The sequence below is a fragment of the Loxodonta africana genome, chromosome X (genome assembly GCF_030014295.1).
Source record: "Loxodonta africana isolate mLoxAfr1 chromosome X, mLoxAfr1.hap2, whole genome shotgun sequence".
NCBI lineage: Eukaryota > Metazoa > Chordata > Mammalia > Proboscidea > Elephantidae > Loxodonta > Loxodonta africana.
In genome coordinates, this window is record NC_087369.1 from 26,108,664 (window position 1) to 26,180,752 (window position 72,089).

The 72,089-nt window shown below is 43.5% G+C and overlaps 1 long non-coding RNA gene across 1 annotated transcript; it reads left to right on the forward strand.

The window, feature by feature from the left end:
- The first annotated feature begins 10,157 nt into the window (after positions 1-10,157).
- Positions 10,158-50,632, forward strand: LOC135228886 (uncharacterized). Its single transcript, XR_010319746.1, has 3 exons — positions 10,158-18,784; positions 25,372-25,432; positions 44,143-50,632. It is a non-coding gene; the product is annotated as an uncharacterized LOC135228886 (long non-coding RNA).
- The last annotated feature ends 21,457 nt before the right edge of the window (positions 50,633-72,089 follow it).

A 72,089-nucleotide genomic window follows, 5' to 3' on the forward strand; every position in this document is an offset into this window, starting at 1 on the left:
AAACCCAAGATCTGTAACATGAAGAATCTCTTCCTTAGAAACTGAACATAGTGAGAAAAGATTGTGAATACTCATATTAGAAAATTTTTTGTCCCTGTTACACTTTCCCCAAGGAAGTCTTTGAGGGCCTCTGGAAAGGAAGTACTAGTATTTAATCATGGCACCCAAAGGCTAATTCTCCTACAGGTCAATCTCTATTCTCCTGCTGGGGCCCTGGCATCCTGGCAGCTCTGCCAGGCTGAGCCTGAACCTGACTGAATTCATTGTGAGTCCTTCTCACAAACCCTAGAGCCAGGCAGGGGCAGACAGACATTCCACAGTTTTTGTCCCAAGTAATGTGAAAATGAGGATGTGCTCACAAAGTAGCTATCTTCATGTTTGTAGGCTGCTGCTGGATGATCTTGTTTCTTTACAAATTGAAGCAAACTCAGGCCACATAAAACCTCCCAATGTTTTGGGAGTAGCATTTTGGGTTTCATTTTTCATTTGTCTGGATTTCCAAAGTGCCGGGGTATGAGTGCCAATCACAGCCATCTCCCTTGTGATTCATCCTGTTCAAGTGAAAGCAAATTAGTGGGCGCAATCTCCCAACTGCACTTTTGAGGGGGTGCTACTCAGATTTCAGACCCTGCTTATCCAAACCAGTGGGGTCTTGCTTCTTTGGGGTTCCAGCACATTTTAAATAATTTCTCCCCCTTAGGTCTACTCCAGAATCTTCAGGCTGAGTTTTATTATTTAATCTTGTTTTTGGAGAATGGATATGGTAGCCTTTTTCTCTTCCTCAGATTAGCTTCACCAACAGTGAGAATTCAGAAGATTGTGAAGAAGTGTAAATTTAATAAACCTTGACTATCAATCAGGATTACAAGCCTTTAATCTAGATCAGTGGTTCTCAATCTAGTTGCACATTGGGCACACCTGGAAGTGTTTAAAGTGAGCTCTGGTGACACAGTGGTTAAAGTGCTCAGCTACGAACCAAAATGTTGGCAGTTTGAACCCACCAGCCACTCTGCAGGAGAAAGATGTGGCAGTCTGCTTCTGTAAAGATTATAGCCTTGGAAACCGTATGGGGCAGTTCTACTCTGTTTTATAGGGTCGCTATGAATCAGAATCGGCTTGATGGCACTGGGTTTTGGTTTTGGTTTGGGAGTGTTTAAAAAATTTCTCTGTACTTCCTACTGGAACCTTTGGGACACAGAGAAACCAGTGCTCAGAGGTCAACTCATAGCAATAAAGGCATACATCCCAAAAGCAGAAAGGGCCAAAATCAAAGAATTATCCCTACGACTTGAACAAATAGGAAGATAGCAACAAAAGAAACCCTTGGGCACCAGAAGAAAGCAAATGATAAAAATTAGAGCAGAATTAAATGAAATGGAGGACAGAAAAAAAATTGAGTTAACAAACCAAAAGCTGGTTCTTTGAAAAGATCAACAAAATCAATAAACCATTGCCCAGACTGACAAAAGCAAACTGAAGAGGAAGCAAATAACCCAAATAAAAAATGAGATGGGTGATATCACAACAGATCCAACTGAAATTAAAAGAATCATATCAGATTACTATGAAAAATTGTACTCTAGCAAAGTTGAAAACCTTGAGGAAATGGACAAATTTCTAGAAACACACTACCTGCCTAAACTAACACAAACAGAGGTAGAACAACTAAATAAACCCATAACAAAAGAAGAGATTGAAGAGGTAATTTGAAAACTACCAACAAAAAAAAAAAGCCCTGGCCCCGACAACTTCACCGGAGAATTCTACCAAACTTTCAGAGGAGAGTTAACATCACTACTACTAAAAATATTTCAGAGCGTAGAAAAGGATGGAATACTCCCAAACTCATTCTATGAAGCCAGCATATCCCTGATACCAAAACCAGGTAAAGACACCACAAAAAAGAAAATTACAGACCTATATCCCTCATGAACTTAAATGCAAAAATCCTCAACAAAATTCTAGCCAATAGAATTCAACAATATATCAAAAAAATAATATGCAGGGATGGTTCAACATTAGAAAAACAATGTAATCTGTCATATAAATAAAACAAAAGACGAGAACTACATGATCTTATCAGTTGATGCAGAAAAGGCATTTGACAAAGTCCAACACCCATTCATGATAAAAACTCTCAGCAAAACAGGAATAGAAGGAAAACTCCTCAACATAATAAAGGGCATTTATACAAAGCCAACAGCCAGCATCCTAAATGGAGAGAGTCTGAAAGCATTACCCCTTAAGAATGGGAACCAGACAAGGATGCCCTTTATCACCACTCTTATTCAACTTTGTCTTAGAGGTCCTAGCCAGAGCAATTAGGCTAGATAAAGAAATAAAGGGCATCCAAACTGGTAAGGAAGAAGTAAAAATATCTCTGTTTGCAGATGACATAATCTTATACACAGAAAACCCTAAAGAATTCTCAAGAAAACTACTGAAACTAATAGAAGAGTTCAACAGAGTATCTGGATACAAGATAAGCATACAAAAATCAGTTGGATTCCTCTACATCGACAAAGAGAATGTCGAAGAGAAATCACCAAATCAATGCCATTTACAATAGCCCCCAAGAAGATAAAATACTTAGGACTAAATCTAACCAGAGACATAAAAGACCTATACAAAGAAAACTACAAGATGCTACTGCAAGAAACCAAAACAGACTTACATAAGTGGAAAGACATACTTTGCTCATGGACAGGGAGAACTCAACACTGTGAAAATGTCTATTCTACCCAAAGTGATATATAGATACAATGCAATCCCAATCCAAATTCCAATGACATTTTTTGATAAGATGGAGAAATAAATCATCAACTTCATATGGAAGGGAAGAGCCCCAGGATAAGTAAAGCATTACTGAAAAAGAACAAAGTGGGAGGCCTCACTCTACCTGATTTTAGAATGTATTATACCGCCACAGTAGTCAAAACAGCCTGGTACTGGTACAACAACAGATACATAGACCAATGGAACAGAATTGAGAATCCAGACATAAGTCTATCCACATATGAGCAGCTGACATTTGCTAAAGGCCCAAAGTCTGTTAAATGGGAAAAAGACAGTCTCTTTAACAAATGGTGCTGGCATAACTGGATATCCATATGCAAAAAAATGAAAAAAGACCCATACCTCACACCATGCACAAAACTAACTCAAAATGGATCAAAGACCTAAATATAAAATCTAAAATGATAAAGATCATGGAAGAGAAAATAGAGACAATGCTAGGAGTACTAATACATGGCATAAGCAGTATAGAAAACATTACTAACAATGCACAAACACCAGAAGAGAAACTGGATAACTGGGAGCTCCTGAAAATCAAACACTTAACGCTCATCCAAAGACTTCACCAAAAGAGTGAAAAGACTATCCAAAAGACTGGGAAAAAGTTTTTGGCTACAACAAATCTGATCAGCGACTGATCTCTAAAATCTACATGATACTGCAAAAACTCAACAACAAAAAGACAAATAACCCAATTAAAAAATGGGCAAAAGATATGAACAGGCACTTCTCCAAAGAAGACATTCAGGTGGCTAACATACATGAGGAAATGCTCACGATCATTACCCATCAGAGAAATGCAAATCAAAACTACAGTGAGATTCCATCTCACTCCAACAAGGCTGGCATTAACCCCAAAAACACAAAATAATAAATGTTGGAGAAGTTGTAGAGAGATTGGAACACTTAGACACTGCTGGTGGGAATGTAAAACGGTACAACAAATTTGGAAATCCATTTGGCATTTCCTTAAAAAGCTAGAAATAGAACTACCATATGATCCAGCAATCCCACTCCTCGAACTATATCCTAGAGAAATCAGAGCCTTTACACAAACAGATATATGCACACCCATGTTTATTGCAGCACTGTTTACAATAGCAGAAGGATGGAAGCAACCAAGGTGCCCATCAATGGATGAATGGATAAATAAATTATGGTATATTCACATAATGGAATACTATGCAACCATTAAGAACAACGATGAATCCGTGAAACATCTTGTAACATGGATGAATCTGGAAGGCATTATGCTGAGTGAAATTAGTCAGTTGCAAAAGGAGAAATATTGTATGAGACCACTATTATAAGAACTCAAGAAAAAGTTTAAACACAGAAGAAAACATTCTTTGATGGTTACAGGGGTGGGGAGGGAGGGAGAGGGGTATTCACTTATTAGATAGTAGACAAGAACTATTTAAGGTGAAGGGAAAGACAATATACAATACAAGGGAGGTCGGCACAACTGGACTAAACCAAAAGCTAAGAAGTTTCCTGAATACAACCAAACACTTTGAAGGCCAGAATAGCAGGGATGGAGGTCTGGGGGCCATGGTTTCAGGGTACATCTAGGTCAATTGGCATAACAAAATGTATTAAGAAAACATTCTACATCCCACTTTGGTGGGCGTCTGGGCTCTTAAACGCTAGTAAGCAGCCATCTAAGATGCATCAATGGGTCTCAACCCACCTGGAGCAAAGGAGGATGAAGAACACCAAAGACACAAGGTAAATATGACCCCAAGAGACAGAAAGGGCCACATAAACCAGAGAGTGCATTAGCTTGAGACTGGAAGAACTAGATGGTGCCCAGCTACAACCTATGACTGCCCTGACAGGGAGTACAACAGAGAAGCCCTGATGGAGCAGGAGAACAGTGGGATGCAGACCTCAAATTCTGGTAAAAAGACCAGACTTAATGGTCTGACTGAGACTAGAGTGATCCCAGAGGTCATGGCCCCTGGATCCTCTGTTAGCCCAAGACTGGAACCATTCCCAAAGCCAACTCCTCAGACAGGGATTGGACTGGAGTATAAGACAGAAAATGATACTGGTGAGGAGTGAGCTTCTTGGATCAAGTAGTCACATGAGACTATGTGGGCAGCTCCTGCCTGGAAGAGAGATGAGAAGGCAGAGCAAGACAGAAGCTGGCTGAATGGACACAGAAATACAGGGTGGAGAGAGTGAGTGTGTTGTCACATCGTGGAGAGAGCAGCTAGGGTTACATAGCAAGGTGTGTATAAGATTTTGTATGAGAGGCTAACTTGAATTGTCAACTTGCACTTAAAATACAATAAATAAATAAATAAATAAATAAATAAAAAGTTCCTGTGCTTGGGACCCAGCCCAGGCCAACTGAATGTGAATCCCTGAGGGAGGTGCCTAGGCGTCAGTTTGTTTAAAAAGCTTCTCTGGTGACTCAATGTGCAGCCGAGGTTGAGAAGCTGGTGCTTTGGGGCCTTCTTGCCTTGCTGTCTTCTTCCCCAGTAGATGCCTGCTGTAATAGCAGGGCTTCAAACTGATTCATACTGGTTTGAACCCCTGCTGGGAATTTGCATTTCCACCCCAGATATACTGAATCAGAATCTACATTTTAACAAGATCCCCAGGGGATTCTTACATGTAATATTTTGAGAACCACTGCTATACTAGTGGTTCTCAGAACTGGTCCCTAACCAGGGCATTAGCTTCACCTGGGAACTTGTTAGAAATGCAAATTCTCAGTAGGGGTTGGAACTGGAATGAACCAGTTTGAAGCCCAGTGTAATAGTTATTCAAGGCTGAACAAATAGGCAGTGGCACTTTCCCCTTCTCACTAAACCAAATCCATTGCCGTTGAGTTGATTCCAACTCATAGCTACCCTATAGGACAGAGTAGAACTGCCCCATAGGGTTTCCAAGAAGTGCCCGGTGGATCTGAACTGCCAACCTTCTGGTTAGCAGGTACAGCTGTTAACCATTATGCCACCAGTGTTTCCATGCCACCAGGGTTTCCAAAATATGTGCTAATAAATTGGATCTAGGCATTGTAAAAAAAAAAAAAAAAAAACGGTCTATTCTGCCATTCTCCCCAGCAGTGTGAGGCAACCCAAAAAAAACAGAGAACCCCCACAATATTGGTGACCCTGGGTCCATGAACACCCTAACATGGAAGTCCCTTAATTGATGCTTCTTGGGGTTTCCACCTTTGTACATTTTTTTGCTTCTCTAATTTTTTTTTTTTTAATCACAGGTCAAAGTCTTTTGCTCTGGTACCTTGGGAGGTACTTCTCAGTAATTTATTATATTTCTAGTAGCAAGTATGTTTTAGTAGCAAGTATTTCACACCAGTGATTTCAAAGCCTATATTATCATCAACCTTTCAGAGGCTGCTAAGTCCCATGGGGGCTGATGGCTCTGGTGGAGCCTAGGAGGGCCCTTAGTGAATGCAGGTATGCCAGTCACAGACTCCCTGTCCCCACCTAGGAACAACTTCAGTTTTTTTAGAAACTGGGCACCTGTGGAGATTGTTTAAAATGGCATCTGATTTACAACTTCAAATTTCTCAATTTGGTAGGCCTACATAATGCCACATATATTTGATTCTCTCTCTGGTATATGCAGTTCTAACAGCACCTTCTCCCCACATTTGCCATCCTGACTCCAGACTTCACAATGTCCCTCTCTTGAGCCATCTAAGTTAGTGTCCGATCTAGCATGGCTCGGGTCTGAGCAACTCCTATTCTTTAACATCATTGTTCCGACAGTCTGGTGTTCATGGTGAAAATGTTTACTTGTTCAGGTCTAACATAAAAGTTTTAATCTGAAGTCCAGCTGAATACCACACCCTAAAACCCCGAAGGTGGCTTATAGCACCCCAAAATGTAATCCACGTTCTCTACCCCTTGTCTTATTGAGGAAGGGGCAGGACAGTCAATAACTATCCTATGCATGACCTTTTCTTCTCTCTGTCTTCTACTTGGGAGAAAGCAAGGTTTTGTGAGTGATTGGAGAGGAAACCCTATGGGGCAGTTCTACTCTGTCGTATAGGGTCGCTATGAGTCGAAATTGACTGGACAGCCATGGGTTTGGAGAGGTAAAGGAGTCCCTGGATGGTGCAAACGGTTAAGTGCTGGGCTACTAACTGAAAGGCTAGCAGGTCTAACCCACCCAGAGGCACCTCAGAAGAAAGATCTGCTTCTGAAAGGTCACGGTCATGGAAACCCTATGAAGCACGGTTCTACTCTTCATACATGGGGTTGACTAGATGGGCAACTGGAAGGAAGGAAGAGGAGAAGTGAAAGGTGTAGCATACCCTCACTCTTAATCAGGCAAGCATCCCAAATTGGTTCTTTACTTCATATTCCAAGCCATATGGAGTCCAAAGAAGAACTTGAAGTGTTGTCCTTCAACTCTTCGATTTATCTTGTGCACCTGGGTCCAGTACTTCAGCTACTAGAGAGCAACCTCCGTGAATCATTTCTCTTGCGTCTTCACCTCTTCCCATATTCCATGGTCTTTTTATTACCTTCTATTCCCCTCAATGTTCCTGTCTCTTCTGTCATGGGCTGTCAGTTATACTATACTCCTTCCAGTTCCTCTGTTGGTTGGGAGAAGAGAAAGTGTTAGGTCCTGAAGGTGGTGATGGACAGTGGAAGAGTTCATCATGGTGCCGTGAGGTCTGAGTGAAATATTTACAGAGCAACAAGGCTTTTCTAGGAAAGGTACCTTTCTGTTGGTGTGTATTTTGAACCTAATTATGCCAAAAGATTTCGTGTCTCCTTCTCAGCTTGCAATTATGTTTTTTATAAAGCTGTCTCCTATTATTTCAGTCTTGAGATGTTTCAGACTCCTCAAGGCAGGTGGAGAGAGAGAAAAACACACACAAACAGAGTCACCCCTCCATATGTATTTCCTCTGGTATTATTTGTGTGTGTGTGTTGGTTGAGCTTGGTGTCTATCTTTCATGGTATTGGATTTTCTCAGATGCTTTTTGGTTTTTGTTTGTGTGCTCATGTTTGTATTTGAGGATTCCTGCTCATCTGTCTGTGGGTCCCAGTTTCGATTTTGGAGTTGGTTTTTAGGATTATGGGAAGTAGAGTGGGTGATGCTGGGCTGCCTCTCTCTCTTGAGGATTGCTGGCTTTCTGGGGGCAGTTTTAGTCCAAGAGTAAGTATTACTGCTCTCCTGTGCTCTGCACAAGTCTCTGGGGATACAGGGGATGAATGAGAGAGAGAGAGAGAGCTTGCACACTCCTCATGCAGTCTTCAAATTAACTACCCAGAATACTGCTCCATGATTCCCTCACACTCCTTATTATCTATTACTTCTGAATTTTTCCATTCCCCTTCCTCAGCCCTCTCTTGGGTTGTTCGGGTCACAGATTTAAATCTACCATCTATTTTCCTTCAAGAATTCCTTAAAATTCCTGGTTCACAGTGTTTTGCTTTCTAGTGGTGTTATACATAAATCATTTAAAAATAATTTGTTTCAGTCGTCTCCAGGCATTTGGAAGGGATTTAGGTGTAAGTAATCAGTTTGCAATTTTTATACAAATGCCAGGAAGCTGCCTTGAAAGGCTTTTAAGTGGAGGGGACATGGAGAATGTTCAAATATGTGATAGGAAATTACCCTGCTTATCAATAAATTAAAAAATTTTTTTGGATTGTGTCCTATAAGAAGAAATGCATTTTACATAGAAATTCATTCCATGATGCACACCTCATAACACATATAACTGAGGCAGGCGTTTTATTAAACATGTGCAATGAGTTGTGAATTTTTTTATTGTATTTTATTTAATTAAAACATTTACTTATCACAATCCACAAAGTTGATTTCATGACGCACTAGTAAGTTATATCCTAGTGGTTAAAAAGTCCTGATAAAAAAAAAAATTTTTATTGACCCTTAATATTTATAATAACCTTGATATTTTAATGATATGAAAAAAGGTTTAAAAGTTAATAATTTATGCATCATGAATGGTACGGCCATTTTTCTAGAAGTATAGTATTTTGTTAGGCACAACTGGCAACATATTATTGAATTTATCAGTTGTGATGCTGACGTGAAGTGCCCATAGTTTAAAAGAACTGCTCTCCTAGTTAGTAATACTCAGATCTTGGTTTATATACAAAAACTTTACATGTTGTTATGATATAATTTGTCACCATATATGCTAAATTCTGCAACAAAATTAAAAAAAAAATCACAGGAATCACTTAGGATGTGGGAGTATCATATTATTTTTCTTTGAAAATCAATCATCGATGTGGTATGTGTGATAATTCCCTATTTACAAGAATATTGGATTGGCTGCTTGAATTCCTTTATTCACAGGGTGTGTCAGAAGGTGCTGTTCTCAAGGGAATGTGCTCCAGTTCATAGTGAAGGGTGCCACCTACTGGAATTACTAATATTCTCTGTAACACCACTACGAATTCTCTTTGAGGACTTTTGAATACTAATATTTCCTCCATTCCTGGGGCACCACTCAGCTCTTCCCCCCACTCCACGCCACTGGCCCCTTTTTAACACAGCGCAGAGCACAGAATTCCCATGGGGGCTGTGTAGGCAGCTTCTGAAATGGGATCCCAGTGATGCCCTTCTCCTGGTATTCACGCCCTTGTATAACCCCTCTCCCCTTGAATGTGGGCTGCTCCTAGTGACTTGTTTCTAATGAGTAGAATATAAGAGTGATGGGATATTACTTCTGTGATTAGGTTACAAAAGGCTGTGACTTCCATCTTGATCACAAGCTGTCTCTCTCTGGTGCCTCTTGTTTGCTTGCTCTGATGAAGCCAGTTACTATCCTGTAAGCTGCCCTTATGGAGAGGGCCATGTGGCAAGGAACTGAGGGCGGCCTTTGGCCAACAGCCAGCAAGGAACTGAGATCCTCAGAGTAACCGAGGCCCTCAGTCCAAAAGCCTATGAGAAACGGAATCCAGCCAACAACCACATGAGTGAGCTTGGAAGCGGATCCTTCCCCAGTGGAATCTCCAGATGACCACAGCTTTGTGAGAAACCCAGAGCCAGAAAACCCAGCCTAAGCTGGGCCCAGATTCCTGACCCTCAAAGACTGAGAAAAGAAATGTTGTTTTAAGTCACTAAGTTTTAAGATAATTTGTTATACAGCAATAGATGGCTAATTCAGCTGCCAAAGATGACTCACTAATTTTGGCTGATTTCAAAAGGCTTTCGAAGTTTCCTGTTTGAATTTGACTTAATAAGCTTTGCCTGCCTGCTTAGTCTGTTAGAACCAGGGCTTCAAACCGGTTCACTCTGGTTTGAACCTCTGCTGAGAATTTGCACTTCTAACAAGTTCCCTGCTGGGAGTTTGCATTTCTTTCTTTTTTTTTTTTTTTGACTTTATTTTTTTTGGAGTGTGTGTATATGTGTGTGTGTGTGTGTATAATTGTGATTTAGGTGAAAGTTTACAGAGAAAATTAGTTTATCACTAAACAGTTAATACACTAATTGCTTTGTGACACTGGCTGAGAATTTGCATTTCCACCTCAGATATATTGAATCAGAACGTACAGTACATTTTAACAAGATCCCCAGGTGTCTGTTATGTATAATTTCCTGGGAACTTCTTAGAAAGACAAATTCCCAGCAGGGTTCAAACCAGAATGAACCAAGTCAAAGCCCTAGTTAGAACTTGCAGCTTCAGTGGAGTACTCCTGGAAGCTTCTAGGGCCACTCAGTCTGTAGTCTTGAAAAGAGGATGTCACAAAAAAACAGATTTTTATCATATACTAGCCGAGTGAGCATTTTAAGTAAGTATACTTTCCAGATTAGCTTGCATTACTTTTCATTATTAATTTTCAGTTGTAAGAATCAAACATGAACACATTCTCCTTAGGAAAATAAGTACATTACAGATAAATATCGAGTCTTCTTTGTCAGTCCCCTGATCCAGTTGCCTCTCCTCCCCACCTCCCCACCTCCTCACCTCCTCATTCCCTGTTTTGAGTTTGGAGTAAATCTTGCCAGATCATAAAATTTATATAAACACACATGTGTTTGTTTTTACAAAAATTATACTCTCCCACAATATCATTTACTTTTTTCATTCCTTCTTGTTCCCCCCTCCCCAACCATCTCACCCAGTTTTTATTTTATTTTATTGCGGTAAAATATAGATGAAAAAGGTTGCCATTTTAGCCATTTTTAAGTGTACATTTCCATGACATTAATTACATTCACCATGTTGGGCTACCATCGTCACCATCCATTTCCAAAAGTTTTTCATTACCCCAAACAGAAACTCAGTGCCCCTTCAGCAACAACTTCCATCCCCTGCTCCCCCAGCCCCTGGGAACTACTAATAAACTTTTATCTCTATGCCTTTGTCTCATCCAGTTTTTAGATGCCTGTTCATACATGCAGATCTAGTTCATTCTTAGCTATTGAGTGAAAAGACCTCATTTCACTTATCTGTTTTCCTACTGATGGCCTTTAGGTTGTTCCCAGATTTTCGTTTTTATAAACAATGCTGCAGTGAACATCTCCTACCTGTTTGTGCCAGAGTGTGTTTTTCTAGGGCGGGCACCCAAGAGGGGAAATGCTGGGTCCTATGATCTGCACAGTTTTAGTCTTAGAGACTCTGGCAAATTGCTCACCAAAGTGACTGTGCCAATTTATACTTCCTGCAGTAATGAAAATGCCTGTTTGCCTTAAACCTTGCCAAAGTGTCCTATTTTCCTACTCAGAGGAGCTGCTCAGTGCTGATTGCACTGGGAGAGTTCCTGAGAAATTGAGGTCACGTGCAGCCTCTCCCTCTGCAGTGAGGAAGAGTCTCTGGTTTCAGCCAGGCCATTGATCTAGAGAGTCACTGGGCTCATCCAGTATACAAACTGCTTGCCTCTTCACAATATTACTGTGTGAAGGCAAGAAGTAATTGCCCCTGATAGTCAATGCAAGGAGCCCTGGTGGTGCAGTGGTTAAAAGCACTCCACTGCCAACCAGAAGTTCGGCACTTTGAACCCATCAGCTGCTCTGAAAGATGTGGCAGTCTGCTTCCGTAAAGAATGTACAGCCTTGGAAACCCTATGGGGCAGTACTACTCTGTCCTATAGGGTTGCTATGAGCTGGAATCGACTCGATGGCAGTGGGTTTGGTGTTTTGTTTGTTCGTTTTAGTCAATGCGAAATAGGTTGCAGCTACACTATGGGGACCAGGGCAGAGGATGGATGGAACTCAGGGGCTCCCCTGGGTAACGGTTAATGGGAGATAATTAACTAACAAGGGCATAGACCTTCTGGGATTAAAGTTTGGGACACCTCACACCAGCAAAGTAAGAGGGATTAGGATTGTATAATGGAGGAGGGAAAACTGATGACCACTTGCAAAAATGAAGACTGTTGCCTACACTCAAAGTTTCTTCCTTGTAAATATGTATATTTATATATTTTAATGAATTTCTCCTCTCTTTGACTGCTTTGTCCCCAATATAGATGAAGATGGTTAAACTTGCTATTTAGCCCATAAAAAACCTGTTGCCGTCAAGTGGATTCTGACTCACAGTGACCCTATAGGATAGAGTAGAACTGCCCCACAGTACTTCCAAGGAGCGGCTGGTGGATTCAAACTGCCAACTTTTTGGTTAGCAGCCAAGGTCTTAATCACTGTACCACCAGGTCTCCATTTAGCCCATAGGCTGTAGAATTATGATGAAATCAGAAGAGATACAGATCTTGGAGCTGGATGCAGAAACTGAGGAAACATTGGGGTGTCTCTCTTTGGGGAATGTGTGAGTACGTTTTCTGTTGTATGGGAAAAATCACATTATTTTGGGCAACAGAATTTTCGGAAGTGTATACAGGTAGTCCGTGACTTACAACAGGGCTCTGTTCCAACAACTCTGTCTTAAGTCAGATCAGACATAAGTTGAATACCTCGTTTAAAAAATTTTTTTCATTATTATTGTCTTTTATTATCAGTATCTTTATAAATCTAATCTTTATTTGTCTTTGGGGGTTAAATTCACATACATATTTTAATACATACATACATATAAAATACACAAATCATAAAAATTTACTGCAATGATGAAGAGTCGGATGATGTTGGCATTTTGCCAGTTGCAGTAATAGCTCCAACTTGTGGAAGGTTCGGATTACCCCTGTGAATAGGGATGGAGTTTCTAGTCAGAAAATTACTGAGACTTGTCTGTAAGGTCCTTTTCTTTTTTTCTTCATATATTTTTCGGTAACATCTCACTGCTTTCTGAATTTGCCTCTCCACTTTAGCAAAGCGATCAGTGTTTGGGTCGTTGTGTTCAAGCAACTGAAGCCCCTGATGTAGTTTAGAAAACTAAATCTATACTGCAATGTTTTGAACAGTAAATCGAAAAATTAAACATCTACAAGTGAATATCTGAGAAATACAACATCAGTAAATTACACACTGCAGCATTGTATGTAGTACATATTACTAACAATAAGATGTCCAAAACAACAATGGAGGGTCCTAAGTACAGTTCACTGTAACTTGAATACGTCGTAAGTTGGAAACTACCTGTATATGGGAAGAAGGGTTATGTGAATGATGAGCAACCAAAGGGATGGACTGTTTGGGGGAAGTGTAGCACCCAACACTTACTTATCCTTCCTAACAGCACACAAAATTAGACTGGGAAATTCCCTTGGTGTGTACAATCTTGGTGGAAGGATATATTAAGGAGGTGGCAGAACTCCTGCTACAGAAACTAAAGAGGCCCCTGAAGGCTCCATCTGCCAGATACCTCCTTTCACCATTTCGATAGAGCCAAGGTGCCAGCATGTGGCCTAAGCTATGTGAGGGTGACTCAGTTTTCTGGAACTTTCAATCCTTTACTCCTAAATGGAGTGAAACAAGTCTGTTAATCATTTATCCCAGTGGCAGTGCTGGGAAAGACTGTCAAACAACTCCAGCTATAGAGATTCTCTGGAACACCTTGATTCTTTCTGCTCTGTTCCGTTGGACGAATACCTTAGAATTTATTTATCCATTCTCTATTGACATCTGGGGCTATCACAAATACTGCTACTATGAACAATCTTGCACTTTTCTTTTGGTGCACATATTCAAACATTCCTCTTGGGCATACCCAGGAATAAAATTGCTGGGTCATAGTGGTAATAGATTACATCATGCGTCTTTGACTTATCAAAGTCAAATGTTAATTGGTACTTTTGTCTACTTCTCAGACAATGCAGGGACCTTAGAACATTCTATTTATACTCCCTCCTGACTTATACGCCACTGTAATCATGTATATTAAATCTCTGTTATGAATTGAATTATGTGCCCCAAATATGTCTTGGAATCTCAACCCCTATACCTGTGGATGTAATCTAAACTAATGTAATGTGATCGCCTTCTATAATGCAATCTAATGTAATTTAAGCAATCAGTCAGTTGAGGTCATATCAGTGTGGGGTGGATCCTAAACCTAATTGCTTCTGAGTTACAAAAAGAGCAAATTAGACACAGAGGCACGCAAACACATGAGGGAAGACAGGTGCCATGTGAAGATTGCCAAGGAACCAAGGCTACCTACAAGGAAGGAATCAACACTGCAGAGACTCTGATTTGGACTTTCAGTCTCTAAAACTGTAAAAAAATTAATTTCTGTTCTTTAAAGCCACCCACTTGTAATATTTCTGTTACAGCAGTACTAGGAAACTAAGACAACAACCTCATAAGACATTATTATTATTGTGTTGTACAATTAATTTAGAATTCTACATATTTATCCTTTCACTTGCTCTTCATTGCTTCTTGTATCTCCAAACTACCATCTGGGATTATTTTCCTTCTGCCTGAATGACACCCTTCAGTATTTCTTTTAAGAAAATTCCGCTGGTGATGAATTTCTTTTGTCTAAAAATATTTTCATTTTACCTTCATTTTTGAAGGATATTTTTATGAAATATGTAATTTGGGATAGGCAGTTATTTTCTCTCAGCACTTTAAAGCTATCATTTCATTGTCTTCTGACTTATTCTGTTGCTCTGTTGAAAAATTAACTGTCAGTCTTATTATTACTCATTTGAAAATGATTTTTCTCTTTTCATGTCTTCTTTGAAGATTTATTTCTTTATCTTTTGCTTTCAGCAGTTTGACTATGATGCACCTAGGTGTGGTTTTCTTTGTATTTATCCTGCTTCAGATTCTTAGTGATTCTTGTGGCTTCTAAGTTTCATTAGCTTTGAAAAATTGTCAGCCATTATCTCTTCAAGTATTGCTTCTGTCCCATTTTGCCTCTTCTTTCCTTCTGGGACTCCAGTTACCCTTTTGTTAAATCTTTTCATTGTAATACATATGTCTCTTGCACTATTTTCTGTATTTTCCATTTTTTGTTTTCTGTACTTCATCATGCATTTTTTTCTCCCAGCCTATCTTCCAGTTCACCAGTTATCTCTTTAGTGCTGTTAAGCCCATCAATCCAAGTTATTAATTTCAGTTACTGTATTTTTCTGTTCTAGATTCCCGTTTGAGTATTATCATAGCTTTGAATTTTCTGCCAAAATTCTTAATCTTTTCTTTTAATTATTTGAGCATATTAGCCATAGTTATTTTAAAATTAGAACCTGGTAACTTTATTATCTAGATCTCTTGTGATTCTGCTTCTATCATATGGTTTTCTTCTCTTGATTTTTATTTCACATTTATTCTTGTAGGTTACTGAGTATACATTTTTAAGTTGGCTGTTATTTTCTTTCACCTCATTAAAATTAACTTCCCATTGTCTTCTGGCCTCCGCCCCCCCCCCCTTTTTCTTTGGTGATCTAGTTATTGAAAAGTCAGCTGTCAGTCTGTTTCTTTTTGGAGATTTTTCCTGCAATTTCAATATGATGTATTAGGTGTGGATTTGTTTCTTTATCTTTTCTTTTTTTTTTAATTCTGCCTGAAATGCATTGAGCTTCTTGAACCTAAGAATTAATGTCTTTCATGTCAGCTTGTATTACTTGAAAATATTGCCTCTCTCTTTTCCTTCTGGAACTCCAGTTAGACATATGGCAAACTTCTCACGTCATTTTCTATGCTAACTTTTCTTTTCATCTCTATGATAAAGTCTGGATAACGTTTTCTGAATCATTTTCCAATCAGCTCATTCGTTCGTCATCTCTATTTTGTTTGCTGTTAAACCTACCCATTGGATTTTTAACTTCGGTTACTGTTTTTTATTTCGAGAAGTTCTGTTCAACTCTTTTAGAAATAAAGGTTTTTTTTTTAAATAGTTTTAGATTTACTGAAAAGTTGCAAAGATAGTACAGAGTTCTCATATACCCCACATCCAGTTTCCCTTATTGTTAACTTTTTACATTAGTATGGTAGATTTTTCACAACTAATGAACCAATGCTAATAAATTATTATTAGTTAAACTCCATACTTTATTCATATTTCATTAGTTTTTCTCTAATATCCTTTTTCTGCTCCAGGATCCCATCCAGGGTACCACATTACATTTTAGTTGTTATGTCTCCTCAGGCTCCTCTAGGTTGTAACAGTTCCTCAGATTTTCCTTATTTTTGATAACTTCGACAGTTTTGAGGAATACTGGCCAGGTATTTTGTAGAATATTCCTCAAGTTGTGTTTGTCTGTTGTTTGCCTCATGATTTTTTGGGAAGAAGACCACAAAAGTGAAGTGCCCTTCTCATCACATCATATGAAGGATACATGCTATCAACATGACTTATCACTAATGATATGTAAAAATGGCATGGCGGGGTGGTGCCTGACTTCCTCTAACTTCGAAAGGGGGAAGGAGAATCATAATCAACATCAACAGCTCAAGGCTGATTCCTATGAGGTGGAGGTCAGACATGCCTCCACCCTCCAACACCATCCACCCCTCCCACGGCACTCTTCTCTGTTGGGTTCAATAATTTGTTGCAATGGCCACACAGAACTCACAGACCATACTCATGATTATGGGGTTTATTAGGGAAGTAACAGGTTACAATTCAGGATAAGGAACAACTCAGGATGTAGTTCTTCCATCAGAACAGCCTCTTCTCTGTCGTGCTCACAGGCAGGCCTCTCTCTGGCCCTCGGTCACTCAGCCTGGCCTCTGCCTTTCTTGGACAAGTGTTACAAAGCTCTTTAGCTCTGCCAGTAATTGCCCAGGGGCCCCTCCACTCCACCAGGAAGCCTTGGCCTGAAGGCGTTCAGCTCTCTCACTCCATAGGCCGGGAAGGCTAATTAATGTTCAGTCTCCTGCTAGTCTCCTGGTTCTGCTGCCTGTACTGCTGCTGCTTCTTGCTCTTGCTACTGCTGCGCCACTGTCTCTGTCTTCTGTGTTACAGCTCTTCTTTCTCTCTCTCTCTGTGTCTCCCTTTAAGCCTAGTGGGATGGCAGAACTGATCAATCCCCTCGTTAGGGTTCCATACACATTATTTGCATGGTCACACCCCCACAAGGGTGCCATACACCTTATTTACATTATTAACAAGGTATCCAGTCCCCTTGGTGGGCCACAAGCACCTCATTTGCATATCCTCACCCAGTCATTTGGTGGGAGTTATAAGACCACGGCGAGAAAGGCCATGTAAAAGCAATCCATTGTACCACATGGTGTTAACCTTTATCACCTGGCTGAGACAGTGCTTACTAGGTTCCTCCACTGTAAACTTACTTTTCCACCCCTTTCAATACTGTACTCCTTGGAAGATAGTCTCTAAGCACAGCCTACACTTTAAGGGTAGAGAATTATACTTTGCCTCCTTGAGGGGGAGTCTACATAAATGACTTGGAATTCTTCTGTACTGGAGATTTATATATTCTCCATTTATTTATTTTTTCAATTGTATATGTCAGTATATATCAGTATAGACTCATGGATATTTATTTTATACTTTAAGTTATAATCCAATACATTATTTATTTTGTTGCTCTTGCTCAAATTGATCTAGGTTTGGCCATGGGTAGCACCTTCAGGTTGCCCCCTGTATCCCTTTAACATACCCCCATCTTTTTTTCCCCTTGTTTTGAGCACTTTCTTACTTTCTGACATTACAAGATGCTCCATGCTCATCTTGTATATTTCCTGCCCCAGCTCTAGAATCAGCCACTTCTCCAAGGAGCCCTGGTTCCTTCTATTAGAGAATGGAATTGAAAACCAAGAAGGGTAACTTTTTATAGTTTTCTCTTTTTGCATATATTTTTGATTATGTCTTTTATCTCTTTAAATGAAGTAATCATGTAATAATCTCTGTCTAAAGTTTTGGTAAGTGTGTTTCTGATGTCTGCTGTTTTAACTGGCTTCTACTCATGGTACCTTGTTTTCCTAAATGTGTTGTTATTTTTTACTTTATACTGCTCACTGTACTTGAAAAATTATTTTGAATGTAACCATTTTTTTTTTCTGGTTTCTGTCACCACTGATTGGAGCCTCTGGGTGGTGCAAACGATTAAGTGCTCAACTACTAACTGAAAGTTGGTGGTTTGAACACATTCAGAGGTGCCTCAGAAGAAAGGCCTGGCAATCTGCTTTTGCACAGTTGCAACCTTGAAAACTCTATGAAGTGCAGTTCTGCTCTGAACACATGGAGTTGTCATGAGTTGGAACTGACTCAAAAGCAACAGGTTTGTTTTTTTTTGGCTTTACCACACTGATTAGTTTTTCCTGTTTTTGAATATTATATAAATGGAATTAATACCAAACATGTATGTGTCTGGCTTCCTTTGCTGTGTCTATGAAATTCGTTTTTGTTGTATACATAACTTGTTTGTCCTTTTATATTGCAGTGTAACACTCTATAGGATGGACAGATCACAATTTATATATCTATTCTCCTCTTTATAGACATTTGGGTTGTTTCCGGAGCCCTGGTGGCATGATTAAGCGCTTGGCTGCTAATTGAAAGATCAGCATTTGGAATCCACCAGCCACTCCACTGGAGAAAGATGTGGCAGTCTGCTTCCATAAAGATTACAGCCTTGAAAACCCTATGGGGCAGTTCTACTCTGTTCTATAGCATCGCTGTGGGTCAGAATCGACTCCACGGCAACAGGTTTGGTTTTTATTTGGTTTGAGTTGTGCCCAGTTTTCAATCATGATGAATAAAGTTTTTATAAACATTCTTGTTCATGTATTTTGGTGGAAATATGTATTCATTTTCCTTGTGTACCAACCTAGGAAAGAGATTGCTGGGTCATAAGGCGGGTATATGTTTAGCTTTAGTAGATAACAGTAAAACAATTTTTCCAAAGTGGTTATACCAATTTACATTCCCATCAGCAATGTATGAGAGTTCTAGTTAGTTGCCTCACATCTTTGCCAATACCTGGTATTTGAGGCTTTTTATTTTTAGTCATTCTGATGGGTGTGTAGTTTGTATTTCCTCGATGAATGGTGATGTCAAACACTATGACAGGTTGTATTTTTCAAAGAAAGTTTCAAAAAGATCTTCCATCCTCCATGATCTTCTTACAGTGTAACTTTGAAATCTGTTTTCTTTCCTCTTGGATCTTCTGACTATGGTGGCAGTGATAACAGGTGACTTCTGAGGCTAGATCATAAAGGCGTTAGCCAACTCTGTCTTGGAGCCCTGAGCTGCCATGCAAATAATCCAATTGCCCTGAAGTCTCCATGCTGTGAGGAGGCCCAAACCAGCCCAGACAAAGAGACTATATGGAGAGACCCCAAGACTACATTAAAAGAAAAAAGATTCCCAGCCAGCCCCCAGCTGCTCCAGTCCCCACCTGTTCCAACTCCCATCTGGTAGCTTGTCTTTTCCCTTTTTTGGTTAAGTCTTTTGATGAGCAAAAGTTTTTAATTTTTATGAGGTCCCATTTATTTATTTTGTCTTTTGCTATTTGTGCCTTTGTTAAAAGCTAGGCCCGACAACATTTCTCTGCTTTTTCTTCTAAGAATTTTATGGTTTTAATTTGCCCATTTAGGTCCTTAATCCATTTTGAATTTGTTTTTGTGTATGGTGTGAGGCATGGATCCTATTTCATTTCTCTGCATATGGAAATCCAATTTTCCCAGCTCCATTTATTGAGGAGACTCTTCTTTCTCCCATTGAATGGACTTCAAGGAAAAAAAAAAAAACCCGTTGCCGTCCAGTTGGTACCAACTCATAGTGACCCTATAGGACAGAGTAGAACTGCCCCACAGGGTTTCCAAGGAGCACCTGGTGGATTCGAACAGCTGACCTTTTTTAGTTAGCAGCCATGGCTCTTAACCACTATGCCATCAGTGTTTCCTGAATGGACTTAGCACCCTTATAAAAACTCGCTTGACCATAGATGTGTGGGTTTATTTCTGAACTGTCAATTCTATTTCATTGGTCTATGTGTCTATTGTTATATCAGTACCAAGCTGTTTTGATTACTGTAGCTGTATAGCATGTTTTAAAACCAGGAAGTGTGAGTCCTTCTACTTTGTTCTTCTCTTTGAACATTGCTTTGGCTATTCGATGACTTTACCATTCTGTATACAGTTGAGGAGTGGTTTTTCTATTTCTGTAAAGAAGGCTGTTGGAATTGTGATCAGGATTGCATTGACTCTACAGTTCTTTGAGTTTTCAATGGCTGATTTTTCAGAAGTAGATCACCAGGCCTTTCTTCAAAGGCACCTCTGGATGGACTCAATCCACCAGCCTTTCTGTTAGCAGCTGAATGTGTTAACCATTTGCGTCACCAAGGGACTTCACAATAAAAATAATGAATATATAGTCTACTGGGCTAATACATGGAAAACCCATTGCCATTGAGTCAGTTCCGACTGAAGTGGGTACAAAATGTTTTATGAAAAAAGCAAAATATAAATGTACAAATATATTAATTTTTTATGTCAAATTAGTGTTTACATAATGTGGAGGGTCACAAGAGGATTTATTTATTTATTTTGTTGGTAAAGTTGTTTAAATATAGAAAAATAAAAGGAAATTCTACTAGTGTTTCTAGTAAACTTCCACCATCTGAAGAGCTTGCCCAATAGGTGGCAGTACTGGATAAGAGCAGATAGAAACTCTTCCAGGCCACCTTAAAGCATTGTTTCTCAAACTTTGGTGTACATCAGAATCATCCCTCTAAAACACAGCTTGCTGCGCCACACCCTCAGAGTTTCTGATTTGGTAGTTTTGGGGTGGGGCTTGAGATTTTGCATTTCTAACAATTTCCCAGGTGAAACTAACGCTGTTCATTCTAGAACCGTACTTGAAAACCACAGCTTTACTGCACAAGAGCTCCTTGGAGCGTAGGAGCATTAGGACAGGGCATTCTTTACTCTTTCTTCATGACATTCTATCCGGCCCATCCCATTGCCATATTCACCCTGTGTTAACAGAGGAGCTGGGCCTGCCACTTAGAGGTAGGGGGGACCTGGGGACAAATATTTCTTCTTAGGCCTGCTTAACCATCTACATCCAACCTTCCATTTGAAGGGGGCAAATAGGCAAAATGGAGTGAATACTCTTCATCTATTGCTTTCCGAAGACACTGACAGACCTCGCAATGGGTCCAACTCTGGCCAACATAGTGAATTACTGGTATCCGCACACCATACCTGGTGTACCTTCATCCACTCAGAGGTACCTCTGTGTTGCTGTAGGCATCTTGGGGTCCTGTGTACTCTCCTCTTCCCTCCCATCTGTGAACTCTGATCTTCCTGTGTGGGTTAGCTCACTCAAGGGCTTTGTATATCTTGCACTGTAACTACTGAATAAAGAGCTTGCCCCCAAGTCATAGAAGTTCAAGCAAAATTTAGCAGTGGATTTTTTTTTTTAACTCCTCAAACTTTCAACCTCTCTTCCCCCATCTTTACTCTTTCAGCTGATGACCTTGCTTCCTACTTCACTAAGAAAGTGGAAATAATTAGAACTTCTACAAGTTCCCAGCACTACAGCTACTCTCCCACCTGCATCTGGACCTTTATATGCTGCCTCCTCTCCAATAACATGGATGACTTGTTTATGCTCCTGGCCAAGAACAGTTCCTCCACTTGTGCATGACATTCCCTCCTCTCTCAAGGACATGGCTGTGGCAATCCTCCCCTCTTTCTTGCATCGTCAATATTTCTCCATTTCCTTCAGCGTGCAAATGTGCTGTTGTTTTTTCCATCTTAAATAACAATATTAATAAAAGAATTGTTTCTGATCACTATCCCCAGTTTCTCTGCTTTTATTCTCCAATGAACCCAATCAACTAGATTTTGTCCTCACTTTTCTACCGAAACCTGTCTAGTCACAAATGACTGCCACATTGCTGAGTCCCATGGTCATTTCTCAATACTCAGTGGCAGCATTTGACACTTTGGTCACTTTCTCCTTGAAATGCTTTCTTCCTTGGCTTCCATAATACCCCACTCATCTCTTGTGTCTTCTCTTTTTTGATCACTCTCATCTCCTGTGCTAGTTCCTCCTCATCTTCCCAGCTTCCGAGTGTTGAGGTTTAGTCTTTAGACCTCTTTTGTTTCTATTCTCATCTTACATGTGACCTCATTTAATGTCCTAGGTATTTAAATACTATGTATATTTTGATAACTCCGTAATTTCTCCAGCCTTGACCTCTCTCTCAAACTCCAGACCTGTACATCCAACTGCCTACACGACATCTCCACTTGGATGTCTATTAGGTTACCCCCATTTACCTGTCCCAGAGTCTTTAATACACATTTCACTCCCCAGAGCTACTCCTGCCAACTTCACCACTTTAGTTATTGGTAGCTCTACTGGTTTAGGCCAAAATCCTGGTGTCATCCATCCTTGATTCTGTTCTTTTCTCTCACAACCTGTATCCAGTTTGCCAGCAAATCTTCTTGACTTCATCTTCAAACTGTATACAGAATTCAACCACTTCTCATTGACCCTTCTCCTGCTCTGACTGCTAACACACTGATCCATCATCTTTCACCCACATCATTGCAATAGTCTCCCAACTGGGTTATTGCAAGAACCAACTGATCTCTTTGCTTCTGTTCCTGCCCACCTGTAGCCTGTTCTCAACATAATGTCAGATCATGACATAAGTTAGATCATGTCACTCCATTGTTCAAACCCTTCCTTCCATTTTTTTCAGAATAGTACCCAAAGTCCTTATTAAGACCTGCAAGGCCCCACATGGTGTGCCCCCTGGAGTTCTGGCCTCTTCTCCATTACTTTCCCCCTTATTCACTCTACTTCAGCAACATGTCTGGCATTCTCAGACCCCAAGGCCTTTGTACTTGCTTCTCACTCTACCTGGATTGCACTCTTCCAGATATATGTGTGGCTGGCTTGCTCACTTTCTCCAGATTTTTTTTTCCTCAAAAGTCACTTTCTCAGTGAGGCCCTCCCTGGCCACCTTATCTAGAATTTCAGTATCCATCCCCTGACATTTCCTATCCCCTTCCTGGCTTTATTTTTTCTTCTTAGCGCATATTGCTTTCCAACATACTATATATTTTACTCATTTATCTTGTTTATTGTCTGTAAACCACTTATAGGTAGCACAAATGGTTAAACACTCAACTACTAGCTGAAAAGCTGGAGGTTTGAACCTACCTAGAGGTGCCTCAGAAGAAAGGCCTGGTGATCTGCTTTTGAAAGGTCACAGCCTGGAAGGCCCTATGTAACAGTTCTACTCTGCACACATGGGGTTGCCATGAGTCGTAACTGACTCAACAGCAACTAACAACAACAACATATATTTTGTTTATTTATCTTGTTTACTTTCTGTAAACCACTAGAATGTAAGCTATTCAGAGTTGTATCTACTTAGGGATTCTGGAGTACCAAGAGTATATAATGAACATAGTCACATTTTATCACATGTTTAACACATGTTGTTTTTAGTTGCCTTGGAATCACCTGCAACTAACTGGCAACCTTATGTACAACAGAACAAAATGTTGTCTGGTCCTGCGTCATCCTCACAATCACTAGCATGTTCAAGTCCGTCATTATGGCTACTGTGCCAGTCCATCTCACTTAGGATCTCCCTTGCCCTCATTGGCCCTCTGCTTCACCGAACATGACGTCTTTCTCCAGCAATTGATCTCTCCTGATGACGTGTCCAAAGCAAGCAAGTCAGATAACGTTTTGTTGTGATCCATAGGGTTTTCACTGGCTAATTTTCAAAAGTAGATCACCGGGCCTTTCTTCCTAGCCTGTCTTAGTCTGGAAGCTCCATTGAAACCTGTCCACTGTGGGTGAGCCTGATGGTATCTGAAATGACAGTGTCATAGCTTCCACCATCACAGTAACACACAAGCCACCACAGTATAACAAGCTGACAAGACAGGTGGTGAGTCTAACACATAAAAAAAAATAATAAATATTTGTTACTCAAATGACTGAATAAATGAACAAATCAATATGTAAATGATTGATGGACTGAGTAAGTGGATGAATGATGGTGAGGTGGCCCCCTGAACTGATGCCCACTCAAGCCTATAACTCTCAACAATTTGAACTGTGCATGAGGAAATTCCCAATATTATTGCTGGATGAGATGATTTGCTGCCACTGAATGAAGCATGAAACAAAACAACCTATTGTGACTCTAAGAGCTCAATTGAGTTACAGAACTTTCCTTTTTTAAATAAATTTTATTTATTGTTGTCATTGAGAATATACACAGCAAAACATACACCAATTCAACAGTTTGTGCATGTACAATTCAGTGACACTGACTAATTCTTCGAGTTGTACAACTATTCTCATTCTCTGAGTTGTTCCTCCTCCATTAACACAAACTCACTGACTCCTAGTGTTCCTCTCTAATCTTTCAAGTTGCTGTTGTCAGTCTGGTCCCATATACATAGTTCTTAAAAGAGCTTAATGCTCAAGGTGGAAGTTTTTTACTAGTTGAGCTAAAGCACTGTTTGGTTTTAAGAAGACTCAGGTTATATTTTTGGTTTAAGGTTTAAAGATTATCTCAGGGCAATAGTTTCAGGGGTTCATACAGCTTCCATGGCTCCAGAAAGTCTGAAGTCCATGTGAATTTGAAATTCTGTTCTGCATTTTCCCCCTTTTGATCAGGATTCTTCTATGGAATCTTTGATCAAAATGTACAGTAATGGTAGCCAGGCACCATCCGGTTCTTCTGGTCTTATGGCAAAGGAGGCAGTTTTTCATGGAAGCAATTAACCACATATTCCATCTCTTCCTCCTATTCCTGACTCTCCTTCCCTCTGTTGCTCCAGGTGAATAGAGATCAATTGTTGTGGTTTGGATCGCCATTTGAAAGCTTTTAAGACCCCAGGTGCTACACAATGAACTAGGAGGTAGAACAGAAACGCTAAACACATTATTAGGCCAATTAACTGGAATGTCCCATGAAACAATGACCCTAAACCTCCAAACCAAGGAATCAAATCCCATGAGGTGTTTGGTTGTACATAAGCAGCCTCAGCAACTACTCTTTATTTATTTTTTATTGTGCTTTAGGAGAAAGTTTACAGCTCAGGTCAAATTTTTCATTCAAAAGCTTATGCATACATTGTTTTGTGACATTGGTTGCAATTCCCACAATGTGACAGCACGCTTGCCCTTTTCACCCCGGGTTCCCTATGTCCATTCATCTTCTTTATTTTGTCATTGTTGTAAATATATCTATCATGCAACTTTTTCCAATTCAACTTTTTACAGGTGTACAACTTATATTTTTACAGGTGTACAACAAGGTGGATTGACACAGCGGCTGCAACAATGAGCTCAAGCATAACAACGATTGTAAGGATGGCGCAGGACCGGGCAGTGTTTCGTTCTGTTGTGCATAGGGTCGCTATGAGTCGGAACTGACTCGACGGCACCTAACAACAACAACAACACAACTTATTGACAGCACTTACAATAATTAGCTGTGAAATCCTACCCTTAATCAATGCACTTAAGAAATATTTGCTGTGCACCCCTTATGTGCCTGAAAGGAATGAGCATTTATTTAATGCATTTTACTGGCCTCTTACTATGCACTATTGTGGGGCAGTGGTGGTTCAGTGGTAGAATTCTCACCTTCCATGCAGGAGACCCAGGATCAATTCCTGGCCAACACAAGTCACGCACAGCCACCACCGGTCTGTCAGTGGAGGCTCGCGTGTTGCTATGATGTTGAGCAAGTTTCAGCAGAGCTTCCAGACTAAGACAGACTAGGAAGAAAGGCCCAGCTATCTACTTCTGAAAATCAGCCATTGAAAACCCTATGGATCACAATGGTCCTATCTGCAACCAATCATGGGGATGGTGCAGGACCGGGCCGTGTTTAGTTCTGTTGTGCATAGGGTCACCATAAGCCCCAACTCTATGGCAGATAACAACAAAGATGCCACTGAGACTCAAAGGTGAGTGAAATAAGGCCCCTGACCTCAAGGAGCTTACACTTTAGTTGTTGTTAGCTGCTGTTGAGTCAATTCCGACTTAAGGTGACTCCATGTGTGCAGAGTAGAACTGCTCCATAGGGTTTTCAAGGCCATAATGTTTACAGAAGCAGATCACCAGGTCTGTCTTCCAAGGTGCCTCTGGGTGTGTTCAAACCTCTGACCTTTCAGCTTGTAGTTAAGTGCTTAACCATTTGCGCCACCCAGGGAGTCTTACACTTTACTTAAAAAACCAAACCTGTTGCCATTGATTCGATTCCAACTCATAGCGACCCTATAGGACAGAGTAGAACTGCCCCACAGAGTTTCCAAGGAGCGCCTGGTGGATTTGAACTGCTGACCTTTTGGTTAGCAGCTGTAACGCTTAACCACTACACCACCAGGGTTTCCCACTCTGCTGAGGAAGACAAAATCTATGTCTTCGTCATCTAGTGCTGCTATAACAGAAATACCACGAGTGGATGGCTTCAATAAACAGAAGTTTATTCTCTCATAGCCTAGTAGGCTAGAAGTCCAAATTCAGGGCATCAGCTCCAGGGGAAGGCTTTTTCTGCCAGCTCTGGAGGAAGGCCTTTGTAATCAATCTTACTCTGGATGAGGAGCTTCTCAGGCGCAGGGATCCCAGGTCCAAAGGACCCACTCTGCTCCCAGCACTGCTTTCTTGGTGGTATGAGGTCCCCATGTCTCTCTGCTTGCTTCTCTCTTTTATATCTCAAAAGAGATTGGCTTAAGACACTATCTAATCTTGTCAATCTCATCAGTATAACTGTCACTAATCCATCTCACTACATCATAGTGATAGGATTTACAACACTTAGGAAATCACATCAGATGACAAAATGGTAGACAATCCTACAATACTGGGAATCAGGACCTAACCAAGTTGACAGATATTTTGGGGGGACACAGTTCAATCCATGACAATCTATATCAATGACCGTGATAAGTAATGGTGACAGTAAAGTTGGAGACATCCCAGCAAACAAAGTGCACCCTCCACTTCTCCATGAGGTGGTGCATTCAGAAGTGATCGGTGTGGGAAGTGGAGGCAGCAAGTTTTGGTCAGGGTGCAAGTAATCCGAGCAGGAAGCACAGCAGTGGGGCTGGGTCTCCCTCCCTGAGGAGCAGCTGGAGAGGCTGGCCTGCCTGGAGGGAAGTTTTCTTTTAGCATGTGCCCTGGACTAATGCAAGAAAACATCTGGAGCCAAACTATGGCCAGGGAGTGAGAAAGAACAGTTATGAGGCTGCTGAGATTATTGAGGAATAAAGTCCTGGGCTGTTTTCACTCCTCCCAGGCTAGCACCAGGAAAATTTGAGAGGCATCATGGCCTAATAGGGCACTCATTGGATTAAGGGTGAAAACATCGGACTGGTAGCCAGAGCTTCTTAATTATGTGATATTGGGCAATTAATTTTGCCTCACCAAGCCTCAGTTTCTTCATCTGATAAATGAGGAGAATAAGGGCAGCCCACCTACCTATCTCACAGGCATTTTGTAAGGACCATTTGCAAGAATGCTTGCAAACACACTACATAATTTCAAAGTTCTGTATAGCTTTTAGGGCTTATTGTTATCATTGTAACCAGCACAGACTGTTTCACAAACCTCAGGGGCATAAGCAGGTCATGTCCCTTTTATTTTTCCAAGTTAAATTAAAATGGATTCTGGACCACGTGTGCCAGATGGGCAGGAAATCCATTATCAACCTCCCAGGCTCCTCCATGCCCCTCCAGGTGGTTTGAGAGCATTGTGAGGTGTTCACACAGTCCAAATGGGAGGTCCCAGCTGATGGTCCACCAGGTGCTGGCATTGCTGCAATTTGTCCTTGCTGCTTCCCAGTGCCTTCCATGACTGCAGATCAAGGCTGTTGGCCTTCCTGCTGTGGAGCTCCCTGGGCCCAGTGCAGTTCCAGTATAATGCACTTGTGATTGGCTCAACCCTGGGTGCTCGGCCCATCGCACACAGGCTTCCATAGGTCAAATTCTCGGGACCCAGTCTCATCAGTCACTCAAGTTGGTCCCTGCCATTGCCCTGATGCCCCAGAAGTGCTGGGCCCAGGGTGGCCCTGTTATCCATATTTGTGAAACTCACACTTTTGTCCCTTTTCCAGTCCTGGGGATCTCAATAACACCAGCGGGCTCATTCTATACCCCCTAAAGAGAGTGGAGGGGGATATACCCTCTTAAAACTTTAGATTGTCTTCTGCACTCCCCCTGACCCACCAGGGAGTTTCTTTCCTTTAACCCTTAAAAACAGAGACTGACTACTCCATTTTCTGGACCTGGTTTTCCCTAATAAGGCTCAGCTTTTCAAAACAGAGCAAGCTTATTTATGTCACACATCCTTTCCCTCCCTGTTCCCAGAATTATCTTCCCTAAAATGGTTAAGGAGTTCTTGGGTGGTGCAATCGGTTAACTGGAGGCTGTAGGCTCAGCTGCTAACCAAAAGGTTGGAGGTTTGAGTCCACCCAGAGGTGGGTGCCTCAGAAGAAAGGCCTGGTGATCTACTTCTGAAAAATCAGCCATTGAAAACCCTCTGGAGCATAGCTCTACTCTGACACACATGGGGTTGCCAGCAGTTGTAGTCAACTTGACAGCAACTGGAAAGATGGTTAAGGTGACTAGATGACGGAGTTCAAGCCCCAAGTTTATCCTGTAACAGGATGTGAGATCTATGTATCTGTCTATCTTTCTTTCTAGTTCTTCTGTCTGCTCTTGCCCTTTACATTTCCTCTGACCCTCTGTTCTCTCCCCCTGGGTTTCCTACAGCCTTTCTTGCTGCAACAAAAGCAGAGCCTGGTGTGAACTGGCTTCATGTGCTGCCCCTTCGCCAAGAATAATAATGATTTGGAATTTGGTTTCAAAAGGAAAATTAAGTTTCTACAGAACTAAAGCTTAGGCTTTAGGCATTCACATGACATACATTTTAAATAACAGCTTTATTGAGATATACTTTACATACCATACAATTCACCCATTTAAAGTGTACAGTTCAATGGTTTTTTAGTATATTCACAGATGTGTGTAACCATCACCACAGTCGATTTTAGAACATTTGTACCTCAGAAAGAAAGTCTTACCCTTTAGCTATCACCCCATCCCTCCTCCCCCCTCCTGTCATCCCTTGACAGTCGCTCATCTACTTTCTGTCTCAACAGATTTGCCTATTCTGGACATTTCATATAAATGGAATCATGCAATATGTAACCTTTTGTGTCCGGCTTCTTTCACTCACCATAATGTTTTCAAGGCTCATCCATGTTGTAGCGTGTATCAATAGTTCATTCTTTTTTATGACTCTGTAATATTCCTTTGTGTGGATACACTACATTTTGTTTATCCATTCATCAGTTGATGGACATTTGGGTTGTTTCCACTCTTTGGCTATTATGAATAATGCTGCTCTGAACATTCGTGTACAAGTTTTTGTGGGGATGTGTGTTTTCATTACATGGCACACATTTAAATGAAGAGCTTTCTAAAATGCACTTGCCGAACCCTGTGTTCACAATCAGAATGTGTCAAAACTCATTTATTGTTCATGACTCAGAGTCATCATTCCGGGCTGTAGGAGAGCAACTCTTCCTTTGTTGTCGGGCTGTGAGCAAATATCTCACAATTCTGGATGGATATCTCTGCATTTGCAGTCTTCTTTTGTCTAACTTGTTATTCTTCATGAGACTGAATAACAAAACTTGTCAGAATTATGTATAAAGGTTGGCAGTTCGAACCCACTCAGTGGCTCTGCAGGACAAAGACCTGGAAATCTGCTCCTGTAAAGATTGTTTTTGTTGTGTACCGTCAAGTCAATTCTGACTCACAGTCTCATAGACTAAGACTCATAGCAACCTTATAAGACAGAATGAAACTGCCCCATAGGGTTTCCTAGGCTGTAATCTTTACGGGAGCAGATCGCCAGGTCTTTTTTCCCGAGGAGCAGCTGGTTGGATGGAACCATCAACCTTTTGGTTAGCAGCTGAGTGCTTAACCATTGTGTTACCAGGGTCCTTCTGTAAAGATTTCAAACCAAAACCAAACCTGTTGCCGTCAAGTCAATGTCAACAATAGGACAGAGTAGAACTGCCTCATAGGGTTTCCAAAGAGCACCTGGTGGATTTGAAGTGCCAACCTTTCGGTTAGCAGCCGAATTCTTAACCACTGTACCACCAGTTGTTGTTGTTAGGTGCCGTCAAGTCGGTATGTATGGTATGCCGTCAAGCCGTACGTACTACAGAATGAAACACTGCCCAGTCCTATGCCATGCTCACAATCGTTTTTATGCTCGAGCCCACTGTTGCAACCACGGTGTCAGTCCATCTCGTTGAGGGTGTTCCTCTTTTTTGCTGACCCTCTACTTTACCAAGCAAGATGTCTTTTTCCAGGGACTAATCCCTCCTGATAACATGTCTAAAATATGTGAGATGTAGTCTCTCCATCCTTGCTTCTAAGGAGCATTCTGGTTGTACTTCTTCCAAGACAGATTTGTTCGTTCTTTTGACAGTCCATGGTATATTCAATATTCTTCACCAACACCGTAATTTAAATGCACCAATTCTTCTTCAGTCTTCCTTATTTGTTGTCCAGCTTTCGCATGCAAATGAGGCAACTGAAAATACCATGGCTTGGGTCAGGCGCACCTTAGTCTTCAAGGTGACATCTTTGCTTTTCAACACTTTAAAGAGGTCTTTCGCAGCAGATTTACCCAATGCAATGCATCTCTTGATTTCTTGACTGCTCCTTCCATGGGTGTTGATTGTGGATCCAAGTGCAATGAAATCCTTGACAACTTCTGTGCCACCAGGGCTCCCTGTGAAGATTATAGCCTAGGAAATCCTATGGGGCACTTCTACTCTGTCACATGGGGTCGCTGTGAGTTCGAATCAACTCAACAGCACCTAACAACAATAACAACAACAACAAAGCACTGATAAGTGTTTAGTGCAATAAGTATTTGTTGAATAAATAAATGAATACATGAATGATGTGTTCAATGATCCCTTGGGGGCTTCTTTCATGGAGCAGAGTACATGAACATTGTAACAGTAATTTCAGTGGCTCTGAGGCCCCTTTTGCCTATGCCAGGGGCAGTTGTGTTCCAGGCAGTTGAAGTTCCCAGGAGACTGGCTTTCAGAAAAGTGCAGCATTGCAGTACCTACTGTTTTGCAAAAGGAAGAAAAATTGTAAAAATTTAGAAGGCAGTTTTGGACCAAGACCAGAGTTCTATAGATTGGCCAATAGCTGTCAATATGACCTTGCCAAGTCAACTAACCCTCTGGGCCTCTGTTCTAGTTTTTAGTAAAGTAAGATTGGATTAGTGGTTCTTCACTATTTTTGGTTTGCAAACTCCTTTGAAAATCTGATTGAAAGAAATGAGCCCTCTTTCCTTAGCAATACACATCTCCACATATACACCAAAAACCTGCATGTTTTTCCTGGTGTCTCTGTAACCCATTCCAGACCCCAAAGCTAAGGCTCTGCTGCCATGTCTCAGATGATCACCTGAAATTGTAATGTCAGATTTGGGGACAATTTGGAGGGTGCAAAGTAGTTCCCAGAGCCCTCAGATTGTGTGTCCTCAGGAAACTATTCAGAAACCTTGTCCTAAATATGCTAATTTAGGTCTAAAATGTGAAGTGTGTTTCCTTACTGTGAACCCAATTATAGTAGTTGGTTCTTTGAGGTAAGTTTTGTGTAATAAAAAGGAGTGTGTAATGTATTTTTAAATGGTAATTCTATAATAAACACGTTTACTTATTGTTCCTAAAAAAATGAATTATTAATTTACTTTTAAAGAGATATGTTTCAGAATGAAGACAAATGAGTGAGAGATGGTGAAGGTGACTCAGTGGGCACTCCGTCTCATGGGCTCTGTGCTCTTCTTCCATCCTTCTCAATACCCACCAGCATCTCTCTCCGTCTCCCCAACATTCCAAACTCAACCTCAACACGTTTATGAATTCCTTTCCAGGTTCACAAATCCAGTACTGCTGGAGATTTTATGGTGCCTCTGCGCACTGGGCCCCCAGATGCTGCCACACTGGCTTGGCAACCCAATTGGGTTAGATCCATGGCACCATTCAGGTTGCCTTAGCCTCAACAAACGCAACACATTCAACTCTAGGGACAGCACTCCTTGAAAGCTAGCAGAAGTCATCTCCAAGGACTGCCAGGAGAATCTGGTTTATTTCAGGAAGAGTAACGAAAGGCAATAAGGAGCCCTGGTGGCACAATGGTTAAGCGCTCTGCTGCTAATTGAAGGGCTAGCCGTTCAAATCCATCTATTGGCTCCATGGGAGAAAAACCTGACGATCTGCTCCAGTAAAGATTGTTGTTGGGTGCCGTGGAGTAGATTCCAACTCATAGCGGCCTCATGTGACAGAGTAGAAGGGCCCTATAGGGTTACCTAGGCTGTAATCTTTACGGAAGCAGACTGCCACATTTTTCTTCCAGGGAGCTGCTGGGAGGGTTCCAACCTGCAGACCTTTCAGTTAGCAGCCGAGTGCGCTTAGCCACGGCTCCTTCCCCTAAAGATTACAGCCTAGAAAGCCCTATGGGGCAGTCCTACTCTGTCCTATAGGGTGGCTATGAGTCAAAATTGACTCAATAGCTCCTAACAACAACAAGGAAAAGCAATAGATAAATCTACCACTTATGCTTCAGAACTCAAACCAACAAATGGAACCCACGGCTCCTCTCTTTGGACCGCGGGAATGAAGACAAGAAAACAAAGTAACTGTGGAGAAGTAAGTGCCTCGGACTGGAGCAATTCCTCAGTAATAGGCATTAATCAGGGCAACGTTAGAAAGGAATAATGTGGAATTCAATAGAAATGCACATTACATCCATTGGGAGCCAGATGACTTCATCACAGTTAATGTTATTACAATGAATATAAAAGGAATTAATGATTCACCATTTAGTTACTTTCCTCCCTTCCCCCCAACACCTTTTCTTCAGCTTTAACAAACTGGTCTGGAGCCAAGTGCGACATCAGTTTAGTAATGACTTTAAGCACCATTTATGCTGCTATCATGGCAATTTAAATTGTCACTTTCTATTAAAAGGTCTACCTCAGAATGGTTTTAAGTGAAAGCATTCCACACTGACAGTGCAATTAAACAAGAAAAAAAAACCTCTTTCTTGGGATGTCAGTGCAAACGCATTTTAAATAGTGGTTCAGCAGCGCCTTACTAATTTAAACTACAGTATTGCTTTCTATTAAAGAATAGAAACTGATTTGGGCTTTTTTTCCCTCCTTGGACTGTGTGACATTTTGAATTGGCACCACGTCCCAGTCAAAGCCCTGATGTGCCAATGGGTTCCCTGAACCGAACGTGTACCTCTCCCGGGGCAGGCATTAAACAGAGAGTTTCCCCTGTGATGGGGAAGCGTCACCTTTCCAGGCATTTGCTTTTAAAATCACCCTTTCCTGATCCAGCACGCCTCCATCCCACTGTGTTCCCGCTTGCTGGTCAGGCCGAGCTGCTTTATCGAGATGACAACTTCCCGACTCACAAATGGACAATCAACTCTTGAGAAAATTCAGCGTCAAAAAGAATTCTGAGGAAAGGTGTGAAATTCTGTCTCTCTCTTGCAGATTTCTAACTTAAGATCCCAAGGAGGTTTCTGCACTTCCCCAACCTCTTCTTCAAATCAGCGGAGGGAAGACATTTCAGGCACTTTAGTCTTTGACTACATTTTAACACATAAACGATAAGGGAGCATAAATGTTGAACGTGCAGGTACAAAATAACACGTTTTATCTACCTCATTTGTCTTCTGGACTCCAGTAGCCCCAATAGTCCATAATTCCCAGGCATTTGGCTTCAACAGATTCCAGCTATCAGAGAGAATAGCACAATTACATTCTTAGGTGTTGGTGCCTTAAATTAGAAGTTGAAGAATATTTGAACAGCAGGAATGGCTAGCATTTTATTTTAATGGTCTTGAAGCGTTTCCAGCCGCTCTGAGAGTACCTTATGTCACGAGCAATAGAGTTGCTCTGAAGCATATTAGCTTTACCAGAAGTAAACGAAGCATAACATTTAAGTTGCTTCTGTTACATTCTCAACTGATATAGTTATTGCTCTGAAGGACACCGAGAGAGCATCTTGAGAAAAGTGTCCTGATGATGGTTATAGAGATGTAATTTTTTATGTTTACACAATTACATTTCTAACTTTGCCACATTCCACACTTGACTGCCATGGGAAAGATGATCGATGGAAACCCAGTCCTCATAAGCTACTGGGATCGAAACTCATTTTTATTTTACAAATTAGGCCAACTTTCTTTCAGTTCCATTTTCCTCCTGTTAAAATAACAGGCATTTGGATTTAACCCTGGGGCAGCTGGAAACAGTAGAAATGGCCTAATGATTTCGGGCTGATGGAAGGCGAGGAAAGGGTCACCCCCAAAAGAAGTATTGCCTACTGGAAGATGGAGGTGGAGGGAAGAAGACGAGGGAAGCAGAGCAACTTTCTTTGGAACAATGCACATAGAGGAAGTGGTGAAATCATTCAAAACGAGGGAGGACATAAAGAGGTACACACAAGGAACATAGGGCAATTTTGAAGGCACTTGGAGTTGCAAATCTTAGTTGCATTGGTTCTTTCTACTTCACTCACCACCCCCACTGCCGTGAATCAGGTTCAAAGATCCTTGAGGGCAGGTTCTGGGTCTCATTCCTCTTTGAATCTCACATAGCCCCTAGGCCTGGGGTAGGAATATGGCAGTATGCAAGATCAAAATGTCTCCTCTCAGTTACCTTCTGTTTCTACGTAACAAGTGAGACTCTGCTGGTGGCACCATGGTTGAGAGTTCAGCTACTAACTGAAAGGCTGGCAGTTCTAACTCACCCAGTGGCTCCGAGGGAGAAAGACGTGGCAATCTGCTCCTATAAAGATTACAACCTAGTACACCAATGTTCATTGCAGCACTATTCACAATAGCCAAAAGGTGGACACAATCTAAACGCCCATCAACAGATGAATGGATAAACAAAATATGGTACATACATACGATGGAATAGTACTCGGCCAGTAGGAGAAATAAAGTCTTGATACATGCTACAGTATGGATGGAGCTTGAAGACATTGTGCTGAGTGAAATAAGTCAATCACAAAAGAACAAATACTGTATGACCTCACTTATATAAAAAGACAAGAAAAGGCAAATGTATAGAGAACAAAATTAATCAGTAGTTACCAGGTGCAGGAGAGAGGTGGAAAGAGGGAGGGTTGCCAGTGATGGAAATATCGCATTGATTAAGGGTAGGGTTGCACAGACGATGATTGTAAGTACTGTCAATAAGTTGTACACCTGTAAAAATCTGAATTGGAAAAAGTTGTGTGATAGAAATATTGACAGCAATGAAAAATAAAATACTAGCTTCTGAGGCTGATTATGTACAAGAAAACGCCTCCCGGAATTTGGTTTCTTGGTTTGGAAATTTGGGGCCATGGTTTCATGAGATATCCCAGTAATTAGCCTAATAACATGTTTAGTGTTTCTGTTTTGCCTTCTAGTTTGTTGTGTAGTGCCCAGGGTCTTAAAGGTTTGCGAGTGGCCATCCAAGGCACAACAATTGGTCTCTTTTTTGCCTGGAACAACAGAGGAAGAAGGAGAGTCAGGAATAGCCTCCTAAAGGAGATGGAATGTGTGGCTTATTGCCTCCATGAACAACTGCCTCCTTTGCCGGGAGTCCAGAAGAACTGGATGGCGCTCAGCTATCATTACTGAACATTTTGATCAAAGATTCCATAGAAGAATCCTGATCAAAAGGGGGCAAATGCAGAGAAGAATTTCAAATTATCATGAAATTCAGACTTCCTGGAGCCATGAAGTTTGGATAAGCCCCTGAAACTATTGTCCTGTGATAATCTTAAAACCTTAAACCAAAAATAGCCCTAAAGTCTTCTTAAAAACAAACAATAGTTTACCTTAGCTAGTAAAAAATATCTGCCGTAAGCATTATGCTCTTTTAAGGGCTATCTATATGGGATGAAATTGACAACAGCAAATTGAAAGATTAGATAAGAACCTTAGGGGGGCGGTGAGTTTATGTTAATGGGGAAAGAACAACTCGGAAAAGGAGGGTGAGAATGGTTGCGCAACTCAAAGAATGTAATCCATATCACTAAATGGTACGTGCAGAAACTGCTGAATTAACATGTTTTGCTGTTTATATTCTCAACAACAAAATAAATAAAGTCAAAAAAATTAAAACCACACAAACAAACAAAAGATTACAGCCTAGAAAAATCCCATGGGGGCAGTTCTACGATGTCACATGGGGTCACTATGAGTTGAAAATTGACTCGAGGGCACCTAACAACAACAACAACATTTGGGGGATGAAATGGAGTTGGAATAGTTCAATGCTGTGAGAAACATAAATAACAATACAATTTTAAATAACAGTTCTGGCCATCATAGAAGAGATTTGTCAAATTTTGTTACTATTTTATGACATTTCAGGGATAATTTCATGGAAATTTTTACAACAGGCCCTTGAATGGCTTGAATTCCATAGAGTGTCTTGGTCAGAGTTGGCCTGTGAAGAGAATTCCTACTTGTAAATTTAGGTTTGAGGAGAGAAGGGAAAACAGAATTACTTCTTCCAGATGACAGAGAATAGTGCTAAAAATGGAGCTAAATCAAGACAATCAAGATACAGGATGAGGTCCTTGCCGTAGATCAAGGAACTTACTCCATTCTTAATTAGGGAGACTTCCAGATGCTGAGCAAAAAGCATGGAAGGGGATGGGCTGGCTCAGCAAAACTTTGTCCTATGAATTGATAAGCTTATTCTACAAAATAGAAATTCCTCTTTAATCTTGGAATTCAACTTTACGGCAAAGATTTTTTTTTTTTTAATGTAATCACAAGGGTTTGTAAAAGTGGAAGACAAAGGCAGAAGAGGTCAGAGTGACATGATGTAAGAAGGACTCAATCCTCCATTGCTGGCTTTGAAGATGGAGGGACGGACCACTGAGCCCAGGAATGTGGGCAGTCTCTAGAACCTGGAAAAGGCAAGAAAGGGATTCTCTCCTAGAGCTTCCAGAAGGGAACGTGGCCCTGCTGACACCTTGATTTTAGCCCAGTGAGACCCATGTCACACTTCTGACCTCCAGAAGTGTAAGATAATACATTTGTTATACATATATATATATTTAAGCTTTATTTATTTTGTTGTTGTTGTTGTTGAGAATATACACGGCAGAACATACACCAATTCAACAGTTTCTACATGTACAATTTAGTGACATTGATTTCATTCTTCGAGTTGTGCAACCATTCCCACCCTCCTTTTCTGAGTTGTTCCTCCCCATTAACATAAACTCACTGCCCCCCAAGGTTCTTATCTAATCTTCCAATTTGCTGTTGTCAATTCGACCCCATATAATTCTTAAAAGAGCATAATGCTTAAGGCAGACATTTTTTACTAGTTAAGGCAAACTTTTTTGTTTGTTTGTTTGGTTTTAAGAAGATTTCAGGGGCTATTTTTGACTTAAGTTTTAAAGATTATCTCAGGGCAATAGTTTCAGGGTTCATCCAGCCCCCTTGGCTCCAGAAAGTCTGGATTTTGTGAGAATTTGAAATTCTTTTCTGCATTTTCCTCCTTTTGATTAAGATAATAAATTTATATTGTTTTAAGACACTAAATTTGAGATAATTTGTTATCAATACATGTGAGCAGTGAGAGGCAAGGTAGTTCATTTTAAAAACTACAGCAGTTTCTCTCAAACTCAGTGTTTGTTCCCAGGATGAGAACATGAAATCTTAGATCCAAAAGGGACTTTAAAGGTCATCTGGTCCTTCCTGCTGCCCAGTGCTAGTAGTTCAGGTGCCTCCAATTCTGTGTTTATGCAATCTGTCTTTGGAACCTAAATTTGAGACTTTCCATTTCTCCTTGGTAAACTTCATTGATTTGTTTTGACCAGTTGCCCAGTTCAGTGAGATGTTTTGTTTATTATTCTTGACAGCTGTTCCTCTAGGTTTGTAGCTGTACAAATTTGGTATGTGTGCCTTCTATGTCAAACACTTGTTGAAAGCAAGACACACAAAATCTACAGCATCTTCCGAATTGATCTGCCTAGAAATGCTTTCCTCCAAAGAAGGAAAGTTAGTTGGCATGACTTCAAACATGTACCTTGGAACCCTAGAGCTGGAAGAAATCTTAAAGGGAATCAAAGCCAAACCTTGCATTTTACAGTCAAGGAAACTGAAGACAAAAGAGTGAAGTTACCTGCTTGAGATCATGTAACAAAGTAGTGGAAGAACTAGCACTACAACCTAGACTCGCCTGGCTCCTCATTTAGTGTTCATTGCATCACTCCATGTAGAAACTATTGTGAATGAATCCACACTAACTTCTACTGATCAACTATCTATTAATTCACTCTAAAACTGTGGTCAACATCCATAACCTACACTTTTCAACATTTGCAAATAAGACTTTCAATAATGTTCCAATTGTTCATGCTTTGGGAAGTTCAGGGTAGTTTGGTACACAAACCTTCCATCTCACCTCTCTTATTCTTCTAGTTCTGGCCGCAAAGAGTACATACATAGAAATGAGTGAAAAGGGCCATCTGCTTTATTACCCAAAGTACAATTCCTGCTAAGTAAAGTAGGATCGCAATATGTGCCAAGATTTCCTCTCCCTAAATGTAGACTTTGGGGCTTACGTGGCTGTTTTTTACTGACCCATTTTTAAGCTGAGAGCACGGAGATTTGAAGGCTTCTTCTGTAGGGCTGAGGTTTGCATTGGGGGAGATGGTAGAGAGCCCCTTCTCAGTGAGAGTAGGGCATGGTAACAGAAAATGGAGGAGAAAACGGCAAGTAGAAGGTTCCAGAGAGACTGGGCTATGTGTACACAATGACATGTAACCTGCTCAATAGAGAATCAGAGAAAAATGGATGTCAATTCTTACCAATCTCCTTGGCCAGGTACGTCTCCTCCTTTCATGAGGTGTTTGGGGAATGATGCTGGAGAGAGGGCGTGAAAGTCTTATTTTCTTGTTCCCTAACACATGATTCATTTAAGCTTTCCAACAGTGTTATTAGGGTGACGCCTACAGGTTCTTTCAGGACCCTGGAAATATGATTTATTGACAGTTAGAGCCCTAAACTTACTTAAAATGGCAAAAAGCTTCATTTGTTCATTTTGTTGGCTTTGGATCCTCCTCAGCCACTTTTTTTTGGGGGGTGTGTGTGTCAGTTTTGTTGAGGTATAGCATACATACAGGCAAGTGCACAAAGCATAAGTCTACACTTCAGTAACTTTTCACAAAGCTAATATTACGGTGTAGAAAGAGCCCAGACCAAGAAACAGAACACTCCTTCAGCCACTTTTTTTTTTATAATATTTTGTTGTGTTTTAGGTGTAAGTTTACACAGCAAATTAGGTTCTTCTTCAACAGTTTTTATACAAATTGTTCTGTGCCATCGGTTACAATTTTTACAATATATCAGCATTCTCATTATTTCCATTCTGTTTGTTCTGTTTCCCTTGATCTAGTTTCCCTTCCCCTTCTTGCTTTCTCATCTTTGCTTTTGGCTAAATGTTGACCATTTGGTCTCATATAGTTAATTGTTTAAGGGAGCACATTACTCATGGGTGATATCGTTAATTTTATAAGCCAATCTATTATAGTATCAATTTCAAGTTCAAAGGGTATCTTAGGCCAATAGTCTTGGGGGTTCCTCTAGTCTCTATCCATCTAGTAGGTCTGGCCTTTTTTTAGGAATTTGAGTTTTGTTCTACATTTTTCTCCCATTCTATCAGGAACCTTCTATTGTGTCCCTGATCAGAATGGTTGGTAGTGGTAACCAGGCACCATCTGGTTCTTCTGGTCTCAGTTTTGAGGTGGTTGTGGTTCAAGTGGGCTTTTAGTCCTGTGAACTAGTGTCTTCTTTGAGTCTTTGACTTCCTTCATACTCTTTTGTTCCACATGAGACGAATAGTTGTATCTTAAATGGCCGCTTACAAGCTTTTAAGGCCCTGGACGCTATTCACCAAACTCAGATGTAGAACATTATTTTTGTGAATTATGTTATGCCAATTGACTAAGTTGTTCTGCAAGTCCCTCAGCCACTTTTGTTTTAAATGTTTTGCTTGATAGAGAACACAGAAGCAGACCAGAATAGAGTCTATATGTTCCTGAAACCAAGTGATGATAAACGATTTGGAAATTTTTTTTTCTCCTGATGCTGGTAGCAAGAGGAAGAAGCAAGCAAGCAAGCAAACAAAAACCCAAACCTGTCACTGTCAAGTTTTTCCAACTTATGACGACCCCATGTATTGTGGAGTAGAACTGCACTCCATAAAGTCTCATGATTGTGACCTTTCAGAAGCAAATCACCAGTTCTTTCTTCCAAGGTGCCTCTGGGTGGGTTTGAACTGCTAACCTTTAGGTTAGTAGCTGATTACAAACAGCTCGTACTACCCAGGAACTAATGTGTACAGTACTGGTTTCAAATTCTCAAAATTTGGAGCCAAATTCTAGTTTTCTTGATATGACATAAGCTGAGCCAGTGAAGATCTGCTAGAAGTCTTTTCTCAAGGTAATTGTCCACTCTGCTTGGCGTATATATATGACACCAAGACCACTTCTCGACTGACGGTATCATGATCGTCTACTCTAGACCCAGGTGGCAGTGCCTTTGCCCAAGTAATGATGAAATGGAAGAGCAAGCTGGCAAAATGAAGGTTGGTCTTTTAGGCAGGAAGCATGTCTGAGAGGTATTATTTTAAAGTAATTTCTTTGGAAATAAACAATTTGAGGAAAGCTTCATTTTTGTGTTTTGTAGTTAAAGAAGTTTTCCCTTGATATGTTTAGAGACTTTATGGAGTCAATTAAATCTACTGTATTTATTGAATTTATTGAAGAAAGTGCTGAGTATGCTTAAAGAAAAAGGCCTGGTCCCTGGCTATCTGGGAAAATTCCTCAAATCCCAGTTGCTTTTTAATTCTCCATTTTTCTTGTAGTGCGAGGGTGTGATTGTTAGCATATTTTGTTCTTGCCCTCAGATAGTTAACAATCTGTGCCATTTGACTGTGAATTCTTTGGGGTCAGAGACCATGTCCTATTAGTTCTAGCATGATACTTAACACATAGATACCAAACCAAACCGTTCCCCGTGGAGTTGTAGCAGACACATAACAACCCTATAGGACAGAGTAGAACTGCCCTATAGGGTTTCCAAGGAGCAGCTGGTGGATTCGAACTGCCAACCTGTTGCTCTTACCCACTGCACCACTCAATAAATGTGTGTTGAAGAGGTGCCAATGGGCTATTTCAGGCAGGGCCTTGTAGAATGCCCAAAAGTAGATAAGGTCACTGATGGGTCTAGATTCTGATCCATCAGTTTTAAGTTTCAGAATGTGGTGATTCATCTCTAGAGAGCTGATTTCTGCTAGCTCATAAGAGATTCAGTTATTTTTTTAAATTACAACTTTATTGAGATATAATTCACATACCATATAATTCACCCATTTAAAGGATACAATTCAATGGTTTTGAGTATATTCACAGAGTTATGCAACCATTACCACAATCAAGTTTAGAATATCTTCATCACTCCTCCCAAAAATCCCATACCCATTAGAAGTCACTTCCCATTTCCGCTCAACTCCTATCCTCTTTACCAGTTCTTGGCAACCACTAATCTACTTTCTGTCTCTATGGACTTGTTTATTCTGGACATTTCGTATAAATGTAATCTTATAATATGTGGTCTTTTGTGACTGGCTTCTTTCATTTAACATATGTTTTCAAGGTTCATCCATGGTATAGCACGTGCCGAATACTATTCCATTGCATGGATATACCACATTTTGTTTAACCACTCATCAGTTGATAGACATTTGGGTTGCTTCCACTTAAGATTCTGTCTTAATATATATTGTGTACTTAGTATGTGTGAAATAATACTTTTGGTCCATCTGTACTCACTGTCTCAATTAAGCCACACAGAAAACTTGTGAGACAGGTTTCACCCTTTCTGTTATCTAGATAAAGAAACTGAGGTTCAGAGAAGATAGTAAGGGGATGCACCAGGCTTTAGACCCAGGTCTTCTAATTCCAGAGCCCTGGTGGTGCAGTGGTTAAGAGCTCAGCTGCTAACCAAAAGGTCGGGAGTTCGAATCCACCAGCCACTCCTTGGAAACCCTATGGGGCAGCTCTACTCTGTCCTATAGGGTCATTATGAGTTGGAATCAACTCGATGGCAACAGGTTCTTCTAATTTCACACTCGGCACCCAATAAACTGGAGTGCTGGGTAATTAACTTATAGCAGGAGAGACAGCTGTAAAATAGTTTATCTTTCCCTAAGACATCATAGCAATGCCAATAGCTAACATTTATTGAGTATTTACTAAGTACCAGGCACTATGCCAAGCACTTTTTTCACATATGACAGATACTGCTAGTTGCCTACACAATATCTTCCTCTTCTTCCTTACTAAGAGGAACCCAAGCTATCCAGTATTGGCATGTTACCCCCTGAAAATTACATTTCCCAGGCTTTATCGCAGCCCTGGGTGATTAAATGTCATAGCTCTAGGCAATAAATTTACGTGGAAGTTATTATGGATTTCCAATGTGGCAGAGACAGACGTGCGCTCAAAGACTATGCTCCCCTTTCATGGCATGGAGACATGGAGACGTGGAGGCATGGAGGCATGGCATGGCATGGAGGCTGTATTTTACAACTCCCCTTGCATCTATGTGGACCTGTGTCACTATGGCCAATAAAATGTGGGCAAAAATACATTACCTCCATTCTAGACCTGACCCATAAACCTTCCTACAGAACTCTCCATGCTCTCTCTTTCCCTGTCTGTTGGCTGGATGTTCATGCCTAGTATGACTCTGGAAGCCCCGTGTTCTAAATTCGTCCCTGCATTGAGTAGAACTGCATCCCATCCTCTCTCCATAACCCCAATCCTCTGCTATCAATTGACCTTTGCAAGAGTGAGAAATGTGTGAGGCTTCTTTGTTACAGCAGTTAGCCTACCCTGACTTAAATATCTGGGAAAGGTTTTGTTTTCTTGATTCAGTTCTCGCCCCCTTCCTCCTTCCCCCTGCCAGAACTATGGACATGAAGGCTGGGGCTGCAGCAGCCATTTTGGGATTATGAGAGAAAGGTCATGGGAACTGCAGAGGCCTTGGGTCTGAAATCCTTAAGCCCCTAACCAGGATCAGTGGCCAGCTGATGCTGGTCTTCTTATTGAATGAGAAGGAATAATCACCTGATCTATTGAAGCTATTGTTTAGTCAGGGGTTCTGTTTCTCACAGTCAACCACAATCCCTAACTCATATAATCCATTATCTCAATTAAATCACATCCACCTCCTAACAGGTGAGTACTATTAACATTCATATTTTGGGATAAGAAATTAAATGTTTTGTTGAAGAGCACACAGCTGGTAAAGAGGTAGAAACCAGGGTCTGAATCACTAAATTATAAAGCCAGAACATTAATCAATACACTGTATTGCTTTGAAAGAAGCCTTTTTCCTAAATAAGCCTATTGTTCTACCTTGTATGACATTGCTCCATAAAAACTTAAAATCCTGCATCCAAATTCATCCACCTATTTTTTATTCATGTATCTCAATGGACCCACTTCTATAGATTCAGTCACAAATGCTTGAAGATAATGCTTTATAAAACTGAGCATAAGGGCAGAGAAGCAGGCTGCTTCATCAATGCAACATTTAATCAGAAAAATTTTTTTTATATCATCATTTGGACTTGCCATGTTAGCAATTAAGTAACATTGATCATATAACAAAAGAATTTCTTCGTGACTGAGTCATTTGGTTTGAAAAAATGAGTCAAAGTCAACTTAAAATAATCCATCAAACTTGCATGCTTAATATATAAAAATATATATATATATTTTAATATATACTTATTCTTAATCCAATTTTTTCTTAGAAATCGTTCGTCACACTTTGATGCTTAATGTGTACTTATTCTTTCCTTGATCTAATCCTTCTTTTTCTGTGTCATGAAAGTACTTATCTTCTTCCCTTTTTTCTCTCCTGTAGGGTGGCAGTTCAACACCTGGAACCCACCAGGAATTAAAGGATCAGCCCAAATCTTGGGCTCCTCTGCATATAAACTGGTTGTAAGGGGCAAACAGAAAACACATCAAAAGGGTGTGAAGATGCACATTCCCTGGGAGAAAACTTGAATCCTCTAGTGAATACATTTTGGGGTGTCCACCTAGCTGCAAAAATGGACTCAAACATACCAGCAATCATGAAGATGATGCAGGACTGGGCAAGTTTTGTTCCATTATATATAAGGTTACCATGAGTCAGAGCCGACTTGATGGCAACTAACAACAACCTAGCCAAAAAAGCCAGTGATTACCCCTGTCACCAAGAATTGTCTCTCCAAACTCCCTCTTCACCCACCTCATTTTTCAAGATGAGAACCCGTGCAGGTGGAGTTTGTACGTGTATTCCCAACTCACTGGCCACAGATAATTGTCTTGGGTTGGAACCTAATCCAAGCCAGATCAATCAGAACCTCCTTCCCAGGAAATTGGGAGGTTCAGTTCTATGAGGTTCTAGCTCCATCTGGGTCCTAGGAGAGAGAAGATGTACAAACTCAGAAACTGTGAGTGATAGGTGAGCAGGAAGTTGATCTGCAGAGAAAGAAAAAAGAGTATTTGTGCAGAGAAAAGCAGAAGTGAGAGTATTCCTCAAGCTTCCCAACAACTTGTGTTTCCAGATTCCAGTCCCTTTCTACGTCTCCACTGCTTGCCTGCCAGTAGGTTCCATCAGGCAAGCCAGCAACTTTAAAATGAATTCTTGTTTCGGTTAAGTTAGCTTTAAGTTGGTTTCTGTACTTGTAACTAGAGCCCTAAATGATACATATTAAGAAAATGACGTGAGCGATAAATGTATCAGCAACTGCTAAAGGACACATTAAGTAAAAGCTGACATCCCTTTTATCAAAAGCTATGTTGTTGTTGGGTATCACTGAGTCCAACTCCTGGTGACCCCATGTGACAGAGTAGAACTGCCATAAGGTTTTCTAGGCTGTAATCTTTACAAAAGCAGATCACCAGGTCTTTTTCCCACAGAGTGGCTTGGTGGGTTCACACTACCAACCTTTTGGTTACCAACTGAATGCTTAGCCATTGTGCCACCAGGGCTCCTTATCAAAAGCTATAATCAACCCTTAATTATTCAGAGTTGAGTGGTCTCAGAAATGTATGATCCAGAATGTTCCTTCTGTTCCTCTTCCCAGCCATTCATTCATTAATTCAACAATCATTTGATGTTTTCCTACTATGTGCCAGGTATTCTATTAGGGGCTGGGGATGCAACAGTGAATAAGACAAGGTCCTTTTCCTCATGGAGCTTCAATTCCAGTGGGAGAGATAGAAAACAAACAGGTAAATTAAATAAAAAAAAAACAGGTAAATTAAATAAGCCCAGAGTTAGATCACTACTAGGAAGGAAATAAATAGGATGCTGTGACACAGATAAAATAGCCAGGGAGGCCTCTTTGGAGAGGGGACACTTAAAATGAGACTGGAAGGATCAGAGGGAGCCAGCTATGTAAGGAGCCAGGGAAGTGATGTTGCAGGCTACAGGAGCAGGCCCTGAGTGGGGGAGAACCCGTCCTGCTCCAGAAATGGGCAGAACACCAGTGTGACTGGAGACTGCTGAGGGAGGGGGAAGGGGGCAGAAGCTAAGGATGAGACACAGGCAGCAGCAGCCAGATCATGGAGAGCCTTGTAGGCCATGGTGAGGAGTTTGGATTTTACTCAACATCAGAAGCTATTGAAACCACCATAAGGAAAGTTTACCCGGGCTGTTGGCTGTGGGAAGTCTTCAATGAGGAAAAAGCAGAAGGAAACAGAGGCTACTTCAGTTGGGAGGCAATTGCAGGTATCAAGGTAGGAGGTGATAGTAGCTTAGAACATTGAGGTAGCCGTGGGGACCGTGAGAAACGAGTGAATTCAAGATATGTTTTGGAGGTTGAGCTGATTGAATGTGAGGGTGAGGGAAAGGGATTAGGTGCATGGGATGAGGGAAAGGAAAGAATCCGGGACGAGTCCAAGTTATTGGCTTAGTAAGAAGGTAGACTCTAGGGTCATTTCCTGAAATGGAAAATACTGGACAAAGACCATTTGGCCTCTTACGGCTCACATTTTGGCGATTTCCCCCGCTGTCATTTGAGGAAGGAAAGGGAGAAGCATAACTCACTCAAGCTGGGGATTAATGTATGTGTTCTAGAAACCAGTCCTCCCGGGGCAGCCTGACCTGGCCAGGAAGGGTTTTGGTCTCTAAAAGACTGTGTGGGCTGAAAATTAGGTTTGCATCCCCCTGTGCTGAGAGATAGAAAGAGAAAGAGAAAGAGAGCGTGAGCACAGGAGTGAGTGTGAAGCTTGCCAAAGATGATTTGTCGTGGGTTAATTTATCTCTGATAGAAGGACAAATCCTACCGAAAAGGCAGGCAATGATAAAATGACTTATTGCAATGCATATAATCGCAATATGTGTGCCCCAGACACAGTGCATTGGTTTCAAAGGATGGTTGTAGCTGTGATTTTCTTAAAGCAGTGGTTCTAATCCTGGCTGCACATTAGAATCTCCCGGAGAGCATCTGAGATACACCAATGGCCCAGGATTCACTCCAGATGAATAAATCAAAATCTTTGGGGGTAGAGCTCAGTTACCAGTATTTCCTTCAAAGCTCTCTTCAGGTTATTCCAATGTATAGCAACGATTTGCAAGTCATTGGTAAAAAGCCATTTAAACACAGACCTCATGGGGAAAAAAAATGGCCATTTTGGTAAGCTGTTAGTCTTAAAGCAATGATTGTAATCCAAGCACTTCCTTGCACCAAGATAAGGCACAATTAGTCTTGATTTTCCTGAGTGCATTTTTATACCACAAGTTATTAAATGTGTCCATCATTCAATACCGGTATCTTAGTTCCTAGTGTTGCTGTAACAGAAATGCCACAGGTGGATGGGTTTAAAGGACAGAAATGTATTTTCTCATAGTTCATCGGGGTAGAAGTCTGAATTCAGGGCACCAGCTCTCTCTGTTGGCTCTGGGGAGCGATCCATGTCTCTTCCAGCTTTCCTTGGTTCCTTGGTGATCTTCACCTGGCGTGGCATCTACCCCCACCCCACCCCCTTTGTGGTTGCCTGTTTCTGGGCTTAATCTGCTCTTTTTATATCTTAAAAGTGATTAGGTTTAAAGGCACAGCTTACACAGATATGACATCATTAACATAACAAAGAAAACTTTATTCCCAAATAGGATTCCTTGCACTGATATAGAGGTCAGGACTCTAGCACAAATCAACCCGTAACAGCCAGCTCTGCAGAAGGAAATCTCCCCAAAGCAAAACCCACCAGCCAATTCATGTCTATACTATCGATTGATCGCCGACTTAGTGTATTACTTCCTAGCTGAGCGATTCTGCTGGAGATAGAACCATACCCAACATGAACAATTTACTAGCGTGTCTCACCACTACGTCAAATGGAAAGCTCCTGGTCAGCCTCAGTTTGGAGCCCTCAGTTGCTTACAAAACAAGCTTGTTTCCATGGTAGAGTGTTTCACACGGCTTGGCTTAGGTCAAAACCATGTTAGTGGGAATCCTGCCACAGCTGAGCTATGGAATTTCCTGATTAAGGAAATGAGAGGAAGTAAGTCATTAACTACCACCTACACACAGTACACCAACTTGGAAAGCTCGCTCTTTTTTTTTTTTTCAGAAGAATTAAAAACAGAAGATGCTGCTGTTACAATTCTCTGAAATAAGATGACAAAATCAAGGATGAAAATTTAACAGCTGTTTTGGAACTGCTTCTGGGAATAAACAAAAAGCTGCCTATGGTTTCGCCACAGTTAAAAAGCACAGATTCTCTGTGATTCACACACAATCTATAGCATGCAAGCCGAGCCAAAGAAATTATGCAAAGAAAAGACAATGAAATAAGAGGAGGCTTAATCATCTTGACGGTTGCAGTTGTAATTAAATGTGAACTTGAGAAAACGATTGCTTCACTCTGGTAAGAGGGCCAGGGGCTTAGGGGAAGGCTAAGCAAGTGGACCAAACGTTGTTGCTAAATTTTCCCCCCTATTCAAAGAATTCAAACTTGAACCTACTATTAATATCTATAAAATATGAGAAAATAATATTATTTTTATAGCTGGTATGAAAATTCCTCTTAGAAGATGCCAGTTCTTTTCCTCCCTCCCTCCCTTCCTTCCTAATTTTTTAATAAGTCTGCTTAGAGTAGTAGCTGAGAGAGACCTCACGGGGCCTAAGTGTGAGCAGAATTGCCAGGCAGGAGACAGGGAAAGGAATTTGTGTTTTAACCAGAGAGGGTGGGGAAAGAGAGAAGTAAAAAGAGGAACAAGATGGCTGAAGACTGTGGGATGTACTGGGTAACTCTTACATCTTTAGTTAAGCTCTAAACTCATAAAATGCTTGTGGTGGGGGTAGGGGATCTTGTGCAGCTTTACCCTTGTGTAAAGGGCCTGAATTTTCACAAGGAAAGAAATGAAGAACATATACAGAGGCAACAAATCACGACCATGAGGCAGAGAGTTAGGAATTTGCAAAAATTGTGGGGAGGGCCGTGGAGTTTCAGCCAAGTTTACCTTAACCTCTGAAGGCCAGCGAGGCTTCATCTGGATTATATTTGCAAAGGTTTGGGAGAAGTTTTGCATTTATGCTACATGGCAGCGAAGCCGTGCAGTGGATTTTCCACTGAGTGCTGTGTACTGTGTTCTTGGAGTCGTGTTGTTGTTAGTTCCATGGAGGTGGCTCCAATTCATGGTGACCTTATGTATAACAGAATGAAACGTTGCCTGGTCCTGTGCCGTCTTACCTTCCAGCACTATATCAGATAATATTCTGTTGTGATTCATAGGATTTTCATTGGCTGATTTTTCGGAAGTAGATCAATAGGCATTTCTTCCTAGTCTGTCTTAGTCTGGAAGTTCCGCTGAAGCCTGTCCACCATGGGTGACCCTGCTGGTATTTGAAATACTGGTGGCATAGCTTTCAGTATCATAGCAACATGTAAGCTAGCACAGTGCCAAAAACTGACAGATGGGTGGCTTTGAATCATACCTGGAATGATAACCAAGTTTCTACGGGGTACCTGATGCACATTTTCCAATTTTGATGTATTAGGCATCAATCCAATAGGTGAGACAATATCTATCATCTAACCAACCACTGGAAACCCTGGTGGCATAGTGGTTGCAAGCTACGTCTGCTGACCAAATGGTCAGCAGTTCAAATCCACGAGGTGCTCTTTGGAAACCTATGGAGCAGTTCTACTCCATCCTATAGGGTCGCTGTGAGTCAGAATCAACTCAATGGCAACGGGCTTGGTTTTTAACCAACCACCATCAGCCCATCCATCCATTAACTCAGCAAGCATATTGAGCACTTTCTGTTCAAGGCTCTCTATTAGGCACTTGGGGGGTTGGTAAACAAATATGAATAAGAATAGATCCTGATCTTGAAAGCTTAGTCTAGTAAGCCTCAGATAACTTTTACCGAAATAGCTAGGTACCAGGCAGAAAGAAGTAAAGGCCACAATAAAGGTATGATAAGGTGCTTTGAAAGCTCAGATGGAGAAGGGTTGGCTTAAAGTTGGTGGGAGTGCAGGAGAGGAAGCAGCAGTTCAGAAAAGGTTTTATGGAGGTGGCAACATTTGCAATGGATCTTCGGAAAAAAATATGATTTTGACATTCGGGGACAGTGGTAGACATGGAGTAGAGGAAGGCATCGAGGAAGAAAATCATGAGCCACCTAATACAAGCGACCAAGTTGAGTACCTGGAGTGACAGTGGGCCCCAGGACTGCTGCTAGCCATTATGATGCCTTTGTGCAGAGTAGAAAAAGGCGCCCCCTGCTCCAGAGTGCATGACATGGCCAGCAGAGTGTGGCTGGAGTTCAGTCCTCACCCACCTCCTCAGCTGGGGACATTTTTTGCAGTTCACGTTCTCCACTGCGGAATGGGCTGTCCTAGGTGCGACACACTGAGATAGGGAATTCGGTTTGGGAGGGAAGATGATGAGCTCAGTTTGGGGCATAATGAGTTCCATGCGTTAGCAGAACATCTAGGCAGAAATAGGAAACAAAACTAAAACGGAAAGACCAGCATTTAGAGGGGAGTTCAGGATTAGAAGTATAGATGAGCAGTCACTTTCATGGAGTTGGACGTTGAGGTAATGGGATTGGATGCAAGTTCCAAGGGAAAGCATATTACACTGTGGTTTTCAACCAGGGTGATTTGGCAATGTCTGGAGTCATTTTTGGTTGACACGACCTGGGCAGGGGGAGCTACTGGCATCTAGTATGTTAAGGTCAGAGACCTTGCTGAACACCCTACAATGCCCAGGATAGCCCCCACAACAAAGAATGATTCAGTCCAGGATGTCAATAGTGTTGAGATAGAAAACCCTGGTATAAAGGGACAGATCTTCGAAGAACACCTACATTTAAGGGAGTAGCAATAGAAGAGGCATTGGGCCCCACCCTCCCACCCTGGACCTGCCACCTCTGGCCACAAAGGAAAAGTTTGTTTCTTGTGATAAATCAAAAAACAGGAAGAGGGGCAAGGTTGCAGCTTCTACAACCAGGATCTGGTTAAAGGATGGGGTAGGCAGGTAGCTACAGATCTTTAAGAGGGTATAACACTTTACTAAGGATCCCTGGGAAACCCTGGTGGCATAGTGGTTAAGAAATATGGCTGCTAACCAAAAGGTCGGCAGTTTGAATCCACCAGGTGCTCCTTGAAAACTCTATGGGGCAGTTCTGCTCTGTCCTGTAGGGTCACTATGAGTCGGAACCAACTCAACAGCAATGGGTAAGGAGCCCTGGGGGCTCAGTGGTTAAGTGCTTGACTGCTAACTGAAAGGTTGGTAGTTCAAACCCACGGAGCAAGAAAGCTGAGTGCCTTGGGCCTGCGGTTTACTGGAGGAATGGGGTGTCTCTGGGCACTAATGGCAGAGATAAAGAGCTTTGTAACATTTGCTCCAGCAGGGCAGAGGCTAGGTTGAGGGGACTGAGGGCCAGAGAGAGGCCTGACTGTGGACATGACTGAGAAGAGGCTGACCTGATTGAAAAACTGTATCCTGAATTGTAACCTGTTACTTCCCTAATAAACCCCATAACTGTGAGTATGCTCTGTGAGTTCTGTGTGGCCATTGCAAAGAATTATCGAACCCAGCAGAGAAGCTGAGTGTGCCGTGCAGGGATGGATTACCCATAAGCAAGGTACTCACAGGCTTCATTGTGTTTACTTACTAATCTGTAGTGTACAATTTCACCACAAGATGTTTGTGAGGATAAAGATGTGTTGAAACCCAGGTGAAATCGTGCATTACAGATTAGTAAGTAAACACAACGAAGCCTGTGTGTACCGTGCTTACTGGTTAATCTACCCGTGGTGCCATGGGAGGGACGGCTGGTGTCAGAATCGGTAAAAAGGTTGGTGAGAGGAGGCATGTCTGACCTCTGCCTCGTAGGAATCAGCCTTGGACTGTTGATCTTGATTCTCCTTTCCCCTCATGAAGTTAGAGGAGGTCAGACGACCCCCCCCACACACACACCATTGTTACAGTAAGGGTAATGGCAGAGGATTTGAAGACCATATTATGCAAGGTGATTACATTTAATATTGAACTTTATCCTCACAAACAATTCTTTGTGTAGTATTATTTCACCCCATTTTATAGTTAAGGAAACTGAAGTTTAGAGAGGTTACCTAACTTTTCAAAGGTTATACAGCTGGTAAGAAATGGACCAGGTGGAACTGATATTTTAATTGTGATATAATTCACAGATTGTAAACTTCACCCTTTTAAAGTGAACAATTCAGTGTCACTTAGTACAGTCACATTGCTGTGCAGCCATCACCTCCATCTAATTCCAGAACAATTTCATCACCCTAAAAAGAAATGCCATGAGGGTACACGAGCAGTCACTCCCCATTCCCCTCGCCCCAGGCTCTGGCAACCACTCATCTGCTTTGTGCCTCTATGTTGTTGTTGTTAGGTGCCATGGAGTCAGCTCCAGCTCATAGCAACCCTACGTACATCAGAAGGAAACACGCCTGGTCCTATGCCATTCTCCCCAAAATTGCTATGTTTGAGCCCATTGTTGCAACCACTGTGTCAATTCATCTTGTTGAGGGTCTTTCTCTTTTTCACTGACCCTCTACCATCTGTCTCTATAGATTTCCCTATTTTGGACATTTAATATAAATGGAACCATATAATATGTGGCCTTTTGTGTCTGGCTTCTTCACTTAGCATAATATTTTCAAAGGTCATCCATGTTATGGGGTGTATCAATACTTCATTCCTTGGTGTGGCTGAATATTATTCCATTGTATGGATATACCACAGTTTGTTTATCCATTTGTCAGTTGATGGACGTTTGGGTTGTTTTCACTTTTTGACTGTTGTGAATAATGTTGTTATGAACATTCATAAACAAGTTTCTGTGTGAGCAGATGTCTTCAATTCTCTTGAGTTATACCTAGAAGTGGTATCGCTGGATCATTTGGTAATTCTATGCTTAACTTTTTGAGGAACTGCCCAACTTTTTCAAAGAAGCTGCACCATTTTAAATTCCCACCGCAATGTATGAGGGTTGCAATTTCTTCACATGCTGGCAGGCAGAACTGGTTTTAATGGCTTACTATGTACCAGGCCCACCAGTCATCTGTCAGTTTATTGTACAGCGGTGGCTTGTGTGTTGCTGTGATGCTGGAAGCCATGCCACCAGTATTTCAAATACCAGCAGGGTCACCCATGGTGGATAGGTTTCAGCAGACCTTCCAGACTAAGACAGGCTAGGAAAAAGGAGTTGGTGATCTACTTCTGAAAAAATTGGCCAGTGGAAACCTTTTGAATAGCAGCAGAAAATTGCCTGATATAATGCTGGAAGATGAGCCCCTCAGGTTGGAAGGCACTCAAGATACGACTAGGGAAGAGATGCCTCCTCTAAGTAGAGTCGATCTTAATGACATGGATGGAGTAAAGCTTTTGGGACCTTCATTTGCTGATGTGGCAGGACTCAAAATGAGAATAAACAGCTGCAAACATTCTTTAATAATTGGAACCTGGAATGTGCAAAGTATGACTCTGGGAAAATTGGAAGTCGTCAAAAATGAAATGGAATGCTTGAAGATCACTATTGTTCTGTTGTACGATAGGGTCGCTATGAGGCAGAACCGACTCAAAAGCACCTAACAACAGTAATGTACCAGGCACCATGTCTACCACTGGGGGGATTCAAAGATAAATATATCTCTGTCTTCATACTCTAGGAATCCTTAGCCCAAAGGAGATAGTAGCATATTTATCTTTTAAAAGGTGTCCCAGAGTGTGCACTTTGCACTGGTGTCCCAGCCTCATGCACTTGGAACAGGTGTCGTGGCAGTGCATTTGCACAGACAGGTGTACCAGCCACATTTACTTTGCACATATCTCTAGGCCTGTTCACTTTGCACAAGTGTCCCAGCCTCATGCACTTTGAATGGGTGTCCCAATCTGTACATTTTGCAGAGGTGTCCTAGTCCTGTGCACTTTGCATGGATATCCCAGCCTCTGCCACTTACATGGATGTCCCAACCTGTACACTTTGCACAGATGTCCAAGCCTCTGCACTCTGGGGTGTCTCAGCTCTGTTCACTTTGCATAGGTGTTCCAGCCTCATGCACTACCAAGGTGTCCCAGACAGTACAGTTTGCATTGGTGTCCCAGTCGCAACACTTTGCCCAGGTGTCCAGTCTGTGTACTCTCCACAGATGTTCCAGCTTGTGCACTTTGCACATGTGTCTTAGCCTGTATATTTTCAACTTGTACACCCTTCCTGAGTGTCCCAGTCTGTGCACTTTGTATGGGTGTTCCAGTCTCATGCACTATGCACTGGTCTCCTAGTCTGTTCAGTTTGCACAGACGTCCCAGCCTACGCACGTTGCACAGGTGTTTCAGGCTCATGCAATTTGAAGGAGTGTCCCAGCCTATAAACTTTGTGTGGGTGGCTCAACCTGTGCACATTTCATAGTTGTTACATCCTGTGCAGTTTTTACAGTTGTCCCAATCTGTGCACTCTGTAACGGTGTCTCAGCCTCATGCACTTTGCACAAGTGTCCCAGCCTTTACACTCTGCACAGGTGTTCTAGTTTGTGCACTATTTCTGGGTGTCTCAGCCCTCTGCACTTCACACACATGCTGCAGCCTCATGCACCTGAACAGGTGCCCTAGCCTGAACACTTTGCAAAGATGTCCCAACCTTGTGCACTCTGCATGGGTGTCCCAGTCTGTACACTTTGCACAGGCATGCCAGCCTCATCCACTTTGAAGGGGTGTCCCAGCAGCGCATTTGCACAGGTATCCTGGCCTGTGCATTGGCACACGTGTCTCAGCCTCATGCGCTTTGCACAAGTGTCCCAGGCTATCAACTTTGCACAGATGTTCCAGCTTCATGCACTTTGGAGATGTGTCCCAGCCTGTACACTGTACACAGGTGTCCCAGACTCTACGCTTTGCACAGGGACCCTTGTTGATGTCCCAAACCTGTGCACTTTGCATGGGTGACTTAGCTGGTGCCCTTTGAAATGGTTTCCCTGCCTGTGCACTTTGCACAGGTATTTCAGTCTCATACACTTTGCAGGGGTGTCAAAGCCTGGGCACTTTGGAGAGGTGTTCCTGCCTGTGCACTTTGCACATGTGCCCCCGCCTCAAGAACATTGCCCAAATTTCCAGCCTGTGTGCTCTCCACAGGCGTACCAGCCTGTGATCTCTTCACAGGTGTCCCAGCCTGTGCACTTGGCACGGTGTCTTAGCCTGTACATTTCTAACAAGTATCCCAGGTTTTACAATTTTTATGGGTGTCCCAATCTGTATATTTTGCATGGGTGTTACAGCCTCAAGTACTATGAACTGGTCTCCCTGCCCATTCATTTACACAGGTGTCCCAGCCTGTGCACTTTCCACACATGTCTCAGTCTGTCCACTTTGCACAGATGTCCCAGCCTTTACACTCTGCGCAGTTGTTCTAGTTTGTGCACTTTGGATGGCTGTCCCAGCCCTCTGCACTTCAGACAGATGTGTCAGCCTTGTGCACCTGAGCAGGTGCCCCAGCCTGTACATTTTGCAGAGGTGTCCTAGCCCTGTGCACTCTGCATGGGTGTTCTAGTCTGTACTCTTTGCACAAGTGTGCCAGCCTCGTGTACTTGGAGGGGTGTCCCAGGGTATATTTGCACAAGTATCCTAGCCCATGCATTGCCATATGTGCCCAGCCTCATACACTTTGCATAGGTGTCCCAGGCTGCCCACTTTGCACAGATGTCCCAGCCTCATGCACTTTGGAGAGGTTTGCAAGATTCTGCAGTTTTCATGTGTTCCCAGTTTGTGTACCCTGACAGCGTCCCAGCCCCAAGCACTTTGCACGTGTGTCCCATACGCATGCACAGGTGTCTTAGCCTGTACATTTCCAACAAGTGTTCCTCTCTGTACAGTTTTTGTGGGTGTCCCAATCTGTGCATTTTGTATGGCTGTTCCAGCCTCATGCACTCTGCAATGCTCCCCTTGCCCATTCATTTTGCACAGGTGTTCCAGCCTGTGCACTTTGCACAAGTAACTCAGTCTGTACACTTTGCACGGATATCCCAATGTATTGCACTTTGGGGAGGTGTATCAGCCTGTGCAGTTTTCGCGGTGTCCCAGCCACAAGCGCTCTTCCCAGGTGTCCAGTCATCATGCACTTTGCACCAGTTTCTCAGCTTTTGCACTCCATACAGTTATTCTAGTTTGTGCACATGGTATGGGTGTCCCAGCCCTCTGCACTTTGCACACATGCTTCAGCCTCGTGCACCTGAACAGGTGCCTCAGCCTATACAGAGGAGTCCTAGCCCTGTGCATGCAACAAGGGTGTCCCAGCTTGTGCACTTTGCATTGCTGTCCTAGTCTGTGCACTTTGGGGAGGTGTCCCCTTGCTGTGCGCTTTGCATGGGAGTCTCAATCTGTGCATTTTCACAGGTGGTTCAATTTCTTGAAATCTGAGCAGGTGTCCCATCCTGTACACTTTGCAATGGTGTCCCAGCATCATGCACTTTAGAGGGATGTCTCAGCAGAGCATTTGCCCAGGTACCCTGATCTGTAAATCTGCGCATGTGTCTGCACTTCATGTGCTTTGCACAGGTGTTCCAGTCTGTCCACTTTGCACAAATGTACCAGCCTCGTGAACTTTGCAGAGGTGCCTCAGCCTGTACATTGTGCACAGGTTTCCTGGCCCCGTGCACTTAGCATGGATTTCCCAGCCAGTGCCTTTTGCCATGGTTTCCCAGCCTGTGTACTTTGTACAGGGGTTTCAGTCACATGCAATTTGCACAGGTGTCTTATATTTATTTTGCACAGGTGTCCAAGCCTGTGCACTTTAGGAAGGTTTCCTGGCCTGTGCACTTTCCCAGATGTCCCAGACTGTACACTTTGCGCAGGTGTCCCAGTCACATGAACTTTGCACAATTGTCCAGCCTGTGTACTCTGGAGAGGTGTCCCAGCCCGTGCTCTTCTCACAGGTATCTTAGCCTATACACTTTCAACAAGTGTCCCAGCCTGTACACTTTGCACAGGGACACTTGTTGGTGTCCCGAACCCGTGCACTTTGCATGAATGTCCCAGCTGGTGCGTTTGCAATGGTTTCCATCCTGTGCACTTTGCACAGGCGTTTCAGTCTCATATACTTTGCACAGGTGTCAAAGTGTGAGCACTTTGGAGAAGTGTTCCTGCCTGTGCACCTTGCACATGTGTCCCAGCCTCAAGAACATTGCCCAAGTGTCCAGCCTGCTTACTCTCGACAGGTGTCCCAGCCTGTGCACTTTGCACAGGTGTCTTAGCCTGTACATTTTGAACAAGTGTCCCAGTCTGTACACTTTTCATAGGTGTTCCAACCTGTGTATTTTGCATGGGTGTTCCAGCCTCATGCACTGTGCACTGGTCTCCCTGCCCATTCATTTGCACAGATGTCCCAGCCTGTGTGCTTTGTACATGTCTCCATCTGTCCACTTTGCACAGATGTTCCACCCTCATGCACTTTGCAGAGATGCCCCAGCCTGTACAGTTTTCGCAAGTGTCCCAATATGTGCACTTCAAAATGGTGTGGCAACCTGTGCACTTTGCACGGGGATTTCATTCTCATGTAGTTAGCACCAAACCCCAAAAACCAAACCCGTTACCATCAAGTTGATTCCCACTCATAGCGACCCTATAAAACAGAGTAGAACTGCCTTGACAAGGTTTCCAAGGAGCAGCTGGTGGATTTGAACTGCCGGCCTTTTGGTTAGCAGCTGAGCTCCTAACTGCAGCATGACAGGTGTTCTATATTGTTTATTTTGCTTGGTGTCCAAGCCTGTGCACTTTGGAAAAGTGTCCCAGCCTGTGCACTTTCCCAGGTGTCCCAAACTGTACACTTTGCACGGGTGGCCCAGTCACATGAACTTTGCCCAATTGTCCAGCCTGTGTACTCTAGACAGTTGTCCCAACCTGTGCTATTTGCACAGGTGTCTTAGCCTGTACACTTTCTACAAGTGTCTCAGCCTGTACACTTTACACATGTGTCCCAGCCTGTACACTTTGCACAGAGGCACTTGTTGGAACCAAACCATTTGTACTTTGCATGGATGTCCTAGGTGGTGCCCTATGCAATAGTTTTCCAGTCTGTGCACTTTGCACAAGTGTCCTTATCTGTCCACTTTGCACAGATATCCCAGCCTCATGCACTTTGGATAGTTGTATGAGCCTGTGCAGTTTTCACAGGTGTCCTAGTTTGTGCACTCTCTCATAGTGCCCGGCCCCATGCACCTTGCACGGGTGTTCTAGTTTGTGCATTTCGTATGGGTGTCCCAGCCCTCTGCACTTCGCACAGATGTGCCAGTCTCGTGCACCTGAAGTGCCCCAGCCTGTACACTTTGCAGAGATGTCCCAACCTTGTGCACTTTGCATGGGTGTTCCAGTCTGTACCCTTTGCACAGGTTGCCAGCCTCATGCACTTTGAAGGTGTGTTCCAGCAGTGCATTTGCACAGATATCCTGGTGTGTGCATTTGCACATGTGTCCAAGCCTCATGCACTTTGCATAGGTGCCCCACTCTTTCCACATTGCATAGCTGTCCCAGCCTCATGTACGTTGCTCAGGTGACCCAATCTGTCCACTTTGCACAGATGCCCCAACGTCATGCACTTTGCACTGGTGCCCCAGTCAGTCCAGTTTGCACAGGTGTCCCAGGCTGTTCATTTTGCACAGGTGATCCAGTCTGTCCAATTTTCATGGGTGTCCCAACCTCTTCCACTTTGAGAGGTGTACCAGCTTGTGCAGTTTTCAGGGATGTCCCAATCTGTGCCTTCTATAATGATGTTCTAGCCTCATATAATTTGCACAGGTGTCCAATCCTCATACAATTTGCATAGGTTTCTCAGCTTTTACACTCTGCTCAGGTATTCTAGTTTGTGCACTTTGTATGGGTGTTCCAGCCCGCTGCACTTTGCATACATGCTCCAGTCTCATGCACCTGAACAGGTGCCTCAGCCTATAATACACTTTGCAGAGGTGCCCTAGCTCTGTGCATGCAACAAGGGTGTCTCAACTTGTGCAATTTGCATTAATGTCCTAGCCTGTGCACTTTGGAGAGGTGTCCCTGTGCTGTGCACATTGGATGGGAGTCCCAATCTGTGCATTTTCACAGATGTTTCAGTCTCTTGCACTTTGCACAGGTGTCCCAAGCTGTACACTTTGCAAAGGTGTCCCAGCATCATGCACTTTGAAGGGGTCTCCCAGCAGTACATTTGCACAGGTATCCCGTCCTGTAAATTTGCACATGTTGTAACCTCATGAACTTTGCACAGGTGTCCTAGTCTGTCCACTTTGCACAGATGTCTCAGCCTCATGAACTTTACAGAGGTGTTCCAGACTGTACACTTTGCACGGGTGTCCCAGTTACGTGAGCTTTGCTCAATTGTCCAACCTGTGTATTCTGGAGAGGTGTCCCGACCTGTGCACTCTTCATGGGTGGCCCAGCCTGTGTCCTTTGCAGAGGTGTCTTAGCCTGTATACTTTCAACAAGTGTCCTGGCCTGTACACTTTACATAGATGTCACAGTCTCATGCACCTTGCAGAGGTGTTCCACCCTGTATGCTTTGCGCATGTGTCCCAGCCTCAAGAACATTGTACAAGTCTCCAGCATGTGTACTCGGTGCAGGTGTCCCAGCCTCTGCCCTTTGCACAGATGTCTTAGCCTGTACATTTTTAGCAAGTGTCCCAGCCTGTACACTTTACACAGGTGTCACAGTCTCATGTGTTTTGCACAGGTGCCCCAGACTTTACACTCTGCACAGGTGTTAAAGATGGTGTACTTTGTACAGCTGTCCCAGCTCTCTGCATTTTGCACACATGATTCAGCCTTGTGCACCTGAATAGGTGCCCCAGCCTGTATGCTTTGCAGAGATGTCCTAGCCCTGTGCACTCTGCATGGCTGTCCCAATCTGTACCCTTTACTCAGGTGTGCCAGCCTCATGTACTTTAAAGGGGTGTCCCAGAGAGTATTTCCACAGGTATCCTGGCCTGTGCGTTGGTACATGTGTCCCAGCCTCATGCACTTTCTACTGGTGACCCAGTCTGTCCACTTTGCATGGGTATTCTAATCTGTCCACTTTGCACAGATGTCCCAACCTTTTGCACTTTGGATATTTGTACCAGCCTGTGCAGGTTTCACAGATGTTCTAATCTGTGCCCCTGTAAAGGTGTCCTAACCTCATGCACTTTTCACAGGTGTCCAATTCTCATGGGCTTTGCACCAGTTTCTTAACTTTTACCCTCTGCCTAGGTGTTCTAGTTTGTTCACTTTGTGTAGGTGTCCCAGCCCTCTGCACTTTGCACATATGCTTAGGCCTCGTGCACCTGAACAGGTGACTCAGCCTATAATACACTTTGCACAGGTGTCCTAGCCCTGTGCACTCGACAAGCGTGTCCCAGCTTGTGCGCTTTGCAGTGCTGTCCTGGTTTGTGCACTTTGAATGGGAGTCCCAGTCTGTGCATTTTCACAGATGTGTCAGTCTCTTGCACTTTGAACAGGTGTACACTGCAAAGGTGTCCCAGCAGCATGTACTTTAGAGGGGTCTCCCAGCAGTGCCTTTGCACGGGTATCCAGTCCTGTGAATTTGCACGTGTGCCAGCCTCATGAACATTGCCCAAGTGTCCAACCTGTGTACTCTGGACAGGTGTCCCAGCCTCTGCACTTTGCACAGGTGTCTTAGCCTGTACATTTCCAACAATTCTCCCATTCTGTAAAATTTTTGTGGGTGTCTTAATCTGTGTATTTTGCTTGGGTGTTCCTGCCTCATGCACTGTGCCCTGGTCTCCCTGCCCATTCATTTTGCACAGGTGTCAGAGTCTGTGAACTTTGCATACGTGTCTCAGCCAATCCATTTGCACAGATGTCCAAGCCTCATGCCCTTTGCACAGGCGACCCAGTCAGTCCATTTGCAGAGATGTCCCAGCCTCCTGCACTTTCCAGAGGTGTGCCAGCCTGTACACCTTGCAGTTTTCCCAGTCTGTCCACTTTGCACTGGTGTTCTTTTCTGTGCATTTTGCACAGATGTCCCAGCCTCATGCGCTTTCCAGAATGTTCCAGACTGTACACTTTTCACAGGTGTCCCAGTCTGTCCACTTTGCACAGGTGTTCCAGGCTGTTCACTTTGCACAGGTGTTCCAGTCTGTTCACTTTGCATATATGTTCCAGCCTCGTGCACTTTGCAGATGTGTCTCAGCCTGTACAGTTTTCACTGGTGTCCCAATCCGTACACTCAGTAACGATGTCCTAGCCTGTGTACTTTGCACAGATGTCCCAGTCTGTCCACTTTGCACGGATGTCCAAGCCTCATGAACTTTGCAGAGGTGTCCCAGCCTGTACACTGTGCACAGGTTTCCTAGCCCTACACGCTTAGCAAGGATTTCCCAGCTGGTGCCTTTTGTAATGGTTTTCTAGCCTTGCATTTTGCACAGGTGTTTCAGTCTCATACAGTTTGCACAGGTGTCTTATATTAATAATTTTGCACAGGTGTCCAAGCTTGTGCACTTTGGAAAGGTTTCTCAGACTGTGCACTTTAGCAGATGTTCAGACTGTACACTTTGCACAGGTGTCCTAGTCTGTACCCTTTGCTCAGGTGTGCCAGCCTCATGCACTTTGAAGGGGTGTCCTAGGGTGCATTTCCACAGGTATTCAGGCTTGTGTATTGGTATATGTGTCCCTACCTCATGCACTTTGTACAGGTGACCCAGTCTGTCCACTTTGCATGTGTGTCCCTATCTGTCCTCTTTGCACAGGTGTCTTAGTCTGTCCACTTGGCACAGATTCCCAATCTTTTGCACTTTGGAGAGTTGCACCAGCCTGTGCAGATATCACAGGTGTCCTAATCTGTGACCTCTGTGATGGTGTCCCAACCTCATGCACTTTTCACAGGTGTCCAAGCCCTCTGCATTTTGCGCACATCCTTAGGCCTCATGCACCTGAACAGGTGCCTCAGCCTATACACTTTGCAGAGGTGTCCTAGCCCTGTGCATGCAGTGAGTGTGTCTCAGCTTGTGCAATTTGCATTGCTGTCCTAGTCTGTGCTCTTTGGGGAGGTGTCCCTGTGCTGTGCACTTTGCGTGGGAGTCCCAATCTGTGCATTTTCACAGACATTTCAGTCTCTTGTACTTTGAACAGGTGTCCCAAGCTGTACACTTTGCAAAGGTGTCCCAGCATCATGCACTTTGAAGGGGTGTCCCAGCAGTGCATTTGCACAGGTATCCTGTCCTGTGAATTTGCACATGTGTGTCGGTCTCATGAATATTGCCCAAGTGTCCAGCCTGTGTACTCTGGACAGGTGTCGTAGCCTGTGCACTTTACACAAGTGTCTTAGCCTGTACATTTCCAACACTGTCCCGTTCTGTACACTTTTTATTGTGTCTCAACCTGTGTATTTTGCACGGATGTTCCAGCTTTATGCACTTTTTGCTGGGTTTCCATGCCAGTTCATTTTGCACAGGTGTCCCAGCCTCATGCACTTTGCATAGATGTCCCAGCATGTACATTTTGCAAAAATGTCCCAGCTTCATGAACTTTGCAGAGGTGTCACAGCCTGTACACTTTGCACAGGTTTTCTAGTCTCTCCACTTTGCACAGGTGTCCCAGTCCGTCCACTCTGCACAGATGTCCCAGCCTCATGAAGTTTGCAGAGTTGCCCAACCTGTACACTGTGCACAGGTTACCTAACCCTGTGCACTTAGCATGGATTTCTCAGATGGTGCGTTGTGCAATTGTTTCCCACCCAGCCTGTGTAGATTGCACAGGTGTTTCAGTCTCATATGCTTTGCAAAGTTGTCCTAGACTGTTCATTTTGCACAGGTGTCACATCCTCATGCACTTTGGTAAGATGTTCCACCCTGTACGCTTTGCATGTGTCCCAGCCTTATAAATATTGCCCAAGTGTCCAGCCTGTGTTCTCTAGACAGGTGTCCCAGCCTGTGCACTTTCCACAGGTATATTAGCCTGTACATTTCTAACAAGTGTCCCAGTCTGAACGCTTCTTATGGGTGTCCCAAGGTGTGTATTTTGCGTAGGCGTTCCAGTCTCATGCACTGTGCACTGGTCTCTCTGCCTGTTCATTTTGCACAGGTGTCCCAGTCTGTCCACTTTGTGCTGATGTTCCTGCTTGATGCACTTTGCACAGGTGCACCATCTGTCCACTTTGAATGGATGGCTCAGCCTCATGCACTTTGCACAGTTCAACCAGTTTGTCCTCTTTTAACAGATGTCCCAACTGCTTCACTTTGGAGAGGTGTACCAGCCTATGAAGTTTTCACGGGTGTCCCAATCTGTGCCCTTTGTAATGGTGTCCTAGCCACATGCACTCTTCACAGTTGTCCAATCCTAATGCACTTTGCACTAGTTCTCAGCTTCTACACTCCATACAGGCGTTCTAGCTTGTACACTTGGTATGGGTGTCCCAGCCCTCTGCATTTTGCACACATGCTTCAGCCTCGTGCACCTGAACAGGTGCCTCAGCCTATACACTTTGCAGAGGAGTCCTAGCCCTGAGCATGCAACAAGGGTGTCCCAGCTTGTGCACTTTGCATTGCCGTCTTAGTCTGTGCACTTTGGAGAGGTCCCTGCCCTGTGCACTTTGGTTGTGAGTCCCAGTCACTGCATTTGCACAGATGCTTCAGCCTCTTACACTTTGAACAGGTGACCCAAGCTGTACACTTTGCAAAGGTGTCCCAGCATCATGCCCTTTGAAGGGGTGTCCCAGCAGTGCATTTGCACAGGTAACGTGCCCTGTGAATTTGCACATGTATGCCAGCCTCATGCACGTTGCACAGGTTTCCCAGTCTGTCCACTTTGCACTGATGTCCCAGTCTGTTCACTTTGCACAGATGTCCCAGCCTCACGAACTTTGCAGAGGTGTCCCAGTCTGTACACAGTGCACAGGTTTCCTAGCCCTGAGCACTTAGCATGGATTTCCCAGCCCGTGTCTTTTGTAATGGTTTCCCAGCCTGTGCACTTTCCCAGGTGTCCCAGCCCGTAGACTTTGCACAAGTGTCCCAGTCACAGGAAATTTTCCCAATTGTCCAGCCTGTATACTCTGGAGAAGAGTCCCAGCCTGTGCACTCTTCACAGGTGTCCCAGCCTGTGTACTTTGCACAGGTGTCTTAGTCTGTACACTTTCAACACATGTCCCAGTTTGTACACTATTTATGGGTGTCCCAACCTGTGTATTTTACATCGGTGTTCAGCCTCACACACTATGTACTGATCTCTCTGCACTTTGCACACATGTCTCAGTCTTTCAACTTTGCATGGATGTCCCAGCCACATGCACTTTGCAGAAGTGTTCCATCCTGTACATTTTCACGGCTGTCCTGATATGTACACTCTGTCACAGTTTCACAGCATGTGCGATTTGCACAGGTTTCACAGTCTTTCCACTTTACATAGGTGTCCTAGTCTGTCCACGTTGCACAGATGTCCCAGCCTCATGCACTTTGGATATTTGTACCAGTCTGTGCAGTTTTCATGGGAGTCTGAATTTGTCCACTCTGTCACAGTGTCCTAGCCTCATGCACTTTGCACAGGTGTCCCAGCCTTTACACTCTACACAGGTGTTCTATTTTGTGCACTTTGTATGGGTGTCCCAGCCCTCTGCACTTCACACAGATGTGCCTAAGCCTGTACACTTGGCAGAGATGTCCTAGCCCTGTGCATTCTGCATAGTGTCCCAGTCTGTACTCTTTGCCCAAGCATGCCAGCCTCATGCACTTTGAAGGGGTGTCCCAGAGTGTATTTGCACAGGTATCTCGGCGTGCACATTGGCATATGTGTCCCAGCCTCATGCACTTTGTACAGGTGACCCAGTCTGCCCCCTTGGCGTATATGTCCCAGCCTCATGCACTTTGCACGGATGTCCCAGTCTAGCTACTTCACACAGGTGTCCCAGTCCATCCAATTGCACAGAAGTCCCAACCTCACGCACTTGTGCAGTTTTCACAGGTATCCCAATCTGCGCCCTCTGTAAAGGTGCCCCAGCTGCATGCACTTTTCACAGGTGCCCAATCCTCGTGCACTTTACACTGGTTTCTCAGCTTTTACACCCTGCACAGGTGTTCTAGTTTGTGCACATTTAATGGGAGTCCCAACCCTTTCTACTTTGCACAAATTCTTCAGCCTGGTGCACCTGAACAGTTACCTCGGCCTATATGCTTTGCAGAGGTGTCCTAGCCCTGCGCATGCAACAAGGTGTCCCAGCTTGTGCCCTTTGGAGAGGTGTCCCTGTGTTGTGCACTTTGCATGGGAGTCCCAATCTGCTCGCTTTGCACGGATGTCCAAGCTTCATGAACTTCCCAGAGATTTCCCAGCCTGTACACTTTGCCCAGTTTTCCTAGCCGTGTGCACTTAGCATGAATTTACCAGCTGATGCCTTTTGCAATGATGTCCCAGCCTGTAGACTTTTCACAGGTGTTTCAATTTTATACAGTTTGCACAGGTGTCCAAGACCGTGCACTTTGGAAAGGTGTCCTAGCCTGTGCACTTGCCCAGGTATCCCAGGCTCTGTACTTTGCGCAGGTGTCCCAGTCACGTGAACTTTACCCAAATGTCCAACCTGCGCACTCTCCACGGGTGTCCCAGCCTGCGCCCTTTGCACCATTGTCTTAGTCTGTGCACTTCCAGCAAGTGTCCCAGCCTCATACACTTTGCAGATGTGTCCCAGCCTGTACATTTTGCACAGGTGTTTAAGTCTCATGCACTTCGTACAGGTATCCTAAACTGTTCATTTCGCACCGGTGTCACAATGTGAGCACTTTGGAGAAGTGTCCCAGCCTGTGCACTTCACATGGATGTCACAGCCTCATGCGCCTTGGTGAGGTGTTCCTGCCTGTGCACTTTGCACATGTGTCCCAGCCTCAAGAACGTTGCCCAAGTGTCCAGCCTGTGTACTCTCGACAGTTGTCCCAGCCTGTTCACTCTGCATGACTGTCCCAGCCTGTGCACTTTGCACATGTGTCTTAGCTTGTACGTTTTTAGCAAGTGTCCCAGCCTTTACACTCTGCACAGGTATTCTAGTTTGTGAGCTTTGTATGGTGTCCCAGCATCTATATTTTGCACCATGCTTCAGCCTTGTGCACCTGAACGGGTGCCTCAGCCTACACACTCTGCAGAGGTGTTCTAGTCTATGCACTTTGGAGATGTGCCCCTGTGCTCTGCACTTTGGATGGGAGTCCCAATCTGCACATCTTCACAGATGCTTCAGTCTCTTGCACTTTGAACAGGTGTCCCAAGGTGTACACTTTGCAAAGTTGTCCCAGCATCATACCCATTGAAGGGATGTCCCAGCAGTGCATTTGCACAGGTATCCAGTCCTGTGAATTTGGACATGTGTGCCAGCCTCATGAACATTGCCCAAGTGTGCAGCCCGTGTACTCTGGACAGGTGTCCCAGCCTATACACTTTACACGAGTGTCTTAGCCTGTACCTTTCCACAAATGTCCCATTCTGTACACTTTTTATCAGTGTCCCAACCTGTGTATTTCGCATGGGTGTTCCAGCTGCATGAACTATTCACTGGCCTCCATGCACGTTCATTTTGCACAGGAGTCCCAGCCTGATGCACCTTGCATCGATAAGCCAGTCTGTCCACTTTGCACAGATGTCTCAGCCTCATGCGCCTTGCACAGGTGTCCTGGCACGTACACTTTGCACGATTTTGCAAGGTGTCCACTCTGCACTGGCGTCCCAATCTGTCCACTTTGCACAGATGTCCTACCCTAATGAAGTTTTCAGAGGTGTCCCAGCCTGTACACAGGTTTCCTAGCCTTGTGCACTTAGTGTGGATTCCCTAGCTGGTGCCTTTTGCAACGGTGTCCCAGTTTGTGGGCTTTGCACAGGCGTTTCAGTCTCATACATTTTGCACAGATGTCCTATATTGTTTATTTTTTCCCAAGTGTCCTAGCCTGTGCAGTTTCTCAGGTGTCCCAGCCTGTATACTTTCCCAGGTGTCCCAGTCTCTACACTTTCCATGTGTGTCCCAGTCACATGAACTTTACCCAATTGTCCAACCTGTGTACTCTGAAGAGGTGTCCCAGCCTGTGCATTCTTCATGGGTGTCCCAGCCTGTATCCTTTGCACAGGCATCTTAGCCTGTATACTTTCATCAAGTGTCCTGGCCTGTACACTTTACACAGGTGCCATGGTCTCACGCATTTTGCACAGGTCTTCTAGCCTTTGAACACCGCACGGGTGTTATAGATCGTGCACTTTGTATGTGTGTTCCAGCTCTCTGAATTTTGCACAGATGTGACAGCCTTGTACACCTGACCAGGTGCCCCAGCCTGTACACTTTGCAGAGATGTCCTAGCCTTGTGCACTCTGCCTGGGTGTCCAAGTCTGTACCCTTTATCAGGTGTGTCAACCTTGTGTGCTTTGAATGGGTGTCCCAGAGTGTGTTTACACAGTTATCCTGGCCTGTGTATTGGCACATGTGTCCCAGCATTATGACTTTCTACTGGTGACCCACTCTGTCCACTTTGCACAGATGTCCCAACCTCTTGCACTTTGGAGAGTTGCACCAGCCTGTGCAGATATCACGGGTGTCCTAATCTGTGCCCTCTGTAAAGGTGTCCCAACCTCATGCCCTCCTCACAGTGTCGAATCCTCACGCACTTTGCACTGGCTTCTCAGTTCTTACACTCTATACAGGTGTTCTAGTTTGTTCGCTTTGTGTGGGTGTCCCAGCCCTCTGCACTTTGCACATATGCTTAGGCCTTGGCAACTGAACAGGTGACTCAGCCTATAATACACTTTGCAGAGGTGTCCCAGCCCTGTGTACTCAACAAGTGTGTCCCAGCTTGTGCGCTTTGCAGTGCTGTCCTAGTCTGTGCACTTTGGGGAGGTGTCCCTGTGTTGTGCACTTTGCTTGGGAGTCCCAATCTGTGCATTTTCACAGATGTTTCAGTCCCTTGCACTTCGCACAGGTGTCCCAGCAACATGCATTCTGTCCTGTCCTGTCCTGTCCTGTGAATTTGCACATGCATGCCAGCCTCATGAACATTGCCCAAGTGTCCAGCCTGTGCACTCTGGACAGGTGTCCCAGCCTGTGCACTTTGCACAGGTGTCTTAGCCTGTACATTTTCAACAAGTGCCCCAGCCCGTACACTTTACACAGGTGTCCCAGTCTCATGCATTTTGCCCAGTTGTCCCAGCCTTTACAATCTGCACAGGTGTTCTAGATCGTGCACTTTGTATGAGCATTCCAGTGCCCTGCATTTTGCACACATGCTTCAGTCTTGTGCATCTGAACAGGTGCCCCAGCCCATACACTTTGTAGAGATGTCCTAGCCCTGTGTGCTCTGCATGGCTGTCCCAGTCTGTACCCTTCGCTCAGGTGTGCCAGCCTCATGCACTTCGAAGGGGTATCCTAGAGTGCGTTTCCACAGGTATTTAGGCCTGTGTACTGGCATATGTGCACTTTGTACAGGTGACCCAGTCTGTCCACTTTGCACAGATGTCCCAGCCTCATGCACTTTGGATATTTGTACCAGTCTGTGCAGTTTTCATGGGAGTCTGAATTTGTCCACTCTGTCACAGTGTCCTAGCCTCATGCACTTTGCACAGGTGTCCCAGCCTTTACACTCTACACAGGTGTTCTATTTTGTGCACTTTGTATGGGTGTCCCAGCCCTCTGCACTTCACACAGATGTGCCTAAGCCTGTACACTTGGCAGAGATGTCCTAGCCCTGTGCATTCTGCATAGTGTCCCAGTCTGTACTCTTTGCCCAAGCATGCCAGCCTCATGCACTTTGAAGGGGTGTCCCAGAGTGTATTTGCACAGGTATCTCGGCGTGCACATTGGCATATGTGTCCCAGCCTCATGCACTTTGTACAGGTGACCCAGTCTGCCCCCTTGGCGTATATGTCCCAGCCTCATGCACTTTGCACGGATGTCCCAGTCTAGCTACTTCACACAGGTGTCCCAGTCCATCCAATTGCACAGAAGTCCCAACCTCACGCACTTGTGCAGTTTTCACAGGTATCCCAATCTGCGCCCTCTGTAAAGGTGCCCCAGCTGCATGCACTTTTCACAGGTGCCCAATCCTCGTGCACTTTACACTGGTTTCTCAGCTTTTACACCCTGCACAGGTGTTCTAGTTTGTGCACATTTAGTGGGAGTCCCAACCCTTTATACTTTGCACAAATTCTTCAGCCTGGTGCACCTGAACAGTTACCTCGGCCTATATGCTTTGCAGAGGTGTCCTAGCCCTGCGCATGCAACAAGGTGTCCCAGCTTGTGCCCTTTGGAGAGGTGTCCCTGTGTTGTGCACTTTGCATGGGAGTCCCAATCTGCTCGCTTTGCACGGATGTCCAAGCTTCATGAACTTCCCAGAGATTTCCCAGCCTGTACACTTTGCCCAGTTTTCCTAGCCGTGTGCACTTAGCATGAATTTACCAGCTGATGCCTTTTGCAATGATGTCCCAGCCTGTAGACTTTTCACAGGTGTTTCAAGTTTATACAGTTTGCACAGGTGTCCAAGACCGTGCACTTTGGAAAGGCGTCCTAGCCCGTGCACTTGCCCAGGTATCCCAGGCTCTGTACTTTGCGCAGGTGTCCCAGTCACGTGAACTTTACCCAATTGTCCAACCTGCGCACTCTCCACGGGTGTCCCAGCCTGCGCCCTTTGCACCATTGTCTTAGTCTGTGCACTTCCAGCAAGTGTCCCAGCCTCATACACTTTGCAGATGTGTCCCAGCCTGTACATTTTGCACAGGTGTTTAAGTCTCATGCACTTCGTACAGGTATCCTAAACTGTTCATTTCGCACCGGTGTCACAATGTGAGCACTTTGGAGAAGTGTCCCAGCCTGTGCACTTCACATGGATGTCACAGCCTCATGCGCTTTGGTGAGGTGTTCCTGCCTGTGCACTTTGCACATGTGTCCCAGCCTCAAGAACGTTGCCCAAGTGTCCAGCCTGTGTACTCTCGACAGTTGTCCCAGCCTGTTCACTCTGCATGACTGTCCCAGCCTGTGCACTTTGCACATGTGTCTTAGCTTGTACGTTTTTAGCAAGTGTCCCAGCCTTTACACTCTGCACAGGTATTCTAGTTTGTGAGCTTTGTATGGTGTCCCAGCATCTATATTTTGCACCATGCTTCAGCCTTGTGCACCTGAACGGGTGCCTCAGCCTACACACTCTGCAGAGGTGTTCTAGTCTATGCACTTTGGAGATGTGCCCCTGTGCTCTGCACTTTGGATGGGAGTCCCAATCTGCACATCTTCACAGATGCTTCAGTCTCTTGCACTTTGAACAGGTGTCCCAAGGTGTACACTTTGCAAAGTTGTCCCAGCATCATACCCATTGAAGGGATGTCCCAGCAGTGCATTTGCACAGGTATCCAGTCCTGTGAATTTGGACATGTGTGCCAGCCTCATGAACATTGCCCAAGTGTGCAGCCCGTGTACTCTGGACAGGTGTCCCAGCCTATACACTTTACACGAGTGTCTTAGCCTGTACCTTTCCACAAATGTCCCATTCTGTACACTTTTTATCAGTGTCCCAACCTGTGTATTTCGCATGGGTGTTCCAGCTGCATGAACTATTCACTGGCCTCCATGCACGTTCATTTTGCACAGGAGTCCCAGCCTGATGCACCTTGCATCGATAAGCCAGTCTGTCCACTTTGCACAGATGTCTCAGCCTCATGCGCCTTGCACAGGTGTCCTGGCACGTACACTTTGCACGATTTTGCAAGGTGTCCACTCTGCACTGGCGTCCCAATCTGTCCACTTTGCACAGATGTCCTACCCTAATGAAGTTTTCAGAGGTGTCCCAGCCTGTACACAGGTTTCCTAGCCTTGTGCACTTAGTGTGGATTCCCTAGCTGGTGCCTTTTGCAACGGTGTCCCAGTTTGTGGGCTTTGCACAGGCGTTTCAGTCTCATACATTTTGCACAGATGTCCTATATTGTTTATTTTTTCCCAAGTGTCCTAGCCTGTGCAGTTTCTCAGGTGTCCCAGCCTGTATACTTTCCCAGGTGTCCCAGTCTCTACACTTTCCATGTGTGTCCCAGTCACATGAACTTTACCCAATTGTCCAACCTGTGTACTCTGAAGAGGTGTCCCAGCCTGTGCATTCTTCATGGGTGTCCCAGCCTGTATCCTTTGCACAGGCATCTTAGCCTGTATACTTTCATCAAGTGTCCTGGCCTGTACACTTTACACAGGTGCCATGGTCTCACGCATTTTGCACAGGTCTTCTAGCCTTTGAACACCGCACGGGTGTTATAGATCGTGCACTTTGTATGTGTGTTCCAGCTCTCTGAATTTTGCACAGATGTGACAGCCTTGTACACCTGACCAGGTGCCCCAGCCTGTACACTTTGCAGAGATGTCCTAGCCTTGTGCACTCTGCCTGGGTGTCCAAGTCTGTACCCTTTATCAGGTGTGTCAACCTTGTGTGCTTTGAATGGGTGTCCCAGAGTGTGTTTACACAGTTATCCTGGCCTGTGTATTGGCACATGTGTCCCAGCATTATGACTTTCTACTGGTGACCCACTCTGTCCACTTTGCACAGATGTCCCAACCTCTTGCACTTTGGAGAGTTGCACCAGCCTGTGCAGATATCACGGGTGTCCTAATCTGTGCCCTCTGTAAAGGTGTCCCAACCTCATGCCCTCCTCACAGTGTCGAATCCTCACGCACTTTGCACTGGCTTCTCAGTTCTTACACTCTATACAGGTGTTCTAGTTTGTTCGCTTTGTGTGGGTGTCCCAGCCCTCTGCACTTTGCACATATGCTTAGGCCTTGGCAACTGAACAGGTGACTCAGCCTATAATACACTTTGCAGAGGTGTCCCAGCCCTGTGTACTCAACAAGTGTGTCCCAGCTTGTGCGCTTTGCAGTGCTGTCCTAGTCTGTGCACTTTGGGGAGGTGTCCCTGTGTTGTGCACTTTGCTTGGGAGTCCCAATCTGTGCATTTTCACAGATGTTTCAGTCCCTTGCACTTCGCACAGGTGTCCCAGCAACATGCATTCTGTCCTGTCCTGTCCTGTCCTGTGAATTTGCACATGCATGCCAGCCTCATGAACATTGCCCAAGTGTCCAGCCTGTGCACTCTGGACAGGTGTCCCAGCCTGTGCACTTTGCACAGGTGTCTTAGCCTGTACATTTTCAACAAGTGCCCCAGCCCGTACACTTTACACAGGTGTCCCAGTCTCATGCATTTTGCCCAGTTGTCCCAGCCTTTACAATCTGCACAGGTGTTCTAGATCGTGCACTTTGTATGAGCATTCCAGTGCCCTGCATTTTGCACACATGCTTCAGTCTTGTGCATCTGAACAGGTGCCCCAGCCCATACACTTTGTAGAGATGTCCTAGCCCTGTGTGCTCTGCATGGCTGTCC